Below are 71827 nucleotides of genomic sequence, written 5' to 3' on the forward strand. Positions count from 1 at the left end.
ACAAACACGAGAATGCCTCCAGCTCCCTCACTGTGCTGAGCAGACTCTGGGTGGAGCTGAAGGAAGAAGTCAGCACATTGGCATCTGGGTTTTCTCAAGAGGGTCGCGTCCCTGACAAAGTGCCTCCCGCAGGAAACGGGCTGGGAGGGGCCAGGAGGGCTCCTGTTCCAATAAACCGGCCAATCTGAAATGAAAGTGCTAGTCACTCAGTCGAGTACGACTCTTTGAAACCCACCCCATGGATTGTAGCCTGCCAGGCTCCTCTGTGCATGGAATTCTCCAGGCAAGAATATCGGAGTGGGTAGCCACTCCCTCACAAAACAGAAGTTCAGAAAGTTGCTCTGGATTATCCTGCAGTTCACGGTTTGTGGAGGACTCTGAGGCATATTCATATTTTCCTGGCTCCCATGAAAACTGCTTTTTTCAACATAAAGGTTCATCTAAATTCCTTTCTCTGGTGTTTGAACCAGTGACTGTTGGGAGGAAGGTAAAGGGATCCTCCACAATAGCCCAGGCAGCTGGGGCCCCGCCCTCCCTGCCGCCTCACCGCAAGATTAAGAAGTTATGTGCCAGACATGCGCCTTCCTCTTGCAAGTCTTGACTTCAACTGTTATTTTTCCACTTGTTTTTTTTTTTTTCCTCCCAGCACCTGTTCGAATCAAGGGTAGGGTGGTCTGATTGCAAATTTGTTCCTTCCTTAATCTTTAAGCAAGAGGTGGAAAGGAGGAGAGATGCTTGAAAACATGGTTGAAATGTCATTTTTACAACGAGCCATTCTAGTGTATTTTTAGACTCAATACCATACACAAAATCAAGGTGTTTTTGCTAGTTACCCGGCTAGTTTAGAAACTTAACCAAGCGCTACAGGAGAGGCACCCTTTCCTTAAAAATGCCACGCAGGAGAGTGGCAGAGAAATGATGCGGCGACTTTATACTGAAAAAACAGCACCACAGAAAGCAAATAAATGTTTGAAACTATTGTCCCTAACGGCCCATTCACGCTTTTTTCCATTAAAAAAAAAACAAAAAACACCTAGTGGTGCATGAAAAGATAGAAGCGCTTCTCAGAGGCCTCTGGGAGAGCGTTCCAGATTCCCACGACAGGGATCTTAGTTCATCCTTTCCTCTCATCCTGGGGGCCCCGCTTCTCCCTGGACGTGGGTCCTTCGGGGGCCACAAAGCGCTTCTTTCAAGCCCCTACGTTAACAAGTGATACGACCGCTTTATTTCCGGAGGAAACGTCCCCCCTACCCGCAGCCGCCGGGACACTAAGCGCATCCCCAGCGCGCAAAGCGGGAGGGTCTCGGCCGGGCTGCCCCCTTTGCAGGCCAGCGGCTCACTCACTGGGGCTTTGTCCTCGCCGCTACCTTCCTTTTTCAAAAGTCAGGAGTGAACTGCTCCGTCCCTGTGCGCGCCAAACCTCTCCAAAGCCGCGAGGCTCCGGGAGCCCAGAGCCCAGCCTCCCCAGCCGGCGCGGAGCCCGCACCTGAAAGCCAGGCCCGGAGCAAAGACGCCGGCTCTGCGCTCAGGAAGGAAAACGACCTCTCCCGAAAAGACTGAAGCACTTTTTTCCTCTCCACTGAAAGCCGGGGCACAGCCCATTTTGAACCAGAATAATTTAGTCTGACAACAGATTCCTCCTCTGCTCACAGCTGGCCCAGAGGGAGGAGCTGAAATCTGAACCTCTCGGCTGTGATTGGACCCTTCTCGCGAAAGAGAGGAAAAAAAGGCCTCCCCGCCGCCACCGCGGGCTCAGTCCGCGAGGAGCCCGCGACCTGGCGGCGCCGCGCGCGCACCTGCGGGGCAGAGATGCTGTAGGACCGCGAGCCCCGCGCCCAGCGCCCAGCGCCCCGCGCCGCCGCCAGGATGCCGCGCTCCTTCCTGGTCAAGAAGCATTTCAACGCCTCCAAGAAGCCCAACTACAGCGAGCTGGACACACACACAGGTAAGGGGGGGCCAGATGTCTGCATCTCAGTCTGTCTGTAAATAGGTAACAACAGGGGTGTGCCGCCGCTCGACTTCGGTACGAAAGAGCTGAACACCCAGGCTGTTTGGTCCCGAAAGAGCGGTCCTTCCACAGATCGTTCGGGCTCGGATTTAATTCAAAACTTCCACACTCTGAGCTGGCGAGGAGAACTTCCCTGGGCTCTTGCGACGTCACGTTCCGCAGCGTGTACATACTTGCATAATGAGGACGTGGAGGCTGGGTGAGGCAGTGCGTGAACGTTGAATTATTGCCTTTTTCATGTAATAAGGCTCCTTTCCTCCAGAAAGCGGCTTGATTTACGCCGATCCTTGTACTTACCGGCGTGAGCCAAGCAAGCAGCCCACGCATGAGATGGAAGAGAACTTTTCTGTATCTTTAGAAAATGGGTAGGTTTCCCCCTGCGCTCGCTGGTCGCAGGGCCGGGCAGCCCCCACACTCGCTCGTGTGCGGGCGGGGGGCGGGCCGCAAATGAGCCTTAAGCGCAGTTACCGCGAGCAGCAGCGGCGGAAAAGTAATGTCTTCCCAGCGCCTGCCTGCTCCTGGGGAGTCTGTCTCCTTGTTCCCTGCGCGTGCAGCCTGGCTCTTCTCTGCGCTTTCGCGGTGCCCTCGTCTCACGCCCCGCTCCTCTCCTCTCTCCCTCCGCAGTGATTATATCCCCATGTCTCTACGAGGGCTACCCCATGCCTGTCATCCCGCAGCCGGAAGTCCTCAGGTCGGGAGCCTACAGCCCCATCGCCGTGTGGACCACCGCCTCTCCCTTCCACGCCCCGCTGCCCGCCGGCCTCTCCCCTCTGTCCGGATACCCCGCATCCTTGGGGCGCGTGAGTCCCCCTCCTCCGTCCGACACCTCATCCAAGGACCACAGCGGCTCCGAGAGCCCCATTAGCGACGAAGAGGAAAGGCTACAGTCCAAGCTTTCAGACCCCCACGCCATCGAAGCTGAAAAGTTTCAGTGCAATTTATGCAATAAAACCTATTCGACCTTCTCGGGGCTGGGCAAACACAAGCAGCTGCACTGTGACGCCCAGTCCAGGAAATCCTTCAGCTGTAAGTACTGTGACAAGGAATACGTGAGCCTGGGCGCCCTCAAGATGCACATTCGGACGCACACCTTACCTTGTGTCTGCAAGATCTGCGGCAAGGCGTTCTCCAGACCCTGGTTACTGCAAGGACACATCAGAACTCACACTGGTAAGAGAAACACGTAGTCAGGGTGTCGCCGTCCAGCAGAAGGAAGCTCTGGGCTGGCTGTCCGATTTGCCTTAAGTGGTGACACAGTACTTTTGATGATGGATGATCGTTTTTAGCTACTTCCTGACGACTCAAAAAGTCGTCAGAGCACAAAGGGCTCCACTGCTTGCTAACAGCCTCTGCTCCCGAGACTGCAAACAGCATTTAGACTTTGGAAAGTTAGATTCAGGAGGTTTGGTCTCAAAGATCAGTTAGCAAATCAGGAGAGATGTGCTTGGACGTGCGTTCTGTGAAATGTCTCCCAATGATTAGCAAATACAGATGTTGTTCTCCCAGTCAATTGATTAGGCAGACAGACCGATGAAGTTTTTGGTCCTTGGGTTTTTGTTAGTTACATTCTTACTGTGCTCTCACCCACAGCAAGTTGGATAGTGAGAGCTGAATTTGCTTTCCGTTGTTTACTTTTGTTTTGTTTTTGCTGCTGAGTTTTCTATTCCTAGCACAAAATCACCCTGCCAGAAGCGGGGGCACTCACCCAGGCTTAGTCATAATACAGAAGGAGGGAAAAGGGGAACTGTTGGGAAACCTGGGGAGGAGCTGGCCGTTAGCTGCACCTGCCGAAGAAGAGAGCTTGAACAAGCCAAGTCCTAGAACGACAGGGATTATTTCTGCAGGACTGGCAGCAGGAATTATATTTTTTTAATTTTTTTTAATTTGATTTTTTTAAAGTGTAACTTTCACATTTGTCTTAAAGGGCCAGACATTGAAACAGATATCGATTAAGGGGGATTTGAATCAAGTTTTGCTCCTTCTCATGCTTTTGGCAAACTGTGAAGATTGCTCATAAGCCTCTTCTGGCTTTGCATTTCCTCTGAAAACACTGACCATCTTTCTTTCTCCCCACCCCGCCCCACCCCCCAGGGGAGAAGCCTTTTTCCTGCTCTCATTGCAGCAGAGCCTTCGCAGACAGGTCCAATCTGAGGGCTCACCTGCAGACACACTCGGACGTCAAGAAATACCAGTGCAAGAGTTGCTCCAAAACCTTCTCGCGGATGTCCCTCCTGCACAAGCACGAGGAGTCTGGCTGCTGTGCGGCACACTAGTGACACAGCCCCTGTTTACTTGGGCAGATGCCTTTCTTGTTCACTTGTCACACATTTTACTTGTCACTCCACCTCTGAGCGACAAGTAAAAGTCCAAAGGCATTTTGTCTTGTGCTGACAAACCAGAATAATATGTATAGACACACACACACACACACACACACAGAGCTGCCAGGGCAGGGGATTCCATGTGCATCAGATTAATCCTTTCCATGTGAAGTTTAAAATGACCGTATATTTACTGACCGTTAGATGGAGAGGATAAAAGACAAGAATCTTGCTCTTCTGAGATGAAGCAAAAAGCACATTGCATCTTTTCTTACTAAGAAAGAATGCAAAGATTTACTTTGCTGCCAAAACATTTCAACTGAAAAGAACAGTGTTGCCTTGTACGGGATTTGTAATAGATTTTCCTATAGGACAAGAATCTGCCAGACACTATCTCAGGTGCCTTATAAAGTATTCCAAGTTCACTTTATTACATGTGTCATGTCTGGTCACCATCCTTGAACTGAAGCCTGCTTTGTTACCTGTCGTACTTTAAACTTTGTTCTTGAGGGAGAGAAAGAGAAGGAAAGAGAGGAAGAACAAGAAAGAAAAACACAGGAGAATGTATTAAAAGTGTTTTTTTTCTTCTTTTTTGGCCAATAAATAGTATGTGCCTTCGGGAGTCGGGAAAGACTATTTTGAACATTCCTGGTGCATGCTCCATGTCTTATGTATTAAAAGATTTTTAATAATTTTCTAAAATCAACTAAAGATGGGAATAAGTGCAACAAAGGATTTTTAGAAACTCTGTGATGTACTTAAACAACTTTAAATGCATACAACAAATGCAATCCACAACTGCACCCCTTCTAGCTGTCTTTTTAGTTAACTGTATAGTTGATGAGTCCATGTAAATTTGTGTTTATTTTTATATGATTGAATGAGTTTTGTATGAAAGTGAAAAGTTGTCTATAGCCAATGCCTATAAACAACCTGAAGACTTGTGAAATTTACATTTCTTTTTTTAAAAAAAACAGTTTTCAAGGTTCTTTTTTACAATAAACATTTTTGATTTAAAATCTATTGTTTGTATGCTCTCAGAGACTTTACTTACTTCATGATTAGTTCAAACAACTATATAAAGAACTGCTTCTTTTGTTAATAAGAGATAAAGTGAATGGTGTTCATTATGAATATCAAGTGTTAGTTTATGTGTTCGATTATAGTAAAGCCAGTAATTTTTCTTTACTCTTAAGATAATACTGAAAAAAAAAAAAAAAGATAATACTGTTACATTCAGAAAGACAGCATCATACTGGGAGTTTGTTAGCATGCCTCTTTAACAAAAATCACACTTTCTGAGTGCTAAGAATATTCACCTTATTGATAGTCAAGAATATCTTTCAAAACTTTTTCTTTTTGATGACTTGATTGTGTTGGCTTTATAAAATCAAATTACAGTCACTGGTTGTAATTAGTGTCTGTCATATAGGCCACCAGAACAGTTTAAGGACTTTAAAAGAAATGTCATTAATGATATATAAGAAGAAAAATAGAGCATCTGCATGAAAAGATCAGGAAAAAGATTTATTTATAGTAGTCGACTTATTATAAATTATACAAGTTGGAAAATTAAGTCACTCAAAGAAAGCCTCACATCTAGTGGGTTAAGATAATCAGCAGTCTGACAGGTGCATGGCTAAGAAAGAGAAGGTTGGGGTTTCTCTTTATGGTATTTTGAAGAGGCCCCCACTCAAACCCACTGTTACCTAATCCAACAGGGCAAGACTGGCCAGCCCACCCATAAGCACATGCTCACCAAACACAGTGGACTGACTCACACATCAGGATGCTAAACAACCGTCACAGGCACTGTGACAGTCACCACGCTATGTATTTAAATCCAGACTCCAAACCCATGTTGAGCAGAGTTCCTGCCACCATTAATCACTTCTCTCTGGTTTGCTCAGAACTCACAGAATTATTCTTCCTTCTAATGTCCTTATGATACAAACAAAAGCCAGAACCAGTATCTCAAAGACATTAGCAAATACCAACATATCCCCTAGATGCTCAGACACATCCCAATGTGTGTTACATTTAAGTTTTAGCTGACATATAAAAAGGGAGTGTGTCGACCAAAAAAACTCCTCAATTTCATATTCTGTTTGATTTTTTCGTATCTCAGGACATATCTCTCAAAAGCAAAATTATTTGAAGAGCAATTTATATATGTAACAGAGATGGCTGCTGTCTTGTCTGGGGCATTCTGAAGTCAAGAAAAGACTGCTTTAGTTCGTGCATATGGTACATAAACGATGCCCAGAAGCTTGCAGGCCAGGTAATAAGTAGAAACATCTCACGAGGACACGTGTAAGTGAGGCAGGCAGCATCCTTGTGGCCTTCTAGTTGGTCCTCCCAGAACCACATGACTCGCATTCCTTTCCTCCTCTGTAGATCTGCAGGCATCTCATTTCCTGGTGTCCAAAACACAAACATAATTTTCTAAGGGGAAAATCTGTTCATTCATTTAATTTCCCAGTGAAGAATTAGTGGTAATATTTTTGCAGTATTATATATTTTTTGCAGTACATATAAAGTGTATATTTCTACTTTGTCCTCACAATTTTCATTTCATTCATGATTTAAATATTCTACTTTCATTAATGTCATGAGTTTGAAGTACAATACGTGAATTAGATATTGAGATTTTCTATAGGTATAGCTCAGTAATTTTTTAGAATTTTTAGCATTTCTATGAGGTCTTTGCACATCCTGTAATACATAAGACCTGGCTTGGATACCACATACTTCGAATGCTTTCCCAAATTTGATCTTTCTGAAAGAGTTATATCATTTACAATGTGGTGCTTATCTCCCTGAATGGCAGTTTCTTGAAACCTTTTTCCCTCATTAGACACAGCACCTTCAAATAAACTCACAGCAGCCAGTACATCATCTAGAACATAGATATTAATGCATGTTTGTTGAATGAATAAATGAATAAAGTAACAGAAATTGGTAAAAATGGCCTGCAGACCTAAAATAAATTTAACATATTTCTTTTTATTGCAAAAAGTCTTGATAATTTTTGAGAGATCCTCTAGGCAAATGTGCTGGTGAGTCTTCTAACTTAGTGATGCCAGCCTCCCGCCAACAGGGAAGATGCTTCAAACAGGGGATAAGGGGCAAGTGCACCTGGACCAGGTTGGATGGACTTTCTGAGAACCTGAGCTTTGAAAACTATGGTTTTAATCATCAGAATGTGTTCTAAGGAGCCTACTCAGGATCCATCCTTGCTCCCTATAGTATGAGACAGAGTGGCACAGTAGGAACAGCCCCAGCTTTTATTTTCATCTTATATGTTTATATTATTGGCTTTATGTCCTTCTGCAACCTAACCCCTCGGCACCCCATTTCCTGAAGTTTAAAGGAGGACGAGACCCGCAGGGTCACAACTGCGGCCTGACAGTCTCGGACACGGTGTCCACGGTGCTTTCACTCCACACTCAGCCAAACCTGCTCCCTGGTCAGATGTCCCCTCACCCGGTCGCCTCCAGTGGTCACAGTGTCTCTATACAGCTGGTTTTTTATGGCTACAAAGATTAAACTCTGAGTTTGGAAAACGGAGCCAGGGCAGCAGAGGCCACGAGCTGCAGAACTGAAATCCAAACCCAAATTCTCCGGCTTTCCAGACCTGCTTCTTCCGCTGCCCTTGGGAGGAAGGGTCCCCGGAGTATCCGGGTCATGGGCACCCACGTCGCAGGCACACGGCAGGCAGAGGCCTCTGGAAGCCCAAGAGGACGTGCTCCTAGATCACACAGCGCAGGGCTGAGCTCAGGAACCATCGTAACTCGTAACTCGTAACTTGGGGATTACACAATCACATCCAACAATCTCCAGAGGCATTTCCCAACTCAGCTGGAGAAGCCCTGTTGGCCCCACTTCCTGCAGGGCTGCCTGGCAGGGCCTGCTCCCCACGGCTCCCCTGCGCCCTCCTGGGGCCACGAGCCATTTCCTCCCCCCACCCCCACCCAGGCAAGCTGGAAGGCAGCTGGTCTCCATCCTCGGCCGTTAACACTTCATCTTCTGAAGGCCACTACAGCTCCCTCTCACACCCACACTCCTCACCCGGCTTTTATCTCCAGAGACAACAAGGCTTCCAAGGCAAACATCCTTTCTTTCACCACTAAAATGTGGACACTCCAGGGTAATGAGGCAATTATAATTGTGAAAAGTCGAAGACTTCCCTGGCTGACATCCACTTCCAAGGAGTTGCTCCTAGTTTAGATACGGGAAGCGTTCTGAGCAAAACTCACTTAAGAATGAGTGTCCTGTCATCACCGGGAGCAAGGATTCTCAAATGAGTTGGCTTTTCTCTCCTTCTTATCTTCCCACCAGGGGCAGATGGGGAGCAGAAAGACTCCCCTCACCTGAGACAGACACACACGGAGGGGAAAATCCTCTCGTTTCATTTCCATTGGTAACAGTACGTGTCCACAACCACAGGCCTGAGCTCTGGGCTAAGTGAGGGCCGGCCCCTCAGGCCTCCAGGAAGTAATCATTACCCTGTGGACGGCATGCACGGAAAAAGCAGCGAGCCTGGCAGGCCTTCCGCCCTGGCCCCCAGCCAGACCCCAGACAATGAGCGATCAGCAGAGGAAACGGCCCCGTATCCCTGGCCTGGGACCCCAGAGAGGCCAGCAGGGTATTTATAGCCATGAGTGGGAAGGCTGCTGCCAACAGGAGCCGGTGCACTGGTACAGTCTGTGCTCTCGCTCACTGAGGTAGGCTCCTGTGCTTGTGATCCACTCGGCCAGTTGTTTGGGAGATGATCTGTGAGTTATCACTAACTAGTTTTCTTAGACAACGTCGGGGGACGGTCAGGATGGGGAGAAGGATGGATGACCTTCTCCTGTGGTTTGTTCTAGGCTGGAACTTGCCCCCGCCCCTCCCAGGCAAGGACTTCTGCTTCTGCAGAAACAGCAGGTAGCAAGAGCTGGTTCTAGAAAGTGGGAAGAAAGACTCAGGCAAAGTGAAATAGCGAGACATTCTTCTAACAAAGACAACAAATGAGCATCATATTTCTCCTGAGTTCCAGCTTCTGCCTGTAGATGCTCAGACGAGCAGAGTCGGAGCTCTCCTGTGATGCATGAGCCTTTTATTCAGACTTGGCAGAGAGAACAATGAAAGATGCCTAAGGTCCTTACGGCCCCCACCTCTCAGATCTCTGTGAGCTGCGGTCATCCTGGGTTCTGGAGTGGGACAGGGCCTGGGAGTCTGCATTTCTAGCTGGCTCCCAGGTGTTAGGCTGACCTTGAACATCACCCCAGGGTGCCAGGCTGTGACCACACTCAGCTCCCAGCCCCTCCCGCTTCCCAGGCAAGCTGAGGGTGGTAAAGACAGGACCACACAGATGTCCAGTGAAGCGGCTCCTCTCCTCCAGGCCACCTGATGCAAAGCACCGACTCATTGGAAAAGACCCTGATGCTGGGAAAAAGAGAGGGCAGGAGGAGAAGAGGGTAACAGAGGATGAGATGGTAGGATGGCATCACCGACTCAATGGACTTGAGTTTGAGCAAACTCCAGGAGATAGTGAAGGACAGGGAAGCCTGGCATGCTGCAGTACATGGGGTTGCAAAGAGTCAGACATGACTTAATGACTGATCACCAAAACACACACCAGCTGCTTCCACTCCCACTCCAAGACTGGGCCTTGCTCTCTGCAGAAAAGCTTAAATGTGATTTCAGCCCAAAGGGAGAAAACCACCCACACTGGCAAGGCTGATGGGGTGGGTCCAGCCTGGACCACTGCCCTGGCCCTCAGGTGGGCTCCTACTTGAGTACCATGGGACTCCTCTAGGAATGCTCACAGCCAGCTTGGGGAGCAACTGCACAGGCTTCTCCTGCCCATTGTATCTTTTACAGATGTTTGACATCCTGCCAAGTGGAAATTAGTTGATGTATTTTTTCTCTAGTTGCTAGGTTACTTTAACTATGTTGTTTTAATTTAATTATGTATTACTTATTAATATTTACATAAAATGGCAAATGGGCACTCTTAGGAGAAAATGATTTTTTCTGAACTGATGGCAAGTAATTCTTTTCTCTGTTAAATGTTTTTTTTTCCCCATAATAGCCAAACTCATCCAAAATACAATAAAAGGATGACAGACAATTAAACTGAGAATCATTTTACTCTCTAAGTCAGTCTATCATTGAATAAGGAATATATAATAATAATCAGTTGATCTTTGAACTGAATTGCCTGGATCAATTTATAAATGGATTGTTTTCACCACACACTGTGGCACCTCACAGTCCGTGACTGGTTGAATCTACAGACACTGGGGTCACCTGTAAAGTTATACACAGATTTTCATCTGTGGGCAGTTTGGCATCCCTCACCCCTACCTGTGTTGTTCAAGGGTCAGCTGTGTGTATAATGAAGGATTCCCTATTTCTTTGTTTTTAACTTTGAAGAGATTTTTTTTTTTCTGAAGTCACACATAAAGGACACGGAATCAGAATGGCTTTAGACATTTCAACAATACTGGACATTTGAAGATAAAGGAACAGTGACTTCAAAATAAAAAGAAAACTATCTCCAATCTAGAATTTTACACCCAGCCAAACAATCACAAATGAAGGTGCTATGAAGAGCATTTTCCACATGCAAGGGCTCAAAACATTATTCCATACACCCTTTCACAGGAAGCAATAATCTTTTGTGCCTATTTCTTACATTAAGTACCATTTGAAGAATACATTTCACATTATTGACCATATACTGATCACTTTGTGTTCTCTTATTTTATGGAGTAAATTTATTGTAAAACCATGTTTGTCAAAACAAAATAGAATACAGATCACCATGTCTTAAGCCTATAGGTCTAAGGGAAGTAAAGGAATGAATTATAATGGGGCAAATTCAGCAGAAATTATCTAAAGGTAAGAACCAATGGCAGATTTGGGGGGTGACAGAGAGAAGAAAATGGTTACCCACTCTAGTATTCTTGCCTCAGGAATTCCACAGATAGAGGAGCCTAGTGGGCTATAGTACGTGGAGTTGCACACAACTGTATGACTTACACACACACACACACACACACACACACACACACACACATGCACACACAATACAAAATGCCATAAAGCATCACGAGGTGCTGCACTGGCCTAGGGTGGGCATCTTTGTCAGGGTGGCCATCGACCAGGTCCAGTTAGTCCCATCTTGCTTAACCCGAGCTTTGGGTGGTCACTGGGAGGTCTATCTGCCACTTCTGACAGGGGGATAGACGCTGTGGTCTGACCCAGGTGGAGGCAGTGAGGGCACTTGGGTATCTGTGTGCCTGTGGAGCTTTGAGGTCCTGCCCTCCTCCTGACTGTGCTTCAGGGCTTCCTCCTCAGCTCTGGTCATCACCATAAGTTATATGTGCTATAGATAAAAGCAATCTTCTGAGCCCAGGCCCAAAATGCACACTTGGTCCCCCCCTGAAGCACACTGACCACGGTCCCCCTTCCTGTCTCCTGTGGCAGGAAAGAGGATGACGGCTGGACCTGCAGTAGCCCTGGGGGGACCAGAGGCCCTTCCAACCTCCATATGTCCTGAAGACAGATACACAGACAGGCGAGAGGCCCAGTGGAGTATCTCCAGCATCAGGGGCATTATGGATGGAGAAGAAGGGGTCCAGGTACCATGGAGAGCACAGGCTGCCTAGCGGCTCTTGGATTTGAAAAAGCATCGGAATCATGGGAAGATCCCCTGGAGGAGTAAATGGCAACCCACTCCAGTATTCTTGCCTTGGAAATCCCATGAACAGAAGAGCCTAGCAGGCTACAGTTCATGGGGTCACCAAGAGTCAGATACAACTTAGCAACTAAGCACGAAATCAGCAAAAGACTGGTGGAAACATGCATTGCTGGTCCTGTCCCCTGAGTTTGGAATTAGAAGGTTGGCAGGGGACCCAAGGACCTGCATGTCTCCCAAGCTCCCAAGTAAGGCTGGTACAGTTGGTCTGGGACCACCTCGAGGAGGGCAGGGTCTCAGGAGGGGAGGGGGATAGAGGCTGAGCCCCTACAGTTCATGATGTGACGAGAGTTAGGACTTGTGCACAAGTTTAGGATCATTCTCTTGCTCACTCCGGTTCATCACATCCCACTGCTTGCCAAGCAAGCCTGGTCCTAGGCTCTCGATGGAAGGAACGGTTAGAGCAGACCACCCCCCACCCCAGTGAAAGAATGGAAAAGGAAACAGCACACACTCATTCTGAATGATTCCAAATTCTTTACAAATTTCTTTATAGCACAGCAGGTTTCAGAAAGTGTGAAATTCAGCTGAAAAGTACATTATTTATATATTGTATATAAGTATATTATATATTATATGGTATAATAGATATTAAGCTGAAATTAAGCTGATATAGTATAAAATTCAGGTTGGTGGGGGTGGAGCTTTTTAGTACAATACAAACAACTTTACAGGACAAAAGAGAAAGAAAATGATAGAGGCCTTAGCTACAAAGATTTCTTTATAATGCATAATAAATGAAACTGAGTGAGAATCCAGGCATTTGGCTCATATGCCACAATTTTAAAGTCATTTTCTTGCGTTTGTAATCTAGTCTGATGGGCCCGTCTGCCGTAATCTGTGGGACAAATGCTGATCAGAGAAGGATTTCCCTCCATGAACGCAGCCAGACAAGCCCTTCTTGGATTCTGTGCTTTCAACCAAAGACGTAAAAGGGTCTTTGTATTACTGCTTTCCTGAGGCAATAAAAAGGCAATAAAAAAGAATTAGGAGAAAAGACGATTTGAAATGTAATTTTTAGGTTTTTTACAATTCAGGAAAATCTGGAGGCCTTCAGGATGGAGCCGCTGCTAGGGTGCAGGCTGGACCCGGGACGGGAGCGTCCTCCCCGGGGCACCAGCCTGGTTCTCTACTCCTGCCAACACGAAAGAGCCCAGGTACCTTTCCAGGGAGGCGTCCTGATCAACCTTAAAGGCAGCCACTCTTCTTTTTCAACTTCAGATCTTAAACAAGGAAGAGGCAGCATTTTCATTTATCCTGCAAAACTGCCATCCTGCAACACAAACATCAGTGACATGACTTTTTAAAGGAACCAATGGCTGCAGTTCCATCATAACCTAGGCAATTCTGGTCTATGGGCCTAGCATGGGCAGCGCGGGGAGGCATGCAGGGCTCTGTGGCCCTGGCTGACAGGGCTCCATGCCCAACCCAAGCCAGCCTAGTGCTCCCTCTCCTTCGGCCGCAGTGAGGATGGTTCTTGACTCTGGGCAGGTGAGGAGTGCAGGCCATAGTATCTCACACAGCAGGGATCAGCACACTTTTTTTTCTTCAAGTTGAACCTGGTTTTCAATCTATAGACACCAGTTCTAAGGAGAAAGCTGAAAACTTAATTTTTCTCCAATGAGAAAGTGATTCTATCCTTGTCTGTTAGAAAGAGATGCTCCCTCCCTTTCAGCAGCCTTCCTTCCCTGCTCTGAGCAGTTAATAAGACCACCTGAGATGGGTGTGATGTGAGCATTCACCATGCGGTCATCACAGGTCAGAATCTGCCCCCAGCAGCCCACGAGCTGCCTCACCCAGAACAATGCAAGAAGCTGAGAAGTCAGAAGGACGTTTCTCAGACTCACAAACCATAAAAATATACAAGAAGCTCTTCATCCAATGAGTTTGTCAATAACTTTGAAAAGTTTTCACCTTCTGTATAATGAGTTTATATAAAGTACACACTTAAATGAGAGTATCTCACTTCTGAAATCAGAAAAGAAACACTTTGAAAAGTCCAGGACAGATGCTTCATATGCCATGCTGTGACCAAGTTTTCTCTCTATGTTCCATACCTGTTATTTGGGTCTATATCAAAGATGAAGTGAATTCTAAAACCAAAGTAATTTTCATCCCATCAGGAGGATTCAAATGATGTGCAGGAGAGAAGTATCTTGAAGTGAAGTTGAAAAGGAAGGTTAGAAATAGATGCCTCACTTATCTTTTTCATGAATGTGTGAATTCCACCCTTATACACCCCCAACGGGATGTTGCACAAGGGCAGCGAGGGAGCAGGACACCCCGACCCTTCAGTTGGAAGTGAAGCCAGTGTGTGGCTGTCATGGCACCAGTGATGACCCCACAAGGTCAGAAAGTCGCCAGTAAACCCACTCCAGGAGAAGGCAGGGATGGGGTCTGAACCCCTGCTTTCCTGAGATGGACGACAGGTCCCCCACAGGCCACAGGCTTTACCCCAAGCTTCTCTCTGCCCTTCACCAGTGCAGCTGAACTGAATGAAGGAAGCAAAGCCATGTGGGGTTGATGGATGGTCCTCCTTGGTGTCCTTTTTGGCTTTTTCCTAGAAGCTAACCCGGTTAGTCCAGTGAAGTGCCAACCACCAATCCTTATTGCTCACAAAAGAAAAGACAGACAACATTACTCACACCTATTCAGGTCTCTGTTTTACTCTCTTTCCCATAAAAAGTTAAAAATAAAGAAAATAATATGAAATATATATATATATATATGGAATCACTTTGCTGCACAGTAGAAATTAAAGCAATATTGTAAATCAACTATTGAAAGTTGAAACTGTTAGTCGCTCAGTCTTGTCTGACTCTTTGTGACCCCCATGGACTCTTCTGTCCACGGAAATCTCCAGGCCAGAATACTGGGTGGGTAGCCATTCATTTCTCCAGAGATCTTCTGGACCCAAGGATCAAACCCTGGCTTCCTGCATTGGCAGGTGGATTCTTTACCATCTGAGCCACCAGGAAAGCTCAGATCAACTGTACTTCAATAAAATAAATTTTTAAAAAATAAGTAAAGAATAAAATGAAACTGTTCCTGGCTTTTAGATTGAGATTGCCAATGCTCAACATTATCAATAGTTGCTGTTGTCCTTGTTCAGTCACTAATTCATGTCTCTTTGTGACCCCATGGACTGCAGCACGCCAGGCTTCCCTGTACTTCGCTATCTCCTGGAGTTTGCTCAAACTCATGTCCATTGAGTCAATGATGGTATCCAACCACCTCATTCTCTGTCATCCCCTGCCCTCAATCTTTTCCAGCAATTGTGAATCCCACCAAGCACAATACAGTGGGATTCAAACCCCAGCTGAATCCATGGAAGACATCAGATGAAAGAAAAACTCAGTAACCATATCAGCATGTCAGTACTGTTTCTTGTTGGCCAAATGGGCTTTTCATATCCAGTAACCACAGGACCGCATTTCATCAAGGAATAAGTAAACACTCAGAAGACTCTGAAGCTGTGAGGAACTGCTGTTGAATTCATTTGCCATCACTTGTAACTTTTACTAAATAAAGGGAATCCAGAAAACTGACATTTCTTCCACAAAAACACCACAGCCAATTCATCAATTGTATTGGATAATGTTTCCTGATGGGCTATTTATGTTCTGATTGGTGGACTCAGGTAGTCAAGAATCCTGCTGTAATTCAGGTAAGTTCAGTTCACTTCAGTCGCTCAGTCGTGTCCAACTCTTTGTGACCCCATGAACTGCAGCAAGCCAGACCTCCCTGTCCATCACCAACTCCCAGAGTCCAACCAAACCCATGTCCATTGAGTTGGTGATTCCATCCAACCATCTCATCCTCTATTGTCCCCTTCTCCTACTGCCCTCAATCTTTCCCAGCATCAGGGTCTTTTCAAATGAGTCAGCTCTTCACATCAGGTGGCCAAAGTATGGGAGTTTCAGCTTCAGCATCAAACCAGGGTTCAATTCCTGGGTCAGGAAGATCCCCTGGAGAAGGGTATGGCAATTCTCCAGTATTCTTGCCTGAGAATCCCATGAACAGAGGAGCCTGGTGGGCTACAGTCCAAAGGCCACAAAGAGTTGGACAAGATTTAGTGACTAACACAGGGAGAAAGGTTAGGAGACCCTGTACCCTAACATCAATGAGTCTTAGAAAATTCAGAAAATGTCTGCATTGGGGTTTGTGTAGGGACGTTCAAATAATTCTGACCCAAATGTGGATCTCTCTACGTGGGAATACCTAATATGGCTGTGGCTTTAGGCTCCAGTTTGATGAACCAGAAAAATAAGTATGAGAGCAGTGCCAACCCACTGGCCCGACTCCAGGGAAAAACGAATTTACTGGGTGAGAGACTGAGTCTTTGCTGTGGTTCCATGGACATAGCCCACCCTCTTCACAGTCGCATGAAGGGCAGCAGAGAACTTTCCCGTCTTCCTCTGATAGAGCAAAACATAGGAGTGAACACAAATGTGTTTTCTCAGCCCAGCACACCAAAGGCAACTTCTAAACAAGCTGAGACCCAAACCCATAGGCTTTTATTGATTCTCAGTAAATACATGATTGAATTTATCTTTGTGTGTACTCCAGAAATGTTGAACAGCTGGTAGTTTCCTAAATAGGCTAAAGGGCAGGACATCGCACCCCGCCCACTTCTGGCACCCCTTCTCCCCTGTGTCTGTCTGGCTGACTCCTACAGGATCTTGGAACCTCAGTTCAAGTCCTGCCTCCTGCAAGGAGCTTCCTCCCACTCTCCCAGACCTGCCCCTGGTTCTTACCCACGCACATGGCACACCATTCACGGGACAGCTGTTGCCTCTGTGCCCATCTCCTCTCTGGATGGTGAATTCTTTAAGGGTTGACACTGGAATCACATTTTTATCTCCCAGCAAGCTGGGCCTAAGAGATGAGCAGAAAGTTTTACTGAATGAAGGATTTTCTCCCAAGGTAGACGTCATCTGGTGATTGTGGGAATAACTTATCGTAAGCCCTGAATGGTACTCTGAGACACCTTGCAGCTGAAACAGCGCAGAGCACAGACATGCGTCAATGTATAATCAACAGCCGTCTCCCCGTGCGGCAGCGAAGCCAGCTGTCAAGACGGGTGCATTTTCTGAACCCTCACGCTCCGGCCACCATTTCCACGTCTCCCCCCACTGACGAATTCCTCATGATTAAACAACAGCAAGTGGCTCTCACAGAAGTTATGTTTCCTCCACTGTGTGCCTGCCCTGTCTCTCTGTCCGTCCGCTCTCTCTCTCTCTCTCCCATGGATGCTGCAGGCTGCAGCCATATATGGCTTTTCCTATGATGTGAGCTCTCGACGTCTCCCCAGGTCACCTCCCTGGCTTTGTGGTCTGGGAAACCAGCTCTGGGGATGATTCACCCACCACTAGATGGTCTGGATTGTTTAAGGCTCTTTCATGCACTTCATGGTTCTTCAAAGAAGGCAGCTGCTCAGTGTCTGGTCTGATTACATCCAGGAAGAAATAGCGTGTCTCCCCTCAAGTCATCTTTACCTGTGCACAGACTAAGTCGCTATCTGCACTTCTGGGTGTGTGTGTGTGTGAGAGAGAGTGTGAGTTTGTGTGTGTTACAGAAGCACAGTCACTGTGAGAAGTCTCTCAGGCTGGAGGCCTCAATGCAACACTCGTCTTTGAAAACCCCTATTTGGAACATTAGAAACATCTGGGGAAACCACATTTCCATGTTGAAATAAAGATAAGTTGTCATTCCTGCTGATCATTTTGAATGTACCCCACAGCCTGATGAGAGCATTTGCCCAAAGCAAGTTATAGAGCAAGGAAATAAAAAAGAAAAAAATTAAGGAAAAGTAAAGAAAAAGATGGCTCAGATGGTAAAGAATCTGCCTGCAATGCAGGAGACCCAGGTTCAATCCCTGGGTCGGGAAGATTCCCCAGAGAAGGGAATGGCAACCCACTCCAGTATTCTTGCCTGGAGAATCCCACGGCCAGAGGAACCTGGTGGGCTACGTCCATGGGCTCACACAGAGTCGGACAGGACTGAGTAACCAACACAAAGAAAAAGAAGAGATCTTTCTAGCATGAGTTTTCTTAACTACCCCTCCCACCAAGCCCAGGGAGTAGGCTTCTGGGGGCATCAGGCCAGGAGGGTGGTCAGGACCAGGGCAGGCAGAGGTCCTGGGGAGGCACAGTGATCAGACGTTGTTGGTTTTCCTTGTGCTAAATTCAACTAATAATCTAGACCTATGCCTACGATGGGCTTCCCTGGTAGCTCAGACAGTAGAGTCTGCCTGCAATGCAGGAGACCTGGGTTCAATCTTTGAGCCAGGAAGATCCCCTGGAGAAGGAAATGGCAATCCACTCCAGTATTCTTGCTGGAAAATCCCGTGGATGGAGAAGCCTGGCAGGCCACAGTCCATGGGGTCTCAAAGAGTTGGACACGACTGAGAGACTAACACACATACATGCCTACTAATGCATGTATTTGGTCTGGAAATTTAGCATAATATAATCTTAACACAAGGTTTCAGGCTGATGTTCTAATTTCACACTTGATTGCCTTCTCAGGCCTGTGATTAAATGTCACCATGTTCCATATGCCCTCCTTGTTGGGAGACAGAGATGCATTTGTGCAGAAGTGCATCTGCCTGGAGCAGGCATTGGCCCATGGCTCCCATGCCTGCAGGTGCCCCTCGCAGGGAATCAAGCACCTTGGGCTCTGCCCAGGATGGGCTGGTGCCCAGCTAACCACCTCCCCAGAGCACTAACCCCCAATCACCAAAGCGACCTTCATCTCCTCACATTCTGCCCCGCTGCCTCGGTGATCTGCTAAGACGGCTTCCTTTCATTCCCTGTGGTTCTAACGCACTTGTGGGAAAAAATATCAGACGATGTTGGCTTTGGGATTTCATACTGGAGTCTGAATCTGTGGTTTCATTCCAAAAATACCATAAGAAAGTCTGAGGAGCAGCAAAGCCAGGGGAAAAAATAGCTGACATTGAGATTCAGTCCTGAGCATCCACAAATATTTCTAGAATCTTTTTTTTTTTTTTTTTCGGTCAAGCAAACCTTTCTTCAAAGAAAAGCTTAGTCATTGAGGAGCCAGCTGTGTGAGAAGCCAGTGAGAAGGGCACTCCTTGAAGCAGGACAGATCCTGCCTCTTCTTCTTTCCAGGCTCCCCCAACCCCGCCCCAGCCGCCCCGGAGCTCACTGGGCAAGACTGACACCAGCTCCTGGTCCCCAGACTGTGCTCCAGGAAGTAGCCCCCTTCAGATGCTTCTCAAAGACTCCTCTGGTCCCGGGCCCATCGATGCTGTAGATCTCATAGTGTCTTTGTGGTGTTGGACAGCAGTTCTCACACTGGAGAGTGGGACATGCCAGGGCCTCCCTGGATCGTGGTCACTCCCAGATGAACTTTCCGGCAGTCTGCCGGCCACCATGCTCCCCGGGGAAAGCCCTCAGGGAGAAAAACCCCCAACTATCTGACCATTGCCTGCATGAAGACAGGCACTAGGAAAGAGGGCGTGAGGGGGAGAAACCCAGGGTCCAGTGAGGCGGGGGAGGGCAAGGAGCCCATGTACATTTGCGTTGGGTCATTTCCAGCGATGAGGTCAGTCAGAGTAAACGTGGTACCCACGCTCTCTGCCAACCAGGAATCCAGCGCAAAAGCTCCGCTGACATCCTGCCATCACCTCCTGCATCCCTCGGCAGAGCGACGGAGCACAGCAATGGCAGGGCAGGCGTCTCCTCCTCACTAGGAAAAACAACCTTTCAAATGAATCTGGATATTCACCCCCAGTCTATTTCTAGCTCTGTAATGGCTTCCACTTCCGTGCAAACATGTGCACTTTAATGGTTTCTGAAAACAGACACAAAGAACAAGAAATGGGAAGAAAACACGAGACTGTGTTGCACGGCTCACACAGGTCGTCCTAAATCTATGCATGATGCGATATCCAGGCCGTCAAATAGATCAACTGTTTTTTGTTTTTTGTGTGAGTGCTCCATTTTTTTTTTCATTTTCTGAAGGAATGGGTGAAATGCTTTGGGTAAACATGTAAACCAAGAGATGATTCTGAGCCCAGACCTCAGCCATCCACTGCTCCCATCCTGATGGGTTTCGACCCTCCTGAAATTTTCCATTCGACTTGGGTGGCTGGCTTCACATGTTTCCTGAACCACCTCTGCACCCCGTGGGGTTTGGGACACCACCAAAGACAGGAGTGAGCGGCCACCTGCCTGTGGTCTCCAGGCTCCTGCCTGCCTGGCCACACGAAGCCGGAGGAGGGAGCAGGGCCCAGGCTGGAGGAGGGAGAGACCTGCAGCGGGAAATAGTCAAAGGAAAAGTAATTTCACACCAAGGCTAGTCTTCAGGTATAGATGGAGAATCCTTACTGAACCTCTGCTTTTCACATTAGGCTTTCATTTGTTAGAAGGTAAAAGACAAAGAAATAATTTCAGTATATCTACGTATCTATAAGTAGTTTGATAGCATTTTAGAACTAGAAATATATAGACTGGTGGGGATTCAGATTCACTTGAGAAATATTTCTTTACCCTCTAAAAAAGACCCAAGTCAGAAATAAACCTGATAAAATCCTAGTTGTAAAAGCAAATAAGAAGAGGTTCACATGGGGCCTTTATGATCACGGCCCCAGACCTAAGTGTAAAAGGGAGTGTCCACCCTTTCTAGGGGGCTTCCCAGGTGGCGCTAGTGGTAAAGAACCTGCTTGCCAATGCAGGAGATAGAAGAGATGTGGTTTCAATCCCTGGGTTGGGAAGATTCCCTGGAGGAGGGCATGGCAACCCACTCCAGTATTCTTGCCTGGAGGATCCCGCGGAGAGGGGAGCTTGGTGGGCTACAGTCCATGGGGTGGCAAAGAGTCTGACATGACTGAAGCAGCTTAGCACACACTCACACACCCCTTCTGGGAGGTGATTTTCCAAATCTAAATTCTATCTTGAGAAAAGTGCTCAGAAGTGAATGAGCACTACCATGCAACTACCTGCAGTTACGACCCTGAGAAATTTAAAATATGTTTTCCGAAGATTCCAGTTATCATCAGCATTTTTGCAGAATCTCTGTTCTTCCACACTAACAAGGGTCTTCTAGGAAATTGTGAGTCATGGAATCACACTGGACAGCTGGCCATGATCCCTGTTCGTGAGACATGGGAGGACATCTCCTTTGTGACCCTCACTTTGAAAGGTGCCTGGACAAGGCTGAAGCAGTCTAAGGAGGCCCCCTGGATCACAAAGATGCCCAGGAGGGCAGAACTCAACTTCAGGGGTGAATCCCCCTACCTGTCCACATTCTAATTCTGAGAAAACACTTCAGGAGCTTCTCAAAACTTTCAACCAGCACGATTTTCACCAGCTGTTGAGGCTCTGAGGCTGCCACGGGTTTCATTTATCACCTTCAGAGCAATCTCTGCACACCATACGCATGACTGGACACTGCACGGAGCTACACCGGCACCCAGGAAGCCTTCTTGCACAGGTCAGTGTCCACGTGGAGTCCCGCGTGACGTGGGATAACTCACAAACCCCACAAAGCCGCAGCACCTCCAAGTGCAATGCTGTGACAACAGAATTTGTCTCTGTGAATGGTTGCCTTCATTTTCCACAGAAATAGACCATGTGTCCATCCTTACATTTTTGCCCTAAATTTAGCATGCCGTTTATCTGTCGAAAGATTTTCCAGCACATAACTGCCTTTATTCTCTATATTGTGCATTTTTCAGTGTAAATGGTTGCAAGATCACTATCTATAATGGCATTCCTTTGTTTGCAGAGCCCAGAGCTAGCGGGCCTGTCCTTATACTTTTCTTCTCATCTGATATTGAATTACACATCTCAAGGAACCTGTCCACTGACCACAAGCAAGAACAAGGTGCTGGGATGAGGTGAGGCCAGTGCCTTTGCACATGGGACATGACCATCCTCAGGACGCACCCTCACAGGGGGACGGCTGATGGTGGATCCACGACCTCAGAGACCCCTGACCCTGGCCCCATTCCCATGGGAACCTGCTGTGTGCGCTGGGGCTCATGTCCTCCTGTCCCGCATGCTTACTCAACACATACACGTCAACTGGTTACATCATAATAAAGAATCAATAAGTGTGCTGATTGTCAAAGTAGTCAAGTAATTTAACAATGTCACTTGTTTTATCCTCATGAAATCTTCAGACAAGAAGCTGTGATTCTTCCCATTATTCAGGGAGGATCAGCACAGACCAAATCACCTGCATGTCACAGAGCAGGACCCTGGCTCCATGCATGACCCCAGGCTGCTCCCAAGGCAGTAGAGGCTGGAGATGCAGCTGGGAAACCTGAGTGCACACTCCTGACTTGCTACCTGGAGCCCTGAGGAGCACGGAGGCCATCCAGGGTCAAGGTCTACCCTGATCTCCCTCTTCAAATCCTGGCCACATCCAGGGACCTCCTCCAACCGGGTTTGCATGCTTAATTTGGAAAGAACATGAAAAATCTGCCAATACATACTAATGATATGTGTTTCTCTTAAAAAGTGAAAGCGTTAGTCACTCAGTTATGTCTGACTCTTTGTGACCCCATGGACTGTAGTCTGCCAGGCTTCTCTCTCCATGGGATTCTCCAGGCAAGACCATTGAATTTTCCCTACCCAGAGATTGAACCCAAGTCTCCTGCATTGCAGGCAGATTCTTCACCATCTGAGCCACCAGGGAAGCCCTGATTTAAGTTTCTCTTAAATGAGCCACCAAAAGAAAGGCCTCTGGCTGGGTGCGAAGCCAGGATGCATGTCCAGAGCTTCCAGGGAAGTCAGACATGCAGAAGAGGCCATGGAGAAGCTGGCGTCTCCACTGCTGCCCACAGCCCTGCCCCCAGACTGGTCTGAATCTGGCCATCCCTGAGGCTGGGTAGGGCAGCATCATCTAGCTGCTGGGAAACATCTTTCTCTGCTGAGAACATCCCCACCATCCCTGCAAGGGGCCACCAAGCTCTCCTGCCACTCATTAGCTTCTCTGACAGGGTGGAGAAAAGTGCAGGACACCTTTCCAGCCAGCAGGTGCCTGATGCCCGCTTCCTCCCCTCTGCCCTGTCTGAGGGCTCTGGTCACTGGTGCTGACCACAACCAGACTGGTCCACCTCTCGCCTCCCGCTTTCCCCTCCCTTCCATGACTTAGCTAGGGCATCACCATTTGGCATTGTCCTCCACTGGGCCCTGGCCCCCAGGACAGGGCACTTTGCCATGTTATCCATCTGAACAAGAGTTTACTTGAGAAGAAGGTCAGGTTCAAGGTGGAGAGAAAGATCGATCTGTGATGAGTTATCAGTTTGCTCATCCAGTGTCTCATAAAGTGTGCTTGGCTGGTCTAGGGAATTGGGCTCTAGGACTCTACAATTACAATCTAGAAACTTGTGGTTATCATCTAAAAACATATGGTATCAGTTATAAAAACAGCTTTGTCACAGTGAAACTTTGACTTGAAAGATATATTCATAGGGTAAAAATTTACTTTCTAAAGTAAGTTACTCTCAAATTAATTTTTAAGTAATTAGGGTTAGATCCTGAGGGGCAGGGGTCTGCACATCATGGGTTGCTCACATTTTTTCTTTAAAAGAAAAAACTTGGATATTATCCAAGTTTCAAAAAATATTAGAACATGAAGTCTGATCTTAACGATGTAAACTGCATTCACAGAAAAAACTGAAGGAAAACACAATAAAGAGTGAACACTGGATATTTCCAAAGGGAGCCATGGATAATTTGTTATTTCCATGCTGTAAAATCTGCAGGCTTCACCTTTATCCTAGAAAGAAAAGAGTAACTTTTAAAAATATATCAACTATGTGTAAACACAATTACAAACAACATTCAGAATTTAGCAATCAAGTTACCAAACGAAAACCTAAAAGGACTTTCTATTAATGGGAAAAAATTTAAGAAATCATTATTTGGGAGGTTTCTAAAGTCCTTGATTTATATTTTCCTGCAAATGCGTATAGGTCTGACATTGTTCATGTTGGACAATTTTCTCAGAATACGTATTGGATTACTCAGGAGATGATGCAGAAAAAACCATAGTACGGAGTGCATCGTATGCTGTAGCTGACAAATGATGTTCCCGAGCTCAGGGACAGTGACCAGGGCAGGAGAAGAGGAGGACGAGCAGGTGGGGACACACAGGAAATAAAATGGGCTGTGTGCTGAAAATCCTTGAAGCCACATGTTGGGAAAATTGGGTTCATGATACTGCTTACTTTAGTATCTGATCAAAATTTTCCATAATAAGTGTTTAAAAAATAAAAGCACAAAACTAACCACTCAGTAAGATGCTATTCTCCATCTCTCAAAATGGCTATCAAGAGATCAATAACACCAACAGGGGTCCAGACATGGATCCCTGAGAATGCTTGAACAAAATAAGTCTAATTAGGAGAAAAAGCCTCTTTAGAGTGAAGCCTGCATTTTCATACATGGATTGGGTAGAAACTTTATGGGTTTATTATCTATGCCACAGCCTAAATCTTTTCCTGCCTAGACAAACATTCATGTTTAAATCACGTGTACATATATTTGGAGATGATACTCATGTGTGTGCCTGTGAGGATGTGTGCTTATGTAAATCTGACAACACAAAATTCACATCTTCCCATCCTTTCTAGATGTGATTAACTTGCTTAGATCACAAGCAATATCAGACTAGCCCAAAACTTGTGATGAACATGAAACTGTGATGTATTAATAATTATGACCCAAAGAACACAAACCCTTGTTACCACAGTGTACACATCATAGACGTTCATGTATACATGTATCCACTGTATACACTGGAGAGTGTTAGTCGCTCAGTCGTGCTTGACTCTTTGTGACGCCCTGGACTGTAGTCGACTTGGCTCCTCTGTCCATGGAATTCTCCAGGCAAGAATACTGGAGTGGGTTGCCATTTCCTCTCCAAGGGATCTTTCCCACCCAGGGATCAAACCTAGGTCTCCTGCATTGCAGGCAGACACTTTACCAACTGAGCCACCAGGGAAACTGGAGATCTCTGTATTAACTTATCACTTAGTACCTGCATAAACAGAAAGAGTCCATATGACCCAATGCTGAGCATTGGATGTTTCCAATTTTTTTTAGTTCATTTACGTAAAATGTAATAGAGTCACCAGCACTGTACTGAATGTGTTTTCTATTTAAAAAATAGAAAAAGATATTTAAGAGATAAAGGAGAAGGAGTCCAAGGCTGAATTATGGCAAATTGGAAGTGGTCAAACAGGAGATGGCAAGAGTGAATGTCAAGATTCTAGGAATCAGCAAACTAAGATGGACTGGAATGGGTGAATTTAACTCAGATGACCATTATATCTACTACTGTGGCCAAGAATCCCTTAGAAGAAATGGAGTAGCCATCATGATCAACAAAAGAGTCCGAAATGCAGTACTTGGATGCAATCTCAAAAATGATAGAATGATCTCTGTTCATTTCCAAGGCAAACCATTCAATATCATGGTAATCCAAGTCTATGCCCCAACCAGTAATGCCGAAGAAGCTGAAGTTGAACGATTCTATGAAGACCTACAAGACCTTTTAGAACTAACACCCAAAAAAGATGTCCTTTTCATTATAGGGAACTGGAATGCAAAAGTAGGAAGTCAAGAAACACCTGGCGTAACAGGCAAGATTGGCCTTGGAGTACAGAATGAAGCAGGGCAAAGGCTAATAGAGTTTTGCCATGAGAACGCGCTGGTAATAGCAAACACCCTATTCCAACAACACAAGAGAAGACTCTACACGTGGACATCACCAGAGGGTCAACACCGAAATCAGATTGATTATATTCTTTGCAGCCAAAGATGGAGAAGCTCTATACAGTCAGCAGAAACAAGACCGGGAGCAGACTGTGGCTCGGATCATGAACTGCTTATTGCCAAATTCAGACTTAAATTGAAGAAAGTAGGGAAAACCACTAGACCACTCAGGTATGACCTAGGTCAAATCCCTTATGAGTATACCGTGGAAGTGACAAACAGATTTAAGGGTCTAGACCTGATAGACAGAGTGCCTGATGAACTATGGCCAGAGGTTCGTGACATTATACAGGAGACAGGGATCAAGAAAATCCCCATGGAAAAGAAATGCAAAAAAGCAAAATGGCTGTCTGAGGAGGCCTTACAGATAGCTGGGAAGAGAAGAGAAGTGAAAAGCAAAGGAGAAAAGGAAAGATATTCCCATGTGAATGCAGAGTTCCAGAGAATAGCAAGGAGAGATAAGAAAGCCTTCCTCAGCGATCAGTGCAAACAAATAGAGGAAAACAACAGATTGGGAAAGACTAGAGATCTCTTCAAGAAAATTAGAGATACCAAAGGAACATTTCATGCAAAGATATGCTCGATAAAGGACAGAAATGGTATGGACCTAACAGAAGCAGAAGATATTAAGAAGAGGTGGCAAGAATACACAGAAGAACTGTACAAAAAAGATCTTCACAACCCAGATAATCACGATGGTGTGATCACTCACCTAGAGCCAGACATCCTGGAATGTGAAGTCAAGTGGGCCTTAGAAAGCATCACTATGAACAAAGCTAGTGGAGGTGATGGAATTCCAGTTGAGCTATTTCAAATCCTCAAAGATGATGCTGTGAAAGTGCTGCACTTGATATGCCAGCAAATTTGGAAAACTCAGCAGTGGCCACAGGACTGGAAGAGGTCAGTCTTCGTTCCAATCCCAAAGAAAGGCAATGCCAAAGAATGCTCAAACTACCGCACAATTGCACTCATCTCACATGCTAGTAGAGTAATGCTCAAAATTCTCCAAGCCAGGCTTCAGCAATACATGAACCGTGAACTTCCAGATGTTCAAGCTGGTTTTAGAAAAGGCAGAGGAACCAGAGATCAAATTGGCAATATCCGCTGGATCATCAAAAAAGCAAGAGAGTTCCAGAAAAACATCTATTTCTGCTTTATTGACTATACCAAAGCCTTTGACTGTGTGGATCACAATAAACTGTGGAAAATTCTGAAAGAGATGGGAATACCAGACCATCTGACCTGTCTCTTGAGAAACCTGTATGCAGGTCAGGAAGCAACAGTTAGAACTGGACATGGAACAACAGACTGGTTCCAAATAGGAAAAGGAGTACGTCAAGGCTGTATATTGTCACCCTGCTTATTTAACTTCTATGCAGAGTACATCATGAGAAACGCTGGGCTGGAAGAAACACAAGCTGGAATCAAGATTGCCGGGAGAAATATAAATAACCTCAGATATGCGGATGATACCACCCTTATGGCAGAAAGTGAAGAAGAACTAAAGAGCCTCTTGATGAAGGTGAAAGAGGAGAGTGAAAAAGTTGGCTTAAAGCTCAACGTTCAGAAAACTAAATCATGGCATCTGGTCCCATCATTTCATGGGAAATAGATGGGGAAACAGTGCAAACAGTGTCAGACTTTATTTTTTGGGGCTCCAAAATCACTGCTGATGGTGATTGCAGCCATGAAATTAAAAGATGCTTACTCCTTGGAAGGAAGGTTATGGCCAACCTAGAGAGCATATTTAAAAGCAGAGACATTACTTTGCCAACAAAAGTACATCTAGTCAAGGCTATGGTTTTTCCAGTGGTCATGTATGGATGTGAGAGTTGGACGGTGAAGAAAGCTGAGCGCCACAGAATTGATGCTTTTGAACTGTGGTGTTGGAGAAGACTCTTGAGAGTCCCTTGGACTGCAAGGAGATCCAATCAATCCATCCTAAAAGAGATCAATCCTGGGTGTTCATTGGAAGGTCTGATGTTGAAGCTGAAACTCCAATACTTTGGCCACCTCACGCGAAGGGTTGACTCATTGGAAAAGACCCTAATGCTGGGTAGGATTGGGGGCGGGAGGAGAAGGGGACGACAGAGGATGAGATGGTTGGATGGCATCACCGACTTGATGGACATGGGTTTGGGTAAACTCCGGGAGTTGGTGACGGAGAGGCCTGGCGTGCTGCAATTCATGGGGTCTCAAAGAGTCGGACACGACTGAGCGACTGAACTGAACTGAAAGTTCTGGTATAATTATGGTGCAGTATGATCATTTAGACCTGACAGTTTATACTGAACTATCATGTTATAATAAAGTATTCTTTGAGCTCAGTAATTATGACCTTTTTTCTAATTTTCTAACATTTTGTATACAGGTTTTATTTCCATAATTTTACAAATGTGCGTATAAGCACTAGGATATTATCTTTAAAACATAAGTTGAAATAAAGCACAGAAGAGTGAAAACATAGGCATGGATATGGATACAGATGGAGATGTAGATACAGAGATAGATCAGGATATAGACAAGATGTAGGTGTGGGTATGGGGTGGGGGTGAGGACAGAGGGAGACACAGAAGGAGACGGAGTCAGGGAAGGACAGACTGGCAGCCCAAGTGACCACCGCCTAGGTCCAGCCTGGCAGAGCGGAGAGCCCAGAAACTCCTCCTGCAATTTTTCCAATCATGACAACCCCCCTTCTCACCAAAAGGAACCGCAGTGCGGGTTTATGCCACCAGTTTGTTTGCCTGGCCTGTTACTGTGTATAAATAGAATCACACTGTATATGTTCTCTGGCGTGCACTGCCTTCCTTGTTTCAATGTTCAGTCTGTGATTCACCCCACTGCTGAACGGAGCTATTGTTCACTCTAGGTCCGGGCCTGCAGATCTCACAAGAAACAAACCCATTTTGCTGAAATGGACATTTGAGTTATTTCCAATCAGGAGCTACTATTATTACAAATGCCACTGCCATGAACAATCTTGAAAGAAGTTCTCGTGCTCTGTGTACGCATGTCTGTGGGGCATACACATGTCGGTGGGGTGTACACATGAAGGAAAGGATTTTTTGTAGGGAATACCAAACTTCCCCCAAAGTGGTCCCCGTTAAAACAAAGACACTGAGACCTAGGGTTTGTGGACCCAGGAGAACCAGGACTCTCATTTGAGAATTTATTGAAAATACTAATTTGACAATTAAGAAAAAAATTTTGTTTTGTGAATATTTTTCCCACTGAAATGTATCACTATGAAAGAGAAGTCCTTGTACTGTCTCAGTGTGGACATGACTAAATTCTCTGTTACACTCTGAGCCCCTGGAGTTTTCTAACAGGGTGAACGATGCCTTCAGGCAAGCTTTCCTCTCTAGAGGCTCAGAGAAATACAGAAAACCATGTGAGATGGTGCTGCAGCCGCAGTAATGAGATTGCATTTACATCTTCGCATCCTTTAAACTGGCAGTTTGGGGAAACTTGGGCGTTGACAAGAAGAGGAGACTCTCGATTAAATGAGGAGGGTGTCTTCTCCCCAGTGAGGCTGGGAAGTTCCCACAGTCCCCCTCGGCCTCCCTGCCTTCACGCCATCCTCTAAACACAGAGCTAACCCAAGACTGCACAGGAGAAAACCCCCCGTGGCTTCCCTTTCATAAGGTCTGAGTGTGAGTACCTGTCCCCAGCCCACAAGACCTCTGCAACTCATGTCCAGACTGTGTGGCCAAGGCTGTTTCAACCCAAGCTCTCTGCACGAAATGCCCCCTGCCTGGCACACTCCCAAGTGAGTTGCGAATACTAACTCACTTATTCTCATATCACACTAGTAGGTGAGCACTGTTGTTCACAGACCCCCCTTATAAATTAGGAAAATGAGGAGGAAGTTGCCTCTGGTCACAGACGAGGGAGGTATTCCAGCCCGTCCGACTTGGGCCAGGCTTGACCTCCTGTCCGTGCCCCCACCACTGCCCCCACCTCCCAGCTTCCCCGGCCCTCTTCTTCCTGAGAGGCTGGCACTCCTCCACCACCACAGATGATTCCCCCACCATCCTTACACCTTCTGTGTTCCACCTGTGATTCTCTTTGGGCCACCTCTGAACTTTATCCCTGTTAAAACTAGGATATTTTAATTAAATTATTATTTTTCATGTGTGTCCTCTACTAGAGTGAGAATTTATTGAGAGATAAAGTCCATGCATGGTGGGGCTAAGCTATGTTGTCTGGAACATGGCTTTGTTCTTCCTGCCTCCTTAGGAAGGGCTTCCCAGGTGGCTCAGACGGTAAAGAAATCGCCTGCACTGCAGGAGATACTGAGTTTGATCCCCAGGTCAGGAAGATCCCCTGGAGGAGGAAATGACAACCCACTCCAGTATTCTTGCCTGAGAAATCCCAAGGACAGAGGAGTCTGCAGGTTACAGTGCATGGGGTTGCAAAGAGTCAGTCAGTCCTGACTGAGCACGCACACCTCCTTGGAAAAGGAGGGAGAACTTGCTTTCCTAGGAAACTCCCCGCCCATAAAACACGTGCCTCCTCGTGATCCACAGTGTCATGTCTGAGAATCCACGAGCCTCGTTAGCACCATCGCTCTAACAACCCATTTGGCAGCAAACAAGGGCAGCAAAATGCTCGTCAGCTCGGAATGCTTTCCCACTGCCATTGTACATCTGGTGTAAACGCAGGGCAGCCTCCCCGCAGCTCGATTAGTACTGCTCCTGCTTCCCCCTGTGGAGACACGGGTCTGCAGGAAAAGCCTGGACAGACTTGCATGTAGGTCCCGCCGCCTCCCTGGAGGGGAGGCAACTTGACGAGCAGGGGGCCTTGAGTCCTCCTGCAGCAGCTCCTTTCCCAGCTTTGAAACCAGATGATCTCAGCAAGTGTACATGACCAGTGCTGCGAGGTTCACCACTAAAAGCCCTGCAGGAATTCTGAGTGATTCTCAAGCATCGGCTGTAGGAGCAACGTGGCGATTTTCTAGACAGCCTGTTATTTTAGAGCATAAGTGCTTCTGGGATTATGATAACCAAACAAAATTCAATTTTTCCAGGGACTTTCAAAGTGACAATTTTGTACCCGTAACGACTAGACACAGGAGTTACCAATTCATTCAGAAACAGCTACTTTCTGAGCTGTTGTGACTGAACCCACATGAGCATGGTCTGGAGGAGCTGGAGGGAAAAGAAGCAGCAGAAAAGCAGACAAGGCCAGTCAGGTCGAGGGAGCCACGGTCCCCCCAGAGCTCAGGGGCGGGAACCCGGGGGAGGGGAGAGCAGGGAGGACCCCAACCAGAGCAAACTCAGGAGACGTGAGGAGACCATGGTCACAGTGGTCAAGCCGTGGGACCAGAGAGTCAGTGGGAGGATGGGGACAGAACAGTTGTTGTCATGCAGGAGATGCACCACACTACCCGGGAACCAGAGGCCGGAGGGGACAGACAGCATGCGGGCAGCTTGGTGGACACGGGGTGGCAGCAAGTGGATATCTTCTCTTCTCAGGGAACAAGAAAACAGAGCTTCCACGGAGAATGAGGGACTGACAATTTGAAGAAAGAGGAAAAGGTGTAGAACACTATCTGGAGAAATGCAATCTGATCTGTCATTAGTATGAATCCCCTAAAGTGGGGGAACAGCCTCGCCCCAGGGAGTGACAGCAGAGGGAGACAGCACCAGGGTTAAGGACGCGAGCTCCCGTGCCTGGTTATTCCCCTTTGTCCCAAGAGCATCCTTGTGTCATTAGCAGATGGTCCTGTGTGTGTGCCTCTCTGTTCTAAGTCCTAGAGGGCTTGGAGCCACTTCGTTCAGTGACACAGACCTGGTACCGAAGGGCAGAGTGAATTCTCCTTTTATTCATCTCAGCCACACGTGGTTAGTCACTAATTCGTGTCCTACTCTTTGCGAAACTATGGACGGTAGCCTGCCAGGCTCCTCTGTCCATGGGATTTCCCAGGCAAGAATACTGGAGTGGGTTGCCATTTCCTTCTCCAGGGGATCTTCCTGACCCAGCAACTGACCCCAGGTCTCCTGTATTGCAGGCAGATTCTTTACCGACTGAGCTATGAGGGAATACTGACCACCAGCCACCACTTGGTCATCCCCAGCCCTCAAGTGATGCGCAAGTCCAAAGCCCCCCTTCATCTCATCTTCCTCCTGACCCACATTTTGCAAACCATTGCAGGTTGACGTTGCCTGAGGGCTTGATTGCCTGAGCGCTTGGTGAACCATGGTTGGAGCTCTGTTCCCTCGGTTACTGAGATCCCCTCGGCCAGAAAGACCTCTGGACCAAAGAATCCTCCACCCCTGACTCAGTTGCACACCTTCAGTCTTGAGCGTGTCACCTGGTTTACCTGATCGAAAAGCATCTCAAAGGACATCAGGGTAGTTGATTATCAAAGCAAAACAGAACACAACAGCCCAGGAATATCAGCGGTTCTGAGAAGCTCCCCACCTCCCCAGGTAAAAACCAGCCACAGCACAAAACACAAGCCTCTGAAATGTGAGAGGTAAGAGGAAGGGGGATTTTGGCCCAGGGGCTCAGGATGGAAGGGCAACACACAGGGAGGCTCCTGGATTCCTCACTGCCCCCAGGCCTCTGAGAAATGGCACTCCCGAGCCCTCCAACCCAGAACCAAGCAGCACAGAAAGAATTTCGTGAAAGGCCAGTCTCTCTCGGCCGAGAATCAGGAAGAGGGTGGCCAGATCACGGAAAACCATTCTGGAAAGTTGTCTCCAGGTGGGCAAACAGAGAGCCCACTGCCGTCTCCCTCTCTGTTGGTTTCCAGTCTCCAAAAAGAGATTTGAACTTGCTCATCCCATCCTGCCTGTTGGGCTGGGAGCAGCCCCCAGGCTGATCCGGGAGCCAGGCTTTCTCCCCCACGCCCCAGGCTTTCTCCCCCACGCCCCCGGGCCCAGCAGCAGCAGAGCTGTACCCCTCCCAGACTCAAGGAGACAGGCAGACGTGTGAGGTGGACACTGGCCCTGTATCCCCCATGCCCTGGTGTTGCTCTGAGACCCCTTCCCACCCAGAGGCCCCAAGTTCTGGCCTAGGGGCTCCTTCTGCACCCCAGCATTGAGATAAGGGGTGTACCAGTCGCCCCAGACAAACCAACCAGGCCAAACTAAGGCCACAAGAACTCTGAACTTAAACTGTTCTTGGAACTGCACCCACAAAATTACCGAGGACCTGATTGAATGCAGCTTGAATAGGACCCAGAAGCTCCTGACACCATAGACAAAATCTAGGGGACACTCCAAAGTCATCTGCCACCCAAGAACCGAGAAATATCACAAACTGAGGGAGAAACGATGACCCACAGAAGCAGACACAGATCAGAGGTCAGGATGAGCTGAGAAGAGCTTTAACATGGTCATCATAGAAGTGCTTCGAGTACAATTTCAAATCCCTTTGAAACTGATGGAAGGTAGACATGGAAATCCTACAGACAAAGAGTAGTTAGAGGTGGACATTCTAAAGCTGACAAGTATAACCAGGAAAGTAAAACCACTGTTCCTGAATGGGCTGAGTAGCAGCATGGAGACGACAGAGGGTAGAACCACTGGACTTAGTGACAGATCAATAGTATTTGCCCATCTGCTCAAAGGAGGGAAAACAAATGGAAAAAAATGGAGAGAGTGTTGGAAGAGAAAACAGCAGAAGGAGCAATACCCATTCTGCCAGGGTCCCAGGGGTAAGGAGGGGAGTGGGGCTGGAAGCATCTCAAAGCAATAACGCTGCAAACTTCCCAAAAGTGGAAAGTGAGAGACATAAACCTACATCTTCAAAAAGCTGAGAAAACCTGAAATGGGAGGGATGCATGGGAACCCATGCCAAAGAGAGATCACATTATCAGCTTACAACACGGTGACCTGCTAAAAACTAAAAGCAAAGAAAAAAAGTCCTAAAAGCCAACAGAAGAGAAACCAATTTTCAAGAGAACAGATTTTTTATCTGAAGACCTGGAGGCAAATGGAAGTGCCCAGCCTTCTGTAAGCACTCAGAGAAACCTCTGGAAACTGCCTTTTCGGTAACTTCCAGGAATGAAGGGGGACGGAAAGAAAACTCAGAGCACGTGTTGCCAGCAAACCAGCCCCTAGAGAATGGACCCCGAAGTCCCCCAGTCAGAGGGAAACGGTTGTGAGGGACACTCAGAGCTTCAGAAGAAGGAACAGGCCTTTGAATGCGTAAAAATGGGGCAAATGATGCAGCTAAATCATACGTAATGATCTAAGCGAATTTTATAAAATCATCTGATATGTTGAAGTCACACTTACGAGACTTGCACTGACAGAGTGAGAGAGTCCAGGGACCTGAGTGGACATGTGGCTTCCCCACGTCTCTGGGATCGGTGAGCCGTTGCTGCTGGCCAGCGGAGATTCCTTCAGACTGTGAGACATATGGCAGCTACCAGGAAAGACACACAGAGTAATGTCCTCAAAATCACTCTGAAGAAGTCAAGAGGAACTGATAAATTAGGCTTCGTCAAAGCTAAGAACATTCCTCTGTCAAAGACCCTGTGAAAAGCAAGAAAAGATAGGATAACAATTTGGGGAAAATATTTGCCACGAAAGCTTAGTATCTTGCATAGTTGGAGAACTCTCAAAGCTCAACAGTAAAGCATAACTAATTCAATTAGACAATTAGTAGAAGATATGAAAAACCTGATTCAGTGTGGAGGACATACCAATGGCTAAGATGCACATGACAGCTGCAATAAACAAAGTGACCACACCCACGCCGGTGAGGATGTGGTAGGAAAGCCTAGTGGTGCAGTCCCTCTAGAAACCGTGTGGCGGCTTCTCATATAACTACACACACGAGCACCAGGCAGCCCAGTGATGGAGAAATGGAAACCTACGACTGCATAAAATCTGAACGTTTATAGCGACTTTACTTGCAGGAGCCCAAAACAGGAACAACCCAGATGTCCTTCAATGGGTGAATGACTGAACACACCACACCAGGGCCCATCTATACCATGGAGTTCTACTCAGCCACAGAGGAGAATGAGCCATTGGGACCCAGTGCAGCTGGGATGGAGCCTCAGGAATTGTGCCAAGTGAAAAGGGCTAATCCCAGTGGATTACACACGGTGTGATTCTGTTCCTAAAACACTCCTGAAATGGCAAATGTGTGGAGTCTGACAACAGGATGGTGATGGCAGTGGGCCAGGGTGGGGACTGGCGGTGGTGGAGGCATGGGTGCGGGGGTGGTTGGTGGCTGCAGTGATGGGACATCTGTGTCTCCATGTACTGATGTCAGAGCCCTGGTCCTAACATAGGATCTCAGTTTCACAAGACATCACTACCGGAAGAAACCAAGCAAAGTGTCCATGGGAAACATCTGTATTATTTTTACAACTGCCTGTGAATCTACAATTATGTAAAATATTTAAGAGAAAAGCTAGACCCAAACCTAATCCCAACTTAACAAAATTAATGAACCAAAAGTTTCTAACACCAGCAAACATCTGGCCAATATTTACATCTTCTGTTAAAATTTGAATGCTTAAATTAATTTTCAAGCTGGTAGTGTATAGCAACTCATTCAGACTCGATTTCGGTTTAGAAAACTACAATTTGTTTATAGTTTTTTATGCTAATACCTCATTCTCTTGGGCAACATGCCACATGAAAATTATACCTACACTATACACTTAGAACAAGAAAGGAAATAGTTTAATATATCGAACTATGCTCAGGGTCAGAATAAAAACTGAGATTTGAATTTCTTTTTCACTTGAGAAACACTTTAAATAAAATAGGAAATTTCAACTAATTTAATTTGGAAAAGAAAATTTGGAAGAGAAGCTATGACCAACCTAGAAAACATATTAAAAAGAAGAGACATTGCTTTGCCAACAAAGGGCTGTCTAGTCAAAGCTATGGTTTTTCCAGTAGTCATGTATGGATGTCAGAGTTGGACTATAAAGAAAGCTGAGCACCGAAGAACTGATGCTTTTGAACTATGGTGTTGGGGAAAACTCTTGAGAGTCCCTTGGACTGCAAGATCAAATCAGTCACTCCTAAAAGAAATCAGTCCTGAATATTCATTGGAAGGATTGATGCTAAAGCTGAAGCTCCAATACTTTGGCCACCTGATGCGAAGAACTAACTCATTGGAAAAGACCCTGATGCTGGGAAAGATTGAAGGCAGGAGGAGAAGGGGACGACAGAGGATAAGATGGTTGGATGACATCACCAACTCAATGGACATGAGTTTGAGCAAGCTCTGGGAATTGGTGATGGACAGGGAAGCCTGGAGTGCTGCAGTCCATGGGGTCACAAAGAGTCCGACACGATTGAGTGACTAAACTGAACTGAATTTTGAAAATATGTATCTTTTCTATAATATCCATGCTGTTTAGAGCAAGAGTGAGGTTTCATTTGATTTCCCTGTATGGGCTACTGCCTGTAACCTTTTTGGGCTTCCCCCAGTGGCTCAGCAGGTAAACAATCAGTCTGCAAAGCAGGAGACAGAGGAGATGTGGGTTCGATTCCTAGATGGGGAAGATCCCCTGGCATAGGAAATGGCAACCCAGACTAGTATTCTCGCCTGAAAAAATCTCATCCACAGAGGAGCCTGGCAGGCTACTGTTAAAAGGTTGGCTATGAGTCAGACGCTACTGAGTGACTAAACACACGTTTGATTTGAAAGATTTTTTTGTTTTGTTTTGTCCTTACGACATTTAATTGAAAACACGATACACAGGACATGGCAGCCTCAGTGCCAGATGTGCTATTTCTTTAAGCAGCATGTGCATGGGAGAAGGATGTGTCTAGATGACAGTAAACTGAAGTGACAGTCAGTACCCTTGTTTATAGACTGAAACAGCAAACTTAAAGTGATCGTTGGAATGATGGAATTTAATTAGTGTCTGAGGCTAAAGCTTAGCTCTAGTCTCTCCCTGAACCTCATTGGTCAAGAGTGGTTGTACCTGGGGTCTCACCATCCTCAGGCCCAGTGGTCAGCATACAGGGGCTCACCCTCAAGTGCCCAGCATACCCAAGCTCATGAAAACAACATGTGCCACACACACACACACAGAGACACACGTCTTCATTGACCTTCCCCATCATCCACCTGAAGATCATGGCTTGTTGTTACACTGATTTAAAAGAACAGACATGATGTATCAGCTCAATGGATTTTACTCTAAACTGAACAGTTAGCACGTCATTCTAACCTCTTGTGTTGGTCGCTCAGTCATGTCTGACTCTTTGTCATTCCAACCTCTTGTAGGTAAAAAGAAAAAAGCCTCACTGTTATGTTGACTCTTATTCTTGCTGTGTTTGCCCAGAAGGACTCAAACACTCAAGCAAAGAAGTCCCTAATGAGTAGTACCTGTTAATAAATCCAGGCGGTGAGTCTTGCTGATTAACCAGGACATCAGCAAGGAAGTGTCCTCACCTTACCAGCCAATATTTAAAAAGGAAAAAAAAAATACATACATAGCACAAATGCTTGCAACATAGTATATTACCTAAATAGTAATTTAGGATTTACCTTTTTATCTCCACTCCCAAATGCATTAACTTTGAACCAAAATCAATAAACCTTCAAAAGGGATACATAAGTAAAAATAATAGGAATTGGAGTGATCTTAAACATATGCATCCGAGGGATGTTTTTCCTGAGTTTTTAGTGTTCATTGACTTCAAAACAAAGGAGAAGGGCATCTTCACATTTAGAATCATTTTATCTACTGACTTTTCTGTCCAGGACATGTTCTTAATGTTATTTTTAAAGAAGTAATTTAATCTTAAAGAACATTTGTGACCACTTTGGGCCTCTCTGTGAGTTGTAGTCCCTGTGCCCTCTCCTGCCCCACTATTTCGGGTTGTTACATGAAATGGAACAAGTACAGTAACTGATAAGGGTCTGGACATCCTCCTCCAGTCCGTTACATCATCACAGAGCTCAGAGCCTGCTAGGACAAGCTGAGTGCCAGAGGGCGAGCGGCTTTGTCGGGGGTCCCTGGAGACCCTCAGTGTTTGGAGAGCAGCCTGCGCTTTAAACCTGTAGATCAACAACTGGAAGCAAACATGGTCCCAAGAACATCTGTGATATTTGTTATCAAGCCCACCATAATTGTATATGTAAAGTATCCACCTTACACCCATGCTCTGGGGTCTGGGAGCCCACGGGCTTGTCCCCACCACCATGCGTCTGCAGCACAGGTGACAAGACTGCTCAGAGAGCAGGCATCCCACTCCTGGGACCTGAAGAGGATAGGCAAGTGGTGACAACTACCGCAGGTCATGAGGAACACTCCTTTTCCTTTGAGTCTTCCTACCTATTCTTCAAAGTGAGACAGTGGTGGTGACTCCACCAGCAAGGATGCTGAGACCTCAGGGGTCCCCAGGGCCAGGCGGGCACCAGATGCTAGTGACCGAGGCTGGCATGAGACGCCAGGAGGGCCAGGGCCTCTCTGAAAGCACTTTCAGCAATTTTTTGTTTTTAAGACTGTAGAGTCCAAACAAATCGTGACTCCTAACAAGATTTAATATTTGGCCTTTACACACCAAACCGTAATCCCTATTTAAAAAAAAAAGATAGAGAGAGAACCATGTCACCCCCTTCCTCACTCTTCCCACGAGGCAGCCCTGTGTCAGCACCCATACTGTTCCGTTTAACCCCAACAAAGTCTGAGCATGAAATATTACAGTCCCCTCTGCAGACGGACACCAAGCCTGGGAGATAAGTGGGTGGACTGGGTCACACAGCGAGGAAGAAGAGCCCTCCCCACTCAGCCTCCACACTCAGGGCTCTCAGCACTCTGCCCCCAGCTCCACAGCAGAAGTCTCAGTGCAGATGGCTTGGGCCACAGCCAGAGCAGGACACAGAGGCCCGTGAGTACTGACCTTCTGCCTTTAAGGAGGGTCATCTCAGTGTGGGGGGTGGGGATAAGCCCTGAACTGGACCCATGGGGCACTGGGCTCACACCCCCAGCCCCGCCGCGGGGAAGCCAACCACGTATTCGTCCCGCAGCATCTCTCGCACAGGTGAGACCCTAGGCATCCTATGAGGGTGGCCCCTGGGGCCACTGCCGCCTGGCCATGACCAGGGTCAGCTTCACAACGAAGCTTGCTCCGTACTTTATCCAGTCAAGACTTAGTGCCAGAGTCTCGGAGACCTAGGTTGGAGAACCCCTGAGGGCTGTCTCCATGTGCTGTTCCATCTGTTTTGTCTGTCTCCTTTTTCTCACTCCTTGGTTTGTCTTTTCTTGACTTTTGGGGAGTCCCAAGAACCCTTCTAGGATTCCACTCTGATGCATTCACAGTGCTTCTGAGTGTCTCCCATCTTGGGTACCTAAGCCGCTGCTGCTTAGGTATCACTCCTGTCTTCTGGCATCATCTTTCACAACTGAAAGTGATGTGTAGACTCTGCTCTTCCATGTGGGTCCATCTGCCACACTTCATACTTTCAACAAACAGTTGTCTCCAGTGTTTCCTCCATATTCATACCTGGCACCATATCAGATGGTGCTATCAAATACGATTCAGGAAATTTATCATAAGGAGTATTACATTAACCCCCATTTTTACTCATTCCAGTGGTTCTCTTTCCTGTCTGATATTCTGAGCCATCTGGTACTTCCGTGCTGTTTAGAGACCATTCTCTCTACCTGCTCTGCAAGGGCTGGTTTGCAAGCAGCCATCTGTGTTAGAGAAGACCTCAGTTGTTTACCCCTCGTTCCTGAAGAATATTTTCACTGGACATTGGATTTGTGGTTCACGTTTATCTTTGCCCCATACTGAAAATGGCACCAATACCAGTTCCTCCTAGTCCTATGGTTCTGGACAAGGAGTCGCTGTCACAGCAACAGTGATGCTCTGCAGACACTGATCCCTCCTCTGCCTGCATCCACATTGTTTATTCCTCTAGTTTTCAGCAGTTTAACATGATCTGTCCTGGCATGGGTTTCCAGGCATTCCTCCGATTTCAGGTTTTCTCAGCTTTTTGTAGATGTAGGTTTATGTCTCTCACTTTCCACTTTTGGGAAGTTTGCAGCGTTATTGCTTTGAGATGCTTCCAGCCCCACTCCCCTCCTCACCCCTGGGACCCTGGCAGCATGGGTGTTGCTCCTTCTGCTGTTTTCTCTCCCAACACTCTCTCCATTTTTTTCCATTTGTTTTCTCTCCTTTAAGCAGATGGGCAAATACTATTGATCTGTCACTAAGTCCAGTCACTACCCTCTGTCGTCTCCATGCTGCTACTCAGCCCACTCAGGAACAGTGGTTTTACTTTCCTGGTTACACTTGTCAGCTTTAGAATGTCCACCTCTAACTACTCTTTGTCTATAGGATTTCCAGGTCTACCTTTCATCAGTTTCAAAGGGATCTGAAATTGTACTCGAAGCACTTCTATGATGACAACTTTAAAGCTCTTTTCAGCTGATCCCCACGTCAGACTCAGTTCTGTGTTGGCATCTGTTGGTCATCCCGGCCAGTCCACACGCACAGGGGATGTCTGACCAAAGGTGGTCCCATCTCAGTGTCCCTTTGTCCTGCCTGGAGGCTCAGAGAGCTGCCTGGAAGCCTCCACACCTGGGAGGTTCTCCACTCTCACCTGGAAGAGCCAGGACATCCCTTTCAGAGAAGGGGCAAAAAGAACATACAGAGAATCACGTCCACCCAAGGGACCAGGCCACGTGGGCTCTTCACTGGGTCTCTAACCAATCAGAGTGAGACATGGAACAATCATAGAATTTTTGTAGCTGTTGCCTTAAGACATCTCATCTACACTGGGTATAGATTTTGTCTTAACTTTCTAGCAAATAACTCATTTCCGTCTTTTCTCTCTCTATCCTAATCTTTGTTTTTGGGGGAGATGTGTGATTCCAGGGTCCACTCTCCACCCCTCCACCTCCCGCTTCAGAAGAGTGCTCTGAGGGCACGGGGACAGAGGGGAGGGGAGATGGGGGGGATGCTGGGGAGGGGAGGTGGGGGAGGGGCAGGAAGGAGCAGAGAGGGGTTCAGAGATGCTGCCCCTTCTCCCAGGAGCCCGGGACATGGCCACTGTCGCCCCACCACAGGTGCTCCCTCCACAGAGGGAACCACTCAGGTGAGACCCACCCCAAATCAGTGCCATCAGGGAGCCCCTCACAGCCCCCTTCCCAAGTGGCTGCTCCCAGGATCTGCTCTGGGGGCAGTTGGAGGGGGCCTGACTCAGGACTGTGGCCTGGCCCCCCCTCCCCACTCCCTGCCTGCTGCTGGCCTGGTGCTAGGCAGAGGGCAGGCTCCCTGGAAGCCCAGATCTACTCCCCGAGGGTTATGCGGGGTCCCTCGGCTGAGCCACTGATGACAACATCGTTTCCACAAGAAGATGAACTTTGACCTTCAAACAACCCACTCGTGAATCAACTTTGAGATCGCAATGCGTTTATCAGCTATGAAATCCCTGTGGTTAAAAATCAGTGATTCTGTTCAGCAAAGTTGCTGCTCATCAGACATCACCGGGTAAAGCAAGGACCCGTTCTGATGGAGCAAGTATCCTGGGGGTGCTTTCTTCTCTGTTTCTCACAAGTTTGGGCTGTTTTCCTGTGAAACCAGGTCCCCATGCCTCTGCTTCCCTCCTCTCTTGGACTGTCTGCAAACACCAAATGGAGCCAATTTGCTGACAGCGGAGCCCAAACATACGGGGCAGGAATAGAGAAGATGGGCTTTGGTGTTTCCGGAAACACTAAGTCCCCAGGCTGGTAAGTTTAAAAAGAAGGAAAGAAAGGCTGGACTTGAAGCATCATGTGAAGCTCTTGCTCTGCAAACCCTACAAATTACCATCCATTAAGTAACCACATGTGACATCACCCGAGTCTTCTGGTCCTCACGGGGCCTGCAGAACCACAGAGTACAAGCGGCTGCGGGGCTGCTGTGTGGAAGGTACAGTTGACCTCATATCCTGGGCATTTCTGTTCAGCAGCCTGTCTATCCCACAGGACCCAGGGTGGGGGGTGGCTTTCTGCAGTCTGCTGCTTTGGGCACATTCGACCAGCCTCCTCGTACAAGCAGCAAATCCAGCACAGAGCCTGAGGAAACTAACTAATCCTAATTAAGAAAAAAAATACAAAAAATGACCCAACCTCCTAACTCTAGAGACATCAAATGTGAAGAGAACGCCTGCTAGTTTTCAGAAATGTATCGACTTTCCCCCTGCCATCAGACTGGCCCTACAGTCAGTGGGAGTACCCGACCCCCTGCCCTGCGCCGACCACCATGATTTCCTGCCTTTGAGGAGCTGCTGGCATCAAGGCCACACCAGCCCCCTCTCCACCTCGCAGCTCTTGAGAATCAAACGCTTCTCTGCCTGGAGTAAACTCCTGGTGCTCATTCCTCTGTGGATTTCTTTCTAATGTGAAGTTTAATTTCAGTGTCACTACTTGGAAAATAATTTTTAAGCAACATGTGGACACAGCTGTTTCTGCTTGGTATAGTTTTGAACTTGCAGTGAATTACATCTTCCTTTAAAAGGGGGGCCACTTTCTGCTTCTCTGTGAAAGCAGAAGTCAAATAATTACAAATTGATAATAAACACGTCTGAACTTTCCTCTCCGACCCCCAAGCCCAGGAATCTGTCCGTGGCCTCTGTTCTTATTTGGTCTCCCATGTTTTAGCAGAGAAGTTTCATCTGTTCCAAAGCATGAACTTCATGCAAAAACACCGTTTAGGTTTTAACACTCTTCGTTTAGTTTGACAAACAAGAAAAAGAAAGAAAATGCTACCCACACTGAATGGTCACTCTCTAGCCAGAAAAATGTTGCTGTCAGAGAATCCATTATTCTTTACCAGCTGAGCCACAAGGGAAGCCCAGTCCATTGACTATGTGACATTAAAAAAGAAAGAGAGTGTGTTAAAATGTGTTGTCCAGGGCAGTGAGTGAGGAAATTTGATCGGTCTTCCACCTTTAAAAGGTCCTGATATACAGTGACCTTTAAATATTTGGCAAGCTGCCCCAGAGAAGAGTCTGTAGTGATGGGAATGAAATAGCCATCACGGTAAGTGGCTGCCACACTGGAGACTTCATCTACAGAGTGTGATAGACAGCAGAAGGGACTGTAGTCTTGATGGCCCAAGTGAAAATCCAGCAGGAGGTGAGGAAAGGCGGGGGGGGGGAGCGACAGAGTAAAGTCAGTTTGCAGACCTTCTGACTCTTAGCCCAGATGGCAGCTGGCTCAAGTGATGCTGTTCTAACCCCCGCCAGGCTTAATCAGTAAACCAGGGTGAGGGCCAGGAGCTCACAGACAAGGTGACAGTTAACCAAACAGAGCAGTTCTGTGGGAAGAAGATAGGATCTGGAGTTGAAGAAAATCCCATAGTATGGAGACACGTCATTACACACTTGTCCACACCATGGAGCATGCACCACCAAGAGCAAGCCCTTGTGTGACCCACCGTAGACCTGGGTGATGATCTGTCATTGTCTCTTCATAGATGTATCACACGTACCATCGGGTAGTTGGTGTTGACATCAGGGGATAAGGTGTGGGGGTGGGGTGGGTACAGGAGGCGGGAGGTACCTGGGAAGTCCGCGTATCTTTCTCTCAGTTTTGATGTGAACCTAAAACTGCTCTAAATAAGAAAGTCTACTAAGAAAACGTCTCAGGATTAAGCGGGAGGTGACCAAGATGTAGTGGGAGAAGCAGAACGGAGCAGCGTGAGCCCAGGTGTGCTGGCAAAGCATTCAGGGAGGTGAGAGGCTGTGCTGGAATGGGGGCCAGGTGGGCTGGCAGGCAGGGCTGGACACCACGCCTGGGCAGGTGGTCATGTCTCTCAGAGCCATTTGAAAAGCTGGGGCCCTGCAGCTCTCCCTTTCCTACCATGGCCTTTGCATCCATGTCTCCGTGGTGCTGTCTGGGTACAGGGATAAGCAAGGCCCCCCAGCCCCGGGGCAGTGTGGACAGTGTCTCCTCTCGGACCAAGTGTTTGGAGACGCAGCACCCCAGCATGAGGACCTCAGAAACCCCCCCCCGGGAAAGACAAGCAGCTGTCGACTCACGCCCCGGAGCTCAGAGCATTTGGGGGTCCCACTGTGCACACAGCGCTCCTGCTGCTCCCACACGCTGGACGCGGTAGGGGCTGCCGGCTCACGGAGGCCCCAGGGGCCCGACTTCCCCGGAGGCACGTGCAGACCCCCGACCCTCACACAGGTGTCCCTGAGACATCACTGGCACTTTATGCTAATGTCACCGGAAATCTTACAGAGCTTCGTCAGAAGGCATGGGGCAGACCTTGGTCCCTCTCAGAGCTCACCCAAACCTCTGGGTCTTCACAGCGGAGTCCGCCTGGCAGTGCAGGAGGCTGTAGGGTGGGCCGAGGCTGACTCAGCCCAGACGAAGCAAGGCGGCCACCCCACCCAACCTGGAGGTGACGCTGCGCTCAGGAATGCAGGCACCTGTGAGGGCAAGAGCAGGAGAGCAGTCACCTGTCACCTGATCCGCCAGGTGGAAAGGGGGTGCGGTCCTGGCTGGGCCTTGGCTCTGAGCCCCCCCTCCCCTCCAGCCGCCGGCTCCTCCCACTGCAGTCCTCCCTGCCCCCAGCCCTCCCTCCCGGTACCCTCCTTCCCACCGCCCACGTTGCTCCAGGACTACAATCCCCTGTTGTCTGTGAACGTTGGTGCCCCGTTGCCTGTTAGGAAGCCCTGATCTGTTACCCACAAGGAATCTGCGCCTTCAGGCTCCATCTTTCCTCCAGGAAAAGCTTCCGGCGTGGAAGCAGCTGAGACATGATGGGAGGTGCAGCCACAGGGCCCCCACAGCCTTGGCCCCCACGTCCCCCTAGAGCTGTCTGCCTTGGGAACAGCACACGGGCCAGAAATGCACACAGGTATGCACGCACGGAGACGTGGGCACACACAAGTACATGCACACGTGCATGAACACACAGACAAGCCTTTCTGTCCTCAGGACCACACTGGAAGCAGGCTTGATGGTGGCTGAGGACAGCAGGCCTGGCCTGAGCGCTCTGAGGCTCTGGGGCAGGTGGGGGGTGTCTGGGTATCTGTGGGTGTTGGTGGGAGAAATCGCCCATTATCTGTGGTCCAGTGGTCCCAGCCCAGAGCCCTGATCGCCACATGTCTTCCCTGGGCTTCAAGCTTTGCTGTGACTACTGGGCCCCAAGGTTTCTGCAGGGAGGCCTCCCACAGGCAGGCGGAAAGCTCTCATTCCCTCTCCAGCAGCTCCAAGCGCAAAGCCAGGGCTCTCTGCGTGGCTGTGGGCAGTGGGTAGTGCAGGGGAAGGTACCCTGTGCCAACATCATGCCGTGTGGGACAGCAGGACTCACAGGGGAACTGGCCATCACCATGCTCACATCCAGGAGACCTGCTCCTCACTGTGTCTGAACCCACTGCCTCCACTGACCACATCTGCTCCCCATCCTGCTGCCAGAACAAAGGACTAGGTACCAGGGCTTCAAAACAGCAGATGCTTTATCCTGCAGCCCTGGAGGCAAGGAGGAATGAGCCTCACTGGGGCAAGTCCAGGGTAGCTGGTCACTTTCGGAGACTGCGGCTCCTGCCACCCCCGTGTCTACACTCCCCACATGCCTTGGCTCACAGCCCCTTCCTCAGTCTTCAAAGTCAGTCAGTATTGCCCTTTCATGATTCACATTCCTCCTGCCTGTTTGTGTCTTCCTGTCTATCTCTCTGGCCGCAGCTGGGGAAGCTCCTCTGCTTTTCAAGGCTGTGATTTGACCAGGTTCCCCAGGACAACCCAGCAGGATGGAGACATCTCAAGACACTCACATTTCCCAAGGCCCTTGTCATGTAGGGATCAGGTTCCAGGCATCAGGAGATGGGCACTTTCAGGGCGGCCACGCTGCCTGTCATAGTCTGTTCTATCTCTTTGTTATCAGACACGTCCTGGCACAACTGTCCTCCAGAGTCTCTGATGTTTCCTCAGTTCCACAGAGGTCACTCAGCAGATCACGGATGGACAGATAGATGGATGGAAGCAACTGTTATTAAAACCCTCCTATACCTTAACTAGAATTTTGATGTCCTCCCTGTATGTTAGGACTTCCCTGGTGGCTCAGTGGTAAAGAACCCGCCTGCCAATACAGGAGATAAGAGTTCAATCCATGGGTCAGAAAGATCCCATGGAGAAGTAAATGGCAACCCACTCCAGTATTCTTTCCTGCGAAATCCCATAGACAGAGGACCCTGGTGGGCTACAGTCCATGTGGTCGCAAAGAGTCAGACACAACTGAGCAACTAATCAACACAACAACATGTATGTTTCATTTCTTTGAAAAGCCAGGTCTTATCCTCTGTTTCCACAGATGAGGAAGTGAAGGCTCAGTGTTAAGTTGCTAGGGTCACACAGTTGACTTCTGACAGGGGCGGGGCTTTGTGTATACGACCCGAAACACAGGTGTGCCTCCCCTTTCATCAGTGCACAACTCACTTTTTCTTTTTTTTACCCTAGACTATCAGAAATCACTGGAAAGTAGCTCAGGTTTTCTGGCTGCAGTTCATCACCACTAGGAATAAAGGGAACAGTAAGGGTGTGATGGTGAACTTGCCCTGGAGACAAAGGAGCATTGTGATGATGATGATGATGGTCATGATAGAACATCATCATGGAGATGCAGGTTGTCACTGAAACAGCAGGAAAGTAGGACATGTTTTGTTGTCATTATCTTATGTTTATTGAGGCTTATGATGTGCCAGCATCTGTGCTCAACCATTTATAGGTATTATCTCATTTAATTTCCTAAAATCCAGCAAGACGAAAATCTCTCATCATCCTATTTCAGAATGGAAGTGACCCACCCACATTTTCACAAGACATAAGCAGTGGTTCCAGGAATCGATAGGCCACCTGATGCTGAGAGCCAAATCCCTGGAAAAGACCATGATGCTGAGAAAGTTCGAAGGCAGGAGGAGAAGAGGGCAACAGAGGATGAGATGGTTGGATGGCAACATCAAATTAATGGACATGAGTTTGAGCAAACTCCTGGAGATAGTGAAGGACAGGGAAGCCTGGTGTGCTGCAGTCCATGGGGTCACAAAGAGTCAGACAGGACTTAGTGACTAAACAACAACAACCAGGAACTGAACTCATTCATGAAGACCTGCAGCCTGTGCCTTTAACAATGGTATCATATCGGAAGAAAAACCTAATAAACATTGTACTTTACCCAAACTAGCCAGCGTTATGAAAACCATAGTGAATTCTCTTCAGATAGTAATATGCTATCAACTAGACCATCAAAACAAATATGGATGTTCTCTGCTGGTGATACCAACCTATCCTTTTGGAGCTGCTATCAAAACATTAATGCGAAATTATTTTAAAAGCTGTGGAAAAAGACAGCTGGCCCTGAGGGGGACAGAGAGGACCGTGTCTGGCCGGAGAGCCCCCATCTTCACCTCAGCAGCAACTCAGGATCGAAAGAAGGAGAGTGGAGGGAATTTCCTCTTAGAGGAAACTGCTCCGTATCCAAAATTCTCTGAGAGCAGAGGGTGACGGGGGGCAGCCTGGAAGTGGGTATGCAGAGGAAATCTCTGCAGCCTTTCTGTCACCAGGGTGCCCACCCGGGCAGCGGGTCAGCACTGATGTGTCCCCGCGCTGGAAATCCCCCACAGCGGTCATGTTCTCCACTGGGAGGACGTGGCCCCAAAGCTCTGCTCTGAGTCTCTGCGGTGATAATCTTCTTCTGTTTTTCAGACAAAGATAATATTAGCTCTTATTACTTCCCAACACAAGATACGCTCTATCTCACCACCATCTCCGGGACAGAAAGAGTCAGAGGAAAGGAAAGAGCAGGAAAAGATCCCCTTTTAACCTAACGTCTTCTCTATCCCACAATCGGGAGGCTATCGAACAGGGCCCATCGTCACGTATCACATTTGAATACAGAGTGAAAGACTGAGGAATTGGGCTTTTCTGAAATCTACTTTGTATATGCCATGCTGATTTTATCCCCACCGTAGTTTTTTTTATTATAAGAATCAGTGTAGGAATTATGACATCAGACCCTTGCACAACCCAGAACCCACAAGAAATAAGCCTACAACCTAATTCCTCTGAATTCACACCCTCTTATGCGAACTGTTGTTGTTTCACTTCATGGTGACCATCCAAACATAAGCACACACACCAGTTAACAGTAGGGAGACAGTGGTCTGGAGAGCCATGGTTTCCAGGATGACAGCCGGCCGAGTGTGCAGGACTCTCACCTGTGGTTTCCTCTCCCACAGCTGCGTCCACAGTGTCTGTGCACCTGCTGGCTTGAAGCTCCAGACTCTGCCCAGCTGGAGATCATGGGCTGTTCTGCACACCCTCCCCACTTCCCATGTGGGGAAAATGCACTGAGATCCCGTTTGTAGGTGGCCCGTGTGCACCTCCCACACGGCCATCATCTCCTTGCCTCCGCTTTCCACCTCTGCCTGCCATGAGCTGTGGCCTCTGGGGCGCAGGAGCGGTACCCTCTCCATTGCTTCAACCCATGTTCCCTCAGCATCTGTGTCTGCACAGCGGTTTCCATCCCTCTAGGAGTTAAGGCTGTTTCTGTATACGGAAGTCAATCCAGAGTTTTCAGGACTCCGTAAGGAGGAAAGAAAAGAAGAAAAAATAATTTCTAGTGTTCAAGTATTCATATTAACCATCTTTTAACTCTCCAGTTAAACTGAATAGAAATACAGTTAATATCAATGGAGTATGAACCATACCTATGTAGTTAGTTCCAACTAGTAGAGCTTATCTTTCAACTCAATTAAATTTTAGGTTTCTTTATGCACAAATCTCTCGGAATTTCCTATGTAGTAACCTTCCAGATGGATAGAATGTACAACTTATATATATTTATGTATAGTTTTTAAGTCTATTAAATCAAGCAGAATAATCTAATAATTTGAAAGCTATTGTATGTTGTCTCACATGAAGTATTTTTAAAAATATAATGCACATTTGAACTTAAATGTTATCTATCATAAGATCTAAAGATCAATAGTGCAGAGCAAGTTTTGGAGACGGCTGTAATTAACTGCACAGATGCTGCACAACAAAGGATGAGGTTATATCTTGATTGACCCACTGAAGATTGAAAGGGTCATAAGTCAAAAATGAATCTAACACCCTTGACCTCCTGGACATCACAGCTCAGCTCGGCCCGAGTGAAATGTGCTCAAAGGGCTCAGAAGCAACCTCAGACCACCTGGGAGCATCTCAGAGTGTCCTCCAAACATCACTAACCCTGGAAAAGATCAAGACTCAAAGTATAGTTTCTACTCAATGTCTATCAGTTTCACACCATCATAAAATCCAAAAGTCCTAAGACGCATCATTGTAAGTCAGGGACTATCTATATTTACATGAGTTTACTGAATGTGTTTGCAGCCCGGGATCAGTCATCACACAATGCTGCTCCTTAGAATAATGGTGTAAATAATAACATTGTGGTTGCTATTTAGTCACTAAGTTGTGTTCGACTCTTTGTGACCCCATGGATTATAGCCCGCCAGGCTCTTCTGTCCATGGGATTCTCCAAGGAAGACTACTGAAGTGAGTTGTCATTTCCTTCTCCAGGGGCTGTTCTTGACCCAGGACTCAAACCCACATCTCCCATGTCTCCTGCATTGGCAGACAGGTTCCTTACCACTGAGCCACCCTGGAAGCCCAAATAATAGCATAACCAGCCTTCATTCTACTGTTCTTCCTGTTCTAGCCACTGGATGCTCTCATCTCACACATTTTCCAGATAAGGACACAGAGGCACGGATGAGGTCTAAAGCTTGTTTAAATTCTACAGCGAGGAAAGGGGGCGGCTGCTTATCACCTCCAGCACCTGAGGCTTAAACATTGGGAGAGGGACCCCCTGCCCAGGAAGAGGCCAAGTCAGGGAACTAGGCAGAGGGCCAGGCCCCCAGTACCCCATCTCCCTCCCAAGCACCTGGAAGGAGGTCCCAGACACAGCCCTCCAGCTGCTGTCCACATGCACATGCTTGGCTGTCCAGCTTCCCTTGAGAGGAGGATGATGCTGAAATATACTTTGGCTCAGTCTGGACTCACCCCAGGTCTGTTACCGCTTTCTCATGAGGTCCCAGAGTCAATAACACCACCTGCCAAACACTAAAAGACATTTTGGAAGGGGATATTTGGGAGCAAGACACTCTAACCTGAAATGAATACTTTATAACCGACCATGGCAGAAATGCAGGATCCGCTCAGAGAGCTCCATCGGGTCCCATCAACTCATTCAGGCAGATCTGGCAGCTCCAACGTCAGCTCTCAGGGCCTCTTTTGGACAGGGTGTTGGTAGTACCCCCATCCAGGGCCTCCAGGTGCCAGGAGACGAGTCCTGTGCAGGCTGTCCTCCCACCCAGATTCACATAGTAAATAGCTTGGAAGGAAAAGTCCAGACATAACCCCCACAGGACAGAATGTGAACTACCCAGGCCAGACCTACAGTGCAAGCAACAGGAAGGCACCACTTTGAGAAAGAAAGTAATTGCTTAGTTCGAGCAATTCTAGCTAATTAGCATGACAACAGAAAGTGCTGGGAAAAATCTAAATCTCCCAAGGCCATCATGCAACCTCAGATTCTATGAACCACGCACACACATGCTGATTTAAACACCAAATAAACACGCGACAACACGTTTGGGCCTTATAACACATCCTCGTGTGATTAAGGCTTATTTCCATTCCAGGTCTAGCTGTGCTGCTGCTGCGTTCACAGCCCAGGAGCCGGGCCTTGCAAACACTCACGGTTCTTAGAGGGTGAGCTCTGCAGCCCCCCCGCTACCCTAGATGACCCACAGCCTATTCTTCGCACCAAACTCAACAAGACGTATCACGCCTGCCCGGTGGACAGCGCGCGTCCAGATTTGCGTAACACCTGCTCAGAACAAATGTCTATTCTTCCCCTTTGTGTCTCGTGGTTCACTTAATTACACTTCTTGGCATGTTGTCTAGCTCAGCACCGAAAAAGGAATCAAGTGATTTTATCAAATTACTGAAAGTCAACGTGGTTCTTCTCCTTAGAACAGTGACACTTTCTTACTCGCCTTTAAAAGGAAAAATGTACAGGAATAAGAGTTCTAGGGTTTTACGCATCTTGTTCATGTCCAACTGATACTGGAAGTCATAGCTTGTTCCTCAGATGAATGACCTAGATGCTTCCAGTGACTTCGCATTATCAACATACACTACCTCTCGAGAGGCTGGAGAAGAAAACATGTTCTGTGACATGACCCTCGTGGTAACAGGTGCCCAACAATTCCAGCTGGTTTTGCAGACCCCCAAGTCTCCTGCACATCCCTGCCCCTTGAGGAGCGCACCTTTGACACTCTCCCGGGTGGATGAGACCTTGTAATTGTTTCACCCTCTGAGTCACCAGTCCCAGCCAAACACATAACGAAGACAAGACAAGCCGGGGTTCTGCCCCAGGGACCATGGCTGACAACTTTCAGGACTCTGTTGAATCATGCCCCGAGTGCAGGTATGCCTGGACACGAGGCCAGTCTGAGGACAAGCTGCCACTTCCCAGCTGTGACCTGGGCCAGCACTGTCCCATCCCCTACACCCCTGGCCTGGAGACAGCCGACCGGCTCCCCTTCTAGACTTGTGCCCCCACCTGCAGGGCCCAAATTGCATCCTGTCAGCCCAAAACTCACTACAACCCATGTATCATTTGATATGCCTCCCCATCCTACAACAGGAGGGCACCACACGTGGGTGCAGACACACATGCACATGGACACACAGACATACAGACACACTCATGCACGTGGACACACAGACATGCACCCTGACAGTGGAAGGGGCTCTTTCCTCCCTGCAAGGTCTACGCAGGCCCCAAACTGTCCGCTTTGCAGGACACCCCTTCCTTTCTCTGGTCCAGGGACGAATTGCAGGGTGACCACCCCTCCAAGTTGACTTACTAGTGGGTCAGAAAATAAGACAGAACAAAACCAAACAGACAACATAAATCAAACCTTAAATCAAATCAGCTGAGCCCTGAAAACTACATCACATCATCTTCCCCGCAATTTGAGTAAAACAAAGCATTTCTTACATGTGATGCTCAGTAAATGCTCTGTGAGGAGACAATCATCCAAGTGAACAGTGGTCTCCTCACTGCCTTGCAGCCCCCCCCCCCCACCTCCAGCACACACTTTCTGGAACAGCCCCTCTCAGACTGCGTGACAGCTAGCTGGTGAACGTGGGCTGTTTGCAGGGAAACCAGGGGTTGGGGGGTGGGGGGGCTTTGATTTCACAGATCTTACACTATATAGAGTGAAGTATATGTTTTTCCCAAAGTAACCAAAGAGACCTCTTTCTGTGCAGCAAATTCCTCTGCAGACTACATTTGTAGATATAGTTTACAAGTTGTTGAAAACAAGCCATTTGGAAATTTCTCAGCTGTTATTTGTTTAAAGATGGAGCACTCCAACTGAAATCAAGTCTGAGCTCAATCTAAACATCCCTTAACAACCAGGGCTTCACCCAGGCTGGTTGCCTGTATTCGGGTGGTCAAGGAGTGGAGAGGAGGAAACCCACACGGGGCACCCTGTCCCCAGTCCAAGGTGGCCTTGCCCTGGGCGGACGCACAGCCCACCAGGCTCCCCCGGAAGCAGACCCTGAGATGGAAGGTGTGTGGTTGGCTTGACATGTAAGGATGTAGGAAATCGACACAGAAAAAAAGAGAAAAGTCACAAAAGAGGGAGCATCAGTGGTCCTGTGGTCCGTACACACAGACTGCAGGGGACAGCCCAGGCCGTGAGGGTCCAGGAGGCTGGACGTGTCCCCACGGGCCCCTTTCTCTGCAGGAGGGGATGGTGCCAGCTTCAGGAACCTGGCAGGATGGTGGGGATGCAGCTCAACCCCTCCAGGAGGCCATCAGCATCCTCACCTGCTAGCTCCCAAAGACCCTTGTCTCCATCAGAGGACACGTTCACCTTCCAAGATTCTGAGTTCACTTTCTGACTCTGTCATCTACTCACTCGCCCCCTCAAGTAAAGCAGTCAGTATCTCACAGTGGCTTATGACATATTTCCGAAGAACTCTGTAAGCTTACACAGGCAATGTAACGCAAGGGTGACTTGTTATCTCCACAGCAAGTGTAAACATAGACCAAGTAGGTATAAAACCTAATTTACAGACGTGGAGACAGAGGGCCACAGACATTAGGCCAGCTTCTTCAGTGCAAAGAACCAGGTCAGGCCTGGACTGAGGTTGCATATTTATTCTACCTCCCAGTAGTTTCTTCCAAATGTTTTAGGAGAAATAACATTAATCTTTACACAAATTTTCTCAAAGCAAAGAAAAGAGAGATTGGTGGTCAACTCATCTTATGAGACCAGCATAAATCTCATACCAAAACCTAACAAATAGGGACTTCCCTGGTGGTCCAGTGGTTAAGACTCTGCGCTTCCACTTCAGGGGGTACGGGTTCAATCCCTGCTGGGGGAACCAAGATTCCACGTGCCACACGTCACAGCAGGGGAAAAAAAAATTAATTAATTAAAGCCCAACAAACACATCATAATTTTCAGATCAATCTTTCCCATGGACAGACATAAAGATTTTAAACAATATATTAGCAAGTAAATCCAGTGTTAGAAAAAGCATAATACCTGTGTTTCCTTTAAAAATGCTTTTTTACTCTGCAATGTCAAGGTTGGATTCATTAAATTAATGAACCACTGAGAGATTAACGAATTGCTTCCTAGGTCAGAAGAAGCAGACTATCAAGACCATCAGTGAGATCCCTACACCTAGTTTTTTGATGTATTTAAAATATCACAATCTCCACTTCCTCTCTCTCAATTTCCCCTGAATACCCCACAATACATCTTGGATTAAAGGCACAGTTTGACGGAAATCTCATCTTAGCCACACACCAGTCAGTTCTCACAACAAGCTGGACCTACGAGAGGTGTTAACTCTCACCCAGGAAGTGAATACAGGACCCCAGCCCTCCACTTTTAATGAGTAAACTCCTGACCCAGTTTGAGTTTTCTTTTTCTTTTTTTTTTTTCTGGACAATGCAATGTGTGGCAAATGAATTTTTTCCCAGGTCCACTTCAAATTTCTCAATGTTTTCAATTCTAATTCAAGTCTCTGTTCTGTCTTCTCTGTTTGATGAAGGCCCCAGTCTCCTGTCTGTCTCCTTGGGCCATTCCCAAGCTCCGCCGTGGCTGTCCCTTCAACCAGCTGGGCCCCACAACCACCCAGACCACATGCTATAGAAACCACAGAGCAAACATATCCAAAACCAGACACCTGCCCCTTTCTGCTTCACTCATAGCCCCTGCTACTCAACTGGGGCAACTCTCCTCCTCTGAAGCCAAAACCATGGAGCTGGCCTCCTGTTAACAGGAGCAAAGTGGCAGGTTGTTTTAGCTGTGATACAATAGCTGAGGGGTCACTGAAGCTTTGATTCCATTTTAATATCATTAATGTGTTTGAGGTGTTATGAAAATACTGCATAAATAAGAGATGAATTCAACCTACAATCTTACAGGGCTTCCCTGGTGGCTCAGTCATAAAGAATCTACCTATGAATGCAGGAGACACAAGAGACTTGGGTTTGATCTCTGGGTGGGGAAGATCCCCTGGAGAAGGAAATGGCAACCCACTCCATTATTCGTGTCTGGGAAATTCCATGTACAGAGGAGCCTGGTGGGCTACAGTCTATGGGGTCACAAAAAGTGAGACACAACTGAGCAACTAAACAATGAAAACAGTCTTACAGTCAGCAGTCCCATGGAGAACTCACTCTGCAGCTCATAAAATAACTTCTGTGTAAAAGTTATGTTTTCAAAACTTTCATTTCACTTTAGGAAGTACTTATTTAGGTCTTTCCCATACCTCGGCTGTTGTGAATAACGGTGCAAAGAATATGTGGATACAGACATCTCTTCAAGAGAGTGTTTTCATTTCTTTGGATGAATACCCAGGAGTGGAATTGTTGCATTATATGGTAGTTCTAGTTTTAGTATTTTGAGGATGCTCCATACTGTTTTCCACAATGGTTGCACCAGTTTACATTCCCACCAACAGTGCACAAGTGTTCCCCTTTCTCCATATCCTCACCAGCACTGGTTTTTTGTGGCCTTTTTGATGACAGCCATTCTGACAGGTGTGCAGTGACATCTCACTGTGGTTTTGATTGTATTTCCCTGGTGATTAGTGATGTGGAGCATCTTTTCATGGGCCTGTTGGCTATCTGTTTGTCTTCTTTGAGAAAGAGTCTATTCTGGTTCTCTGGGTTTGAAGTTTGAAGACTGTGAGATCTAGGTTAAATTAACTAGCAAGTATCAATATTTAAGGGACTTCCCAGGTGGTGCTAGTGATAAAGAACCTGCCTGCCAATGCAGGAGACATAAGAGATGCAGGTTCAATCTCTGGATTAGGAAGATCCCCTGGAGGAGAGCAAGGCAACCCACTCCAGTATTCTTGCCTAGAGAATCCCATGGACAGAGGAGCCTGGAAGCCTGCAGTCCATAGGGTCACAGAGTCAGACATGACTAAAGCGACTTAGCATTTAAGCACATCAATATTTAAGGATCAGACATCAGCATTTTCCCTTTCTGCAGCGTGTGAGCACTTCCGGTCACTGAAGACACCCAACCCTTCCTGGGTGGGTGGAGGACACAGGGGAGGTTCCAGCCCAGTCCTGCCACGTGGTCCCTGCAAGGCCTTCGGGGAACAGCGGAGGGAAAGTCTCAACCTGCCTGGAATGGGGAGGGAAGCCTATTTCAAGAAAATGAAAGCCTTCAGGAGCAGATGAGGAATGCATGCCAGAGAGCGCAGGATGTGAACGGAACATGGAAGCTCCGAGTGCTCCTGCACCTCTGTCCGAGCCTTGGGCGTCTCGGGGCCCAGGCTGCCCATCTCCTCCTCCCGGCCGGTGAAAACAGCCAGTGGCCAACACAAAATCATCGTCTGTGGAGTCCCCTTCTAATTACTCATTATCCTTTAAAAGCACGAGGACGACATATGCTCAATCCCGCTAAACGCTTTAGAAAATACTTCTCAGCTGTCGTACAACCATTGGTTGGGGAAGCTGCGAAAAGGTCCCAATGGGGCAGGTGAGTTCCTGAAGGGAGGTGCATGTGGCCACCTGCTGCCCGAGACCAAGGAGTCCAGGACCCTGCCCCACCCTCCACGTCTGTCCTGGACCCTCCAGGTGCTTACAGTCGAGAGACAGGAGGCTCGGCCTGCCCGAGGCCAGACACTTCACTTACCCAGGAAGTGGGATCTCACTGGATTTTGCAATTCCGTGTGGACTGCTGTCTTCAAACCCCTGTGCAGTTCGTCACTCAGACTGCTCTTTAAATTACATGAATCGGATCTCTTGGCTGCATTCCAGCCTGGGAGCCCTGTGTCGGGGCAGCATTCACAAGCCCATGTTAGGACAGGTGCCACGGCCCCAGACATGCCTGGTGGTTGGCTCAGGCCCTTTCTTGCTGCGTTTGGAGGTTAATTACCCAGAGGAGTTGGGGGGGGAGGGGCAGGTGGATTGACGGCTTCTCTCCAAGGACGCCTCCGGGGGACAGGTGGGGCGGCCCAGCCAGGAAAACACTGGGCGGGATTGGGGGGTGGGGAACTGGACATAGACCCCTGGAGAGATGGTGGTGACGACAAACACTGCACTGTGTCCATGGGGCCCCGATCCATGGGGGGGAGTGGCATGTGGAGGCAGTTCTCTCCCCAATAGCAGAATGCAAGCCATCCAGAGCTAGAAAGTTGGTAGGAATTCCCTCTAGGTGGAAAAATCTGAAAGGTACCACAAGCGGTGCCGAATTCCTGTGTCATTAGTGGACTCTTACGTGTCCTGGGTCAGCACAGCTCCAGGCTTGTTAAGATAGGCTCACCTGCTTCTTGCAGTTTTGAGTTACGTTTGCAAAGCGCTTCCAACTGCAGAACCGAGAGACCCGCTGCCCACGCTCCAGTTTGTCAGGGTCTCTAAGCGTCCATAGACATGGAGCATGAGTGTGATTCAGAAACTTCCACAGTTGTGTAGGGGGTAGAGTGGGCATGGGGTCCTCACATTAAAAACATGAACCGCCCCATCGATAACCCCCTATCCTGGAGAGCTTGCCTCTCCTGTCAACATTCAGGACCTCCACAGAGTGAGGTCATGACACCAGCTGGTGAGTGAGAGGACACAGCTGAGACATCACCAAGGGCCCACGGCCCCAGGATGAAGCCCCGGATTCTGGGTCTATGCCCCATCCTCCCACCGTCAGCTTCCAGCCTCCCCGACCTGTTACCGCAGGACGTCAGGGGGCCAGAGAGGCACACACCCAAGCTGGTGGTGACAGCCCTGAGTTCTCGGCATGACCCTCTCCATAGTTCACCCTAAGGTTCTTCACTGAAGCAGCACAGACCATCCTCAGGGGCCCTGCACGATTGGCTGTGGTCCTTTTCCAGAATGTTTCCAAAGATAAAGGGAATATTTAAGTGACATGAGAGGAAATTCAAATCATTGTTCCTAGACTTTCCTGGGGTGGGGGTGAGGGGACAGCCTAAGGAGAAGCATGGTGAAGATGTCAATTATCCCTAAAGTTATACGTAAAAATAAACAAATACATGTAAATTTTATTTATATATTACTTATATGCTAATATATAACAATTACATAAACATAAATACATACACATATGTATAGGGTAAATGTAGTTCCAAGTAATTCCTATCAACATTCCAGCAAGGATTTTTGTAGACACAGACAAACTTATTCTAAAATCTGTGTAGAAAGGCTCAGGCTATAGACCAGATGAAACAGTCTTGACACTGAAGGACAAAGTGAGAGGACTCACTTTACCAGCAGTAAGTCTTATTATGTAGCTCCACTAACCAAGACAGCGTGGGACTGGCAGAGGGACAGACACACACACCAATGGAACTGAGCAGGAAACCCAAATACAGACCCACACAGATATGCTGAATTTATTTTTGACAAAGATGCAAAAGGAACTCAGTGGCAGAAAGACCAGTTTTTTCAACAAATGGTGCTGGGGTCACTTGACACCCATATGCAAAAATTATAAATCTTGACCTAAAGCATACACCTCACACAAAAATTAGCTCCAAATGGATACTGGGATTAAATGTTAAATGTAAAGTACAAAACACTTAGGAAAAGAAGGACAAACTCTTCGAGTTCTAGGCTAGTCAAGAAGAATTAGGTTGACACACCAGCATCATCTACAAAGAAAAAAAAAGAGCTGATAAATTAGACAAAGTCAAAATCAAAAGCTTTTGTGAAAGTCCATCTGAGGAGTACAAAATGTTTACCCATAACCCACAAAGGATTGTACCCAGACTATATTAAAAAAAAACAACTAAATGTTAAAAGCAAACAATCCAAATTGTTTAGATGAAAGACATGAACAGACGTTTCACTGAAGACAATCCACAGATGGTAAAAAGGACATGGCCAGCCATCAGGGAAATGCACATGAAAACTGCAATGAGAGGTCACCTACCAGAGCAGCTAAAATAAAGAACAGTGACAACACTGCTGTCCCTAGTGAGGGTGTCCCCGCATGCTTGGCTAGTGGCCCATCAGGCGATGCAGGCATGCAGGACTTCTCATACAACCAGACATTCACCGGTCACCCAGCCCAAGAGGCCAAGCCATTTAGACATTCCACTTTCACAGCACTTAAACATGCTGGAAATGGAGGTGACAGGTGGGAAGTGCAGGAGGGGTGGGTGTCCCGTGGGCTCTGCAACAGGAGGGGCCATATGGGTCCGTGACCTCGGTGGGGGTGAAACAGCACAACCAATGAGGCTGTATGGATCCAAGTGTGCAAGGCTAAAGCTGAAAATCAGGCTGTGATGGGCAACTGCATTCATGCCGTGAGTTACCGTAGCCAATGAAATGAGACTTACAGATGACACACGTAAAATCTTGAGAGGGATTATTCAAGAGTGGGAGGAACCATGGAGAGGGATGCATGCAGCCTCTGATGGGCAATCTGGGTGACAGCGATTAAAATCAGAGGTGGAGGTACCGTCGTCAGAGGTCTTACTATTCTGTGGCAGAATTGGCCCAGGCTCCCCGGTGGCATCTGGCCTGGTAAGGGGGGGTGCAGCCTTGCCCCAGGTTACTGAGGGCCTTTCCGGGAGGCGATTACTTACATTGCTTTTCAGAGACACAACCAGAGCTAAGAGTTCTCGGGCTTCTGGAACCTTGTCAGCGATCCTCATGTGGTCCGTGTGATATGCTACGGACCAGGAGAGGATGCTGGTTAGGAGAGAGATCGCACAGGCCTCCGTCAAGGGAGAGTGTTGAGCTGAGCAAGTTCCAAGTCTCTTGCTCAGAAACCTCCCACCTTTAGTCTCCCAGTTAAAAACAATCAGTGAGGAACAGAGCTCAGGCAGGGAGCTGGTGCGATCTATACTTGCATTTTTCTACAAACACAGATTCTGATGAAAATTGAGAAAGAACACATGGATAAATCTAAGTTTAACCACACATAGATATTTTCTAACATAGGTAATATTAAGAAAATATTTCAAGCCAACCAAAAAACACAAAAAACACCAGGCAATGAGGGTGTTTCCTGCCAACCACCGTTTTCCTTTTCCTATCATTAGTCATTGTTCACAAAGATAGCTTCAAAACTCCCCAAAACTTTCTTTTCGTAATGTGCTTGGTCTACACAAATTTGAAGGTGTCTCATTCAGCAGATTTTATCAAAGTTCACACAAATGTTTAAGGTCTGCACAGAATTGAGCTGAAATCTGGTGGAAGCCAGTCTCCAGTTTAGGGTTGTTTTTACTGTATAGTCACTCAGTCATGTCTGACTCTGTAACCACATGGACTGCAGCACGCCGGGCTTCCCTGTCCTTCACTGTCTCCTGGAGCTTGCTCAAACTCATGTCCTTTGAGTCGGTGTTGCCATCCAACCATTTCATCCTCTGTCGCCCCCTTTCCAGCATCAGGGTCTTTCTCAATTTAGGGCCTGACTGTAAAAGTTCCTCCTCAGCTGCATGTTTATTGTTTGCACTCTCCACTGGTTCATCCCCACTGACACGTGCAATGGAAAGTCATTTATTATAACAGAATCTCCATTATTGAGGAAAAAGGCAGTGTTTCAGCAGAGTTCTCATTTAGCTCAACGGCCAAAGTGTGCATTTTCAGCCATTCTGAGGCTTTATTTTCCCGGCCGAGGGGGCCAACACACTGCGTGGGGAGGGGGGTAACGGGGGGCCGACGCCTGACTGTGCAGGCCTCCCGCCTGAGATGCTGCTTTACTCCTGCCCACCCGCCTTCGGGCCAGACACTCTTCTGGGCTGAGTGGGACAGGGGCTCAGCCTACCGGGTACCTGTGGCCCTCCCCAGGCCTGAGCCTGCTGAACCCAGCTTCCTCCAATGGGAGAAATCATGCCTCTTTTCTTTGCAACTGTCCACCATCACCCCAAATTCCTACACTGGGATTGTACATAAAAAGTCTGTTCTCAGAATCTCACTTCTTATGCAATTCTTTGAGCATAAGTTTAACTGAGTCTCTTAGAAAACTATCCCAGCGTTATTGCATTCTATTATAATTATAGCTATTAAATGAAGGCCTCTCTGAAGAATTTCCTTGATCCAGCGATCACGTGGGTCTGACAGGTTGAGAGTCAGAGAGTGCTCGTCCGCCGCTCCGATGCCCTGTGAGCTCACGCGGACACGCTGAGTTCTGAGCAGTTCACGGAAGGCGAAGTCCATCTGCAGCATCTCAGATGACATGCTCCACTTCTCCATACTGAGAAGCACTCGTTTGCTTTCAACTTTGAAAAAAAATTTTAAACAATAGAAATGAAATCATGTGAGAGGTAATATTTTTGTATAAAAAAATGTTAGTCAAATATTTGTCCTGAGTCCCCTGAGATAGGTGTGTTATTTTCTTTCTAGGGATTTTAAACAGAAATAAAATGCACCTCCTCTTCTTGCTCCTGTTCAGAGCCCCACACTCCCCATCTGGTCACCTTCTTCCTTTGCGGCCGCTGACGCCTGTTACCAGATGCTGTCCAGTCCAGTTTAGGGTGACAGTTCTTTTCAAATCCAAGGTAACAAGTAAAACTATTTAAAGAACGCGTCATCTCAAGTCCTTTAAAATTCTTTTTTCTATATCAAAAACGGGAAACAGAGACAGAGAAGGAGGGAGGAAGACAGATAGAGGGAAGGAAGAAGGGAGACAAAAAGACATAAATCTCCAAAAAGTGGTTTTCCTCCGGGACTTGGAAACCCAGGCTGTGATGAGAGATAGCGCTCGGCACAGAGTCACCATGAAAGTCCCCCTTCTTGCACCCTGTGTCCTTTGCCCTCCTCTCTTCTGTCTCTGAGACACTATCCTTCGGAGTCTAATTATTTTTCGTATCTATTACAATTTGTATGACATCTGCATTTACAACTAACTTGGGAGTTTTGGCCAACCTGAATATAAAATATCATTTCTATGAGAAAGAGTATTGTTGTTTTATGATAGTGAGCAGCGTGATGAGAATTCTTAGGAAATGAAAAGGGAAAGAATCATAAAATCCTGAAAAAAAATATTCTAGTATTTTTCTCTGTGTGGTTCGTTCAGATTCACCAAAATTGAGCTGCTTTCATCACTTGATTTCTCTTGATCTTGGAGGCGATTTGTCTGACATTTTGAAACTTGGAGAGAGGGAGTGGGATGTCTGGAGCCCAGAGGGGCCCAGAGTGTTGGGTTTACCTTGACCCAACAGGAAAATAACCCCGGTGGAAAATGACTTCAGCTGAATTTGAGCTAATAGCATAAAGATGCAAATGGCTCCGGGAGGGATGGGGTAGGACACTTACTAAATTGTTCCCTTCCATTTCGGATAGTAAGAGTGCTGTGCCCACAGCAAAGCAGAGAACACAGTGAAGAACGAGAAAATACAGACACAAACAGAGGCAACCAACAAGTGCACACATCCTGGGTGCGTGCTGACATTTGCAGAATCACATGGAGCACTGGAGGCCGCGGGTTTGCCTCAAAGACGCCCTGGGCCTTCGCCAAGAGCCTCTCCCAGGCCCCGCGTGCCCATCAAGGCATCGCTCCAAAAAGAAATAGAAATAGAAGGAAGAGTCTTGCCGTGTACATGTTTTAACCTTTTTTTTTTTTTTTTTTTTTAGCATATAATAGCCCTCATAGAAAAACTTTATTGGAAAGCAGGGAAAACTACCAAGATATGAATGAAGACAAAAATAAAAAAAGTTCAGATATAAAGTGTATGACCTTGGTTTAAGTGGAAATGGAACCCTTTGGTGGTCTGTAGTTAGTGACCTATATTTTCACTTTGTGGCACTGCTGCTGCTGCTAAGTCGTTTCAGTCGTGTCCGACTCTGTGCGACCCCATAGACGGCAGCCCCCCAGGATCCTCCATCCCTGGGATTCTCCAGGCAAGAATACTGGAGTGGGTAGCCATTTCCTTCTCCAACGCATGCATGCATGCTAAGTCGCTTCAGTCGTGTCTGACTCTGTGCAACCCTATGGACAGCAGCCCACCAGGCTCCTCTGTCCACAGGATTCTCTAGGCAAGAATACTGGAGTGGGTTGCCATGTTTTAACCTTTAAGCAACAGAGAGGAGTGAAGTCAGCTCAGCCTCACCCTCACGGCTGCCTAGAGCTTCCGGGGACACCACCTCCTGAGTTATATCCTGTTTGGGAGAAGTCACCCAGCGAGGGGGGATGAAAACAGCCCTCAGGGGTCTGACTGGGCCTGCTGTAGGGGCAGCTAGGAGAGACCTCACTCAGGATGTCCACAAGATCCCCGTCTTTCCCTTGCATATTCCAGGGTGGACCCTAAACAGATCTTGAGCTTCAGAGGAAGACATGCATTCCTTTCAGGTGCATCTAGTGGGTGGGGAGGGGGTTCCCACTGCCCCTAAGTGAACGTGGGGCACCTATGAGGTGGGAACAAGGAGAGCCCAGAGGAGGTCACCCAGTGGTTCGGAGAAAAGTGAGCAGCAGCAAGGTCTGCAGGAGGTGTGGGTGCCCCCCTCCCTCCCCGTCTCCCAGATATGATTGAGTCCCAGGTGCCCATCTCCCCTCCACAGGGCTCAGCAGCAACCTTGTCTCAGGTCAAGCTGATTTCCTCAAGTCCAGTGCTGCTGGCCTTTGGGGCAGGTGATGCTTTGAGGGGCTTTCCTGAATTTTGTGGTGGTCAACAATCTCCTCAGGGTCTGTCCTCAACACCCAGCCCCCACCAGCATGACAGCCCCAGACGTCTCCAGATATGGCTGAGTATGCCCAGGGCTGACTCTCCCTGGTCCAGGCCAGCAGGCACAGGGCTGTCCTCTGCAGTCACCACCCAGAGGGCACCTAAGTCAGGTGACCTGGCAATGCTGGGGGGCGCAGGGCAGGGTGCTGTCTGATGGCCTTCCCATCCCCCAAAGGGAAAAAAAGGCTGCAGCCACATTGGAGCCAATCTGGGACTCAGAACCAATGTGTGTTCTGACCCAGGGGCAGATGCCAAAGACAGTAGGGTGGGCAGCTCATGCCTGGAGCCCAGGCTTTCGGGGGGACTCATGCTGAAGGTAGTTTTCATGAGGGAGATCTGAAATGATCCCATCTGTACACGCAAGGAGGGGCCTGCTATCCACAGGGTTGTATGACTGGATGGATGTTTACAGACAGAATTCTCCAAACTTCTGATCAACATGCAGCCTCCACCTGAGCGGGCATGTCACAGGCAGCCTGCCCATGCCCATCCCCACCCGCACAGCCTTAGACCTGCCAGGCTGATCCAGCCCTGACCCCTCCCTCTCACAGCTGGGAACCTCCATCCTCACCACTAGCATTTGTCCAGAGTCTGTCCATGTCCACCAGCCTTCACTGCTTCCACTCCTGTCCAAGCCAACACTGCTGTCTTGATATGAATTCTTGAAGCTCATCACCAGTCTCCCTGCATACACGTGGCTCCCCTCCACGCTCTCAGGACAGTCTGAGCCATCCTGAGGGGCCCGCATGTCACTGACCATCCTGGGGGACACACGTGTGTCATTGACCATCCTGGGGGACACACGTGTCACTGTCTTGTCCAAACAGTACCTGCCTCCAAGCCACCTGTCTCCCCATTTCCTTCATGGCAGGCATCACTACCTGACACACTCTGTGTTTCCTGCTTCACTGTGGTCACTGACCATCACCCACCAGAGGGGCACCTCCTGAGGGCACACAAGTTTGTCTGTTTCCTCACTTATTCCAGAATCCAGAATGGTGCCTGCACTCAGAGACACATTCCGTGGATGGAGGACGGAAGGAAGGACTGACGTGTGCTCAGCGTTGTGAACTGAACTTGTTATCACACTTCCAGGGGAAAGCACCAGTCCTACATTCAATGCACATCCAGAGATTCTGGGAAAGGGGGACATCCCCTCATGAGGACCAGGAAATGGACCCACCGCAGGAATTCACGTAAAAACCCTCCCGGGCCTCCCGGCTTCCGATTCCCACACAAAGACCTTGAAAGTCACTGCTCCATCTTCACAAGAAGTGGCAACCCAACAGGCCGAAGGATGGCAGCACCCTTGGGTCCCCGGTGGGGGCAAGGCGATCACCCTCTCAGAGCAGGGCCATAGGAGCGGACCGAGCTGTGGACCTGGGGTAGGACCCAGACAGCAGTGAGAGGACCGTGGGGTGGGTCTCAGGGTTCACTCTTCAGGGGGACCTGGCTGCGGGCCCCACAAAGTCGTAGGGTTTACCTCTATGAGCCCAACCAGTTCCCACGGTCAAAACCAGAGACAAGTCCCCTCAGACTTCGGGCAGGGGGAGGAGCGAGCTCTGAAGAACACCAGAGCACTCTGCTCTTCTTAAGAAGGCCTGGCCACAGGGAAAACTAGCTAACCAGTGTCTAACCAGCTGGGGTTTATCAGAGCTGAATGGACTGGGGGAGGGGAAAGACCCAAGTCCAGCCAGCTCCAGCCAGCCTGACCCAGAGGGGTCAGGGGAAATAAATCCAGATGGAAGGAAGGAATAAAACTGCCTGGGCCACAGTTAACATGATTGTCTATGTGGAAAATAAAAATGAATAAACTTAAAAAGCTATATATATTTATAGTTATATGTGTATATATATACATAGATGTGTGTGTGTGTGTATACATATATATACATATATATATATACATATATAATCTCCTTCCAACACAGGCTAAACTTGCATACAAAGGTCAATCAGCTGGATTCTCCTCTTTTTTCTTCCTCAACATACTCATCTCTAAGATAAAAATGCCAACTCTGAGATGCAAACATAAAGGATGTCTGGGCACCCAGAAAGAATTTGGGAATAAAGTACTCCTGTATAGACTCTGTGGCTCAGAAAGAAATTTGATCTGATTCCTTTAGAAGTATAAAAATCATAAAACTGATCTACATGTCTAGAAACTGCAGACAGAACCTTGAATCGATCACACCCCCAGATGAATCCTGTAAAGTGACCAGTGTGTCCTGAGGACAAGCACTCGTATCCTGTATGGTCTGTCCCACCCTCACTCCTATCCACCCGTGGCTCCAGGAACCCTACGGCCCTCTCCTCCTCTGGGCTGACAGCAAGGTCCTCACTGATGCTTAGTCCATCTTTGGGCCCCTCAGTCCTTTACCAAACCACTCAGATTCTCTACAGCCTTTCATTTGCTGCAAATGGTCCAAGGTCTCAGACTGACGGAGCTGGTGTCAACACCTGTCACCCGACGTAAAGAATGCTGTTTCTGCTCCTCTCACATCTTTTTCACATTCTATTTATTTTCCTCTTCTCCTCCCCTGCCTGTGTTTATACCAAGCATCACCTTTCATCCGTATCACCCTTTGATATTCCTAAATATTGGTGGAAATAGGACAATAAGATGGTAGAAACTTAGTTACGAGGTATATAAGTGTCATAACTACATTGAAATTCTGGAGGTAAAATCCTATTTTAGCAAGTTTAGTGTTAACAAGTCATCAGATTAGAGATAAAATGATGACCTGGGCTACGGGACATCACAGAAGAATGCCACATATAAGGACTGGTATATCGTCTGGACCAGGTCCTTTAAAGAAGCACACGGCAGTCTTCTCTTAAACAGAAAGGAAGTTAGGAGACAAGACAAAGGGGTGTCTCGACTCTGTCACCTCAAGTCTCCAGGCTACATATCTATATGTTGCTAGTTCATACCATTTCCAGCGTGAATGGCTGGGGGGTGGGGGCCAGGCAGCTCTGAAATTGGAGTCCCCCCTCCCCCCATGGAACTGAGTCTTCAGGAAGAAGACACTCCTCAGCCCTCTCTTCCCAAGAAATCCAGACAGTTTGACCCACTTCATTCTGCTTATTTGACTCACACCCTCAAGAGAATGTAGAACTTCATGATTTTCAGATGAGTAAACGAAACTGTAATTTTTCAAAAGATTCAGACAATTAATCCAAGATTCAACTTCCAGTATTTCTGGTTGTCGAGAAAACTCCGCTTCCCTTGAGGTCTGTCTCTTGTTCAGACTCCCCCTCATGTATCCTGAGAACCCCTCATTACGAGTAAAGGAAAACAGCAAGCCATTACTAGAGGTACAAATATATTTGCATTTATTCACTGTCATGCTATAAAACACATAGCCAATAGCATTCTTCAATGCTGCATACCTTTAAGAAGGCAGTGACGGGATGCTATCCTGTAAAAATACGTTTAAAACCAGATCTTGGATGGCAAGTCAGCGGGACTGAGGACAAACGCACAGGAGGTTGGAGCACATTACTGGCCCAGCCGCGTGGCTGGGCACTGGCCAGGCCATACCTGTGACTCTGAAGAGGGTGGGGTGTTTTCCCAGAGTGGGCTTTGATGGGGCCACTGCCCTGCCTGCCGGCTACTTCTCCAGAGTCTGGAGAAGGCAAAGTCAACCCCACCATGTTTCTGCAGCCTCTTTCCACCCAGTTTCTGTCTCCTAATTTTCCCTGACATGCGCCCCCCCCAACTTGCAGTAAATGCATGATTCTGCCTGACCCCTGTCCTTTCAGTGACCTGGAGTGGTCAGGGGGCCAGTGAGCCCTCAGAGTAAGGTCAGGACATCCCACCGGTGTCCCCACAGAATCTGATGGCTGCTTCAGTGGCAGCGGGCTCTGGAGAGAAGTGGGCACACGCCTCTGAGGGGGGTTATCATGCCAGAACTGTCCAGCTGCCCCTCCTTCTTTGGAAAACTGACCTCTTTCTGGCTGCAGCAGCGTCTGTCAGACCTTTCGGAGAGTGAAGCCCAAAGCCAGAGCTCTCCCTGCCCCATGCTGTGTCCAGGTTGTACCACTGGAGAACACAGACTCCAGACGTCAAAGACAGAACACACCTGTGGCAGACAGATGTGTGCACCCCAGTCACATCCCTTCCTGAGGCCCTCTTCTCCCCCTGACCCCAGGACCAGCTCTCTGCCCTCCTCACCCTGTCTTCCCCACTGTTCTGCACTGTTCCTGATGCTTCAACAAGGGATGCAGAGTGGCCGGGACCAACTTCTCCCAGGAGGGTTTGGGGGGTGGTGGGGGGACATGCACTGAAGCAGACAGAACTCGAGGGCGAGGGAGGAGCCCTAGCCTAGGACCCTGACATAAGGGTGGTGGGGGATGTCAGCTTCTGGAAAGGACATCATTCCAGTAACCCCAGCCAGTCTTCTGGCTCAGCCTTAGTGCAGAGATGCAGCCAGTCCCCCAAGGTGGCGCTCACTGCAGATCATAAGCCCCAACAAACCCCGGGACTCCAATGGAGACCAGCTGCACCTGAGTCAGGGGTGCACAGCCTCAAAGGGCTCCAGAGGTGCAGCAGGGGCACAACTCAGGCTGTGCACCCCAAAATCTTGACCCGGCCCCACCTCCAGCACTAGGTAGGACCTGCCCACTCAGGCCAGGTGGTGCCCCCTCCCCAGAGAGGGCCTGGTGCCCCCAGCCTTCTGGCCCCCAGGCAGGTGTGGACACAGCCCAGGTGCTCACTGGGCTCCAGCCCAGGCAGGCTGATCCGCCACCTCCCGCCCCCACCTCCCCCATGGCCACAGCACCTGCGCTCCGTGTCACCCCGGCCGCTGTCCAGGCCGCCCTTCCCACATACTTCTGCTATCATTCTTTGGAATAACTCGATCCTCTGAGCTTCCCCTTGGCGTTTTGAAAATCACACCAAGAAGCCCTAAACTATTAAAGTGAATATTGTTCATGGTCCAAGCCCCTTTCTTTAAAAACAGATCAATAACTTAAAACAACAAAGATGCACTTTGGCCCCACTGGCCTTCATGGGCCAGGACACTGGGCACCTGTGGTCAGCATTGGGAGGAAAGCCTGTGTGTCCCCCACCGGCTGAGGTCCCATGTGTGCTCATCACCCCACCCTGCTGGGGTCCCACCAACCTGCCCATCCCCCCCACTGGGGTCCCACCCACCTTGCACCCCCCACTGGGGTCCCACCCACCTTGCCCATCCCCCCCACTTGGATCCCACCCACCTGCTCATCCCCCCCACTGGGGTCCCACCCACCTGCCCAACCTCCCCACTGGGGTTTCATGCATCTGCCCATCCTTCTACCCCCACCCCCCACACTGGAGTCCTGCCCACCTGCCCATGTCCGTATTCCTCCTCCATCTGCCTGGCCACCTGCTGCAAGTCCCTGACCCTTCCTGCAGGCCTGCCCACCTGTTGTTCCTGACTGTCGCTTCTGTTCTCTGCTCTCCCCATGGGTCACGGCCGGATTATTTCCGGGGCTGACTCATCAGCTCGGCTGTCTGGCAGCCATCCGCCCTGGCCAGGCTCCACTGGGGAGTGGCTCCCAGGCATGGACTCAGCCGCCTGGCCCGGCCCGGCCCGCAGCCCTCACTGCACTTGTGACCAGGCTCCCTGCATCCAAAGCATCGGCCACCTGCTTCAGGCCAGGGCTCCCGGGTCAGCTGTTGCCACACCTGCTCAGAATCTGTGCATTCACAGCAGAATTCCCGCCCTCTGTCACAGCCTGTAGTCACTCGGCTGTGGCTCAGACCCAAGTTCACAGCCAAGTGCTGTTCCATGCTCCCATGCTCTGTGAGACTAAGAGAAGATGCCCAGCGTCCAGAGATTCAGGACATGAGCCCACCCCTGTGTATCCTCAGATGGGCTGGGTCTCCCAGTCACTTATGGCCTGGGTGTATGTTCACCTGGCGGGTGGAGAAGGGGGTCTGATGATCTGAAGAGAGGAAGGGGCAGCGGGTGCAGAGGGCAACAGTGAAGGGAAGGAAGGGAAGAGCTAGAAGTGGCAGTAAGACAGATATAGTTTTTTACTTTTTCCACTTTTAAAGAATCACTGACGTGCAGCACTGTGTAAGTTTGTGCAACATGATGGCTTGACTTACATATATTGTGAAATGATCATCACAGTGAGTTTAGTGAGCATCCATCATCTCATACAGGCACACAAAAAAGAAAAAGAATATATTTTTCCTTGAGATGAGAACTCAGGGTCTACTTTTTAACAACTCTCCTGTATACCACTGAAGAGCATAACATTGTTCAAGACTTCCCTTTTCTCCACATCTTCGCCAACACTTGTTATCTCTTGTCTTTTTGATGATAACCATCCTGACAGGTGTGAGGTGGTATCTCATCGTGGTGTTGATTTGCATTTCCCTGATGGTTAGTGATGTTGAGCATCTTTGCAGGTACCTGCAGGCGTCTGTATGTCTTCTTTGGAAAAATGTCTATTCAAATCCCCTGCTCATTTTTAAATTGGATTATTTGGTCTGTTGCTATTTAGATGTATGAGTTCTTCACATATTTTAAATATTAACACTTATCAGATACATGGTTTGCAAATATTTTCCCCATTTCACAGGCTTTTTTACTTTGTGGTTTTCCTTTACTGTGCAGAAGTTTGTTTGTTTTGTTTCTTTTTTCAGTCCAACTTGTCTATTTTTTATTTCATTGCTTGTGATTTACAGGGGATTTCCAAGAAAATATTACAACACCCAATGTCAAGGAGATTTTTTTTTCCTATGTTTTCTTCTGAGTTTCATGCTGTCAGATCATACATTTAAGTCTTTAATCCATTTTGAGTTAATTCTTGTGTAAGATGGAGCCATTCTTCTACATGTAAATATCCTATTTTCCCAGTACTGCTTATGAGCTTCCCTGGTGGCTCAGTCAGTAAAGAATCCACCTGCAATGTGGGAGACCTGGGCTCAATCCTTGGTTTGGGAAGATCCCCTTGAGGAGGACATGGCCTGGAGAAACCCCATGGACAGAGGAGCCTGGCAAGCTAACACTCCATGGGTTCACAAAGAGTGAGACACAACTGAAGCGACCAAGCACACAGTTTATGGAAGAGACCGTCTTTTCTCTTTTCAGTATTCTCGACTCCTTTGTCAGATATTAATTGTCTATACATGCTTGAGTTTAGTTCTGGGCTCTCAATTCTGTCTCAGGAATGTTTTAAAGTAACATGCATAAATTTCAGGAAATTCTGTGTTTCCAACAAAACTTAGAACAGTAATGTAAGAAAACTTTTAATTAGCTAATATAATGATGCTAAATGATACTTCCATATGGCAATTAAAAATATTCAGTGAGTAACTATACTCTTTGGTCTCTTCCAATAAAGTGTAAACATATAATTTCATCTCATTTCCATGCTTCCCCGAAGGGCCCTGCTTGTGGGGGAATAGATGACTCACCATAGTCCCCACGTGTGTTTGATGCTCCCAGGTCCTCTTCTCTGTAGCAAGGCCCAGACACAGTGTCACAGCATCACCGGATGGCCCTTCCCAGCAGATGACTGAGCAGAAATTCTCAGGGATGAAGCACCTGCAAGGGCAGTTCACATCTGCACTGAAACCAGAGTTGCCCCATTGCCTCCCTTTTTATGGGCCCACAAAAGCCAGATTTAATCAATCACAAGAACAAAATGAACAGGATGGTTTCGTCACCCCATGCAGGGAGCGCTGACACTCACCCGCCGTGATGGTATCACCCGCTCCAGCCGCACACGGACACAGCTGACCCCTGGCTCCATCGTCACTTCTGTGTGTGGGCAGGAGGTACCCGGTCAGGGTGAGGAGGTGGAGGGACGAAAGAATGCTCTCGAATGTAAGCAGCAGTCACAGCTGGAAAAGTCGTTGAAATATAATATCAGCCCCTAAATGGTTATAAGTTATTTTTTGAGACTTATGAATGGTTAAAGAAATGGGATCCACCTTCGGGAAATAATGTTTCTTTATGTCTCATCCTCTCCCGTTTTTCCCCAAAGATGGAACCAATGTGGGATGTTGTATATCACAGTGTGGCCCTTGAGCGGCTGTGCAGCCCCCCTGCCCATCGAGCCAAGGGTGCAGACGGCGTGCCCAGCTGTAGGGGCGTCAGCAAGGATGCGGGAAGGGGGGTCCACTGGGTGCAAGGTCAGTACATGAGATCCAGCACAGGTCTGGCATGGGGTGGGGAGCCTCCCACTTCCTCCACTGCAGCCTGAAGCTCCCTGCCTCACATTCTCCCTGCCCCACTGCGGCCAGCACCCCATCCCCACCCCAGGCTGCCGGCCTCCCATGAGGTCAACTGCCTCGTGGGGACAGACGAAGAATTTCACAGAGTGGCTTGTGAAGACCCCATCCGAGACAAGCCTGGAAACAAGCGCACACCGAGGCCAGAGAGGCTGGCAGGGCCACCAGACACGGCTGGGCAGGGCTTTGCACACCCCACATTGTCTACATGGGGCACCATACAGCAGAATGGAGGGCAGTGGGTGTACATGGCCTTGGCCTCGCTGAAGATTTGAGGCTTTAAAAGGTGAAGATTTTGTACTATTCATGTTGTATCACCTTTCTTTTCTTTTTTTAAAAAATGTGTTTTTTAATGAGGAGCATTCTTCTAAGTCAATTTTCAAAATTATTGTATTTGTTTTTGGCTGTGCTGGGTCTTCGTGGCTGCACAAATTTTCTCTAGCTGCAGCAAGCAGGGGCTGCTCTCTAGCTTCAATGCACAGGCTTCTTACTGCGGTGGCTTCTCTTGCTGTGGAGCACGGGCTCTAAGACACTCGGGGTTCAGTAGTTGTAGCTCCTGGGCTTAGTTGCTCTGTAGTATGTGGAATCTTCCCCGTCCAGGAATC

The 71827-nt window shown here is 47.9% G+C and overlaps 1 protein-coding gene and 1 long non-coding RNA gene across 3 annotated transcripts; one reads left to right on the forward strand and one right to left on the reverse strand.

Moving 5' to 3' along the window:
- Nucleotides 1-1748: 1748 nt before the first annotated feature.
- On the forward strand, nt 1749-5350 carry SNAI2 (snail family transcriptional repressor 2). 2 transcript variants are annotated; one of them, XM_081497990.1, is made up of 4 exons: nt 1749-1945; nt 2271-2373; nt 2633-3178; nt 4100-5350. In XM_081497990.1, exons 2-4 carry the CDS (start codon nt 2370-2372, stop codon nt 4279-4281), a joined length of 732 nt encoding a protein of 243 aa, XP_081354116.1. In that variant the 5' UTR covers nt 1749-1945; nt 2271-2369; the 3' UTR covers nt 4282-5350. The 2 variants fall into 2 exon arrangements, with proteins under 2 accessions (XP_081354116.1, XP_081354114.1); XM_081497988.1 differs by lacking the exon at nt 2271-2373.
- Nucleotides 5351-23522: 18172 nt separating this feature from the next.
- On the reverse strand, nt 23523-40463 carry LOC145509360 (uncharacterized). Its single transcript, XR_014056063.1, has 2 exons — nt 38676-40463; nt 23523-23836 (listed from the first exon to the last, which is right to left on the reverse strand). It is a non-coding gene; the product is annotated as an uncharacterized LOC145509360 (long non-coding RNA).
- Between the last annotated feature and the right edge of the window lie 31364 nt (nt 40464-71827).

Source organism: Giraffa tippelskirchi, chromosome 6, assembly GCF_054371585.1.
Source record: "Giraffa tippelskirchi isolate mGirTip1 chromosome 6, T2T-mGirTip1v1.2.pri, whole genome shotgun sequence".
NCBI classification, from domain to species: domain Eukaryota; kingdom Metazoa; phylum Chordata; class Mammalia; order Artiodactyla; family Giraffidae; genus Giraffa; species Giraffa tippelskirchi.

What these genes read in the sequence shown, in the direction of transcription:
- SNAI2 (XM_081497988.1), top strand. Translation starts at nt 1,867, where the DNA reads ATGCCGCGCTCCTTCCTGGTCAAGAAGCATTTCAACGCCTCCAAGAAG. An exon ending in CGAGCTGGACACACACACAG is followed by an intron (nt 1,946 to 2,632) that starts GTAAGGGGGGGC and finishes CTCCCTCCGCAG; the next exon opens with TGATTATATCCCCATGTCTC. An exon ending in ACACATCAGAACTCACACTG is followed by an intron (nt 3,179 to 4,099) that starts GTAAGAGAAACA and finishes CCCACCCCCCAG; the next exon opens with GGGAGAAGCCTTTTTCCTGC.